Source organism: Stigmatopora nigra, chromosome 12 (assembly GCF_051989575.1).
Source record: "Stigmatopora nigra isolate UIUO_SnigA chromosome 12, RoL_Snig_1.1, whole genome shotgun sequence".
Classification (NCBI taxonomy): Eukaryota; Metazoa; Chordata; class Actinopteri; order Syngnathiformes; family Syngnathidae; genus Stigmatopora; species Stigmatopora nigra.
Window position 1 is genome coordinate 6,762,563 of NC_135519.1, and position 52,757 is coordinate 6,815,319.

General features: G+C 39.7%; 10 protein-coding genes across 15 annotated transcripts; 6 read left to right on the forward strand and 4 right to left on the reverse strand.

Moving 5' to 3' along the window:
• Window positions 1–3,459: 3,459 nt before the first annotated feature.
• mrps5 (mitochondrial ribosomal protein S5) lies at window positions 3,460–7,434 on the forward strand. Its single transcript, XM_077730235.1, has 12 exons — window positions 3,460–3,611; window positions 3,937–4,068; window positions 4,242–4,367; window positions 4,433–4,546; window positions 4,654–4,773; window positions 4,982–5,016; window positions 5,327–5,417; window positions 5,535–5,581; window positions 5,804–5,861; window positions 6,351–6,413; window positions 6,901–7,037; window positions 7,112–7,434. Exons 1-12 carry the CDS (start codon window positions 3,563–3,565, stop codon window positions 7,334–7,336), a joined length of 1,197 nt encoding a protein of 398 aa, XP_077586361.1. The 5' UTR covers window positions 3,460–3,562; the 3' UTR covers window positions 7,337–7,434.
• LOC144205692 (myelin and lymphocyte protein-like) lies at window positions 7,363–9,208 on the reverse strand. Its single transcript, XM_077730238.1, has 4 exons — window positions 9,065–9,208; window positions 8,351–8,518; window positions 7,828–7,950; window positions 7,363–7,757 (listed from the first exon to the last, which is right to left on the reverse strand). The coding sequence occupies exons 1-4, from the start codon at window positions 9,155–9,157 to the stop codon at window positions 7,683–7,685; spliced, it is 459 nt and encodes a 152-aa protein (XP_077586364.1). The 5' UTR covers window positions 9,158–9,208; the 3' UTR covers window positions 7,363–7,682.
• Window positions 9,209–9,505: 297 nt separating this feature from the next.
• LOC144205691 (myelin and lymphocyte protein-like) lies at window positions 9,506–13,742 on the reverse strand. Its single transcript, XM_077730236.1, has 4 exons — window positions 13,576–13,742; window positions 11,025–11,189; window positions 10,763–10,936; window positions 9,506–10,410 (listed from the first exon to the last, which is right to left on the reverse strand). Exons 1-4 carry the CDS (start codon window positions 13,660–13,662, stop codon window positions 10,336–10,338), a joined length of 501 nt encoding a protein of 166 aa, XP_077586362.1. The 5' UTR covers window positions 13,663–13,742; the 3' UTR covers window positions 9,506–10,335.
• A 1,948-nt stretch (window positions 13,743–15,690) lies between these two features.
• nphp1 (nephronophthisis 1) lies at window positions 15,691–20,090 on the reverse strand. The gene is made up of 20 exons (XM_077729734.1): window positions 19,914–20,090; window positions 19,778–19,839; window positions 19,649–19,709; window positions 19,451–19,590; window positions 19,181–19,367; window positions 18,700–18,801; window positions 18,517–18,632; window positions 18,398–18,446; window positions 18,246–18,333; window positions 18,059–18,153; window positions 17,868–17,996; window positions 17,657–17,731; window positions 17,477–17,587; window positions 17,325–17,407; window positions 17,108–17,184; window positions 16,940–17,039; window positions 16,761–16,873; window positions 16,615–16,688; window positions 16,186–16,230; window positions 15,691–16,111 (listed from the first exon to the last, which is right to left on the reverse strand). Exons 1-20 carry the CDS (start codon window positions 19,977–19,979, stop codon window positions 15,842–15,844), a joined length of 2,043 nt encoding a protein of 680 aa, XP_077585860.1. The 5' UTR covers window positions 19,980–20,090; the 3' UTR covers window positions 15,691–15,841.
• Window positions 20,091–20,554: 464 nt separating this feature from the next.
• Window positions 20,555–21,971, forward strand: LOC144205464 (C-signal). The gene is made up of 4 exons (XM_077729856.1): window positions 20,555–20,917; window positions 21,260–21,437; window positions 21,515–21,609; window positions 21,683–21,971. Exons 1-4 carry the CDS (start codon window positions 20,591–20,593, stop codon window positions 21,872–21,874), a joined length of 792 nt encoding a protein of 263 aa, XP_077585982.1. The 5' UTR covers window positions 20,555–20,590; the 3' UTR covers window positions 21,875–21,971.
• A 530-nt stretch (window positions 21,972–22,501) lies between these two features.
• pank1a (pantothenate kinase 1a) lies at window positions 22,502–33,246 on the forward strand. Of its 2 annotated transcripts, none has more exons than XM_077729532.1 (8): window positions 22,502–23,451; window positions 26,811–26,957; window positions 27,293–27,498; window positions 27,607–27,860; window positions 28,507–28,683; window positions 29,051–29,174; window positions 29,977–30,102; window positions 30,386–33,246. In XM_077729532.1, the coding sequence occupies exons 1-8, from the start codon at window positions 23,184–23,186 to the stop codon at window positions 30,443–30,445; spliced, it is 1,362 nt and encodes a 453-aa protein (XP_077585658.1). In that variant the 5' UTR covers window positions 22,502–23,183; the 3' UTR covers window positions 30,446–33,246. The 2 variants fall into 2 exon arrangements, with proteins under 2 accessions (XP_077585658.1, XP_077585659.1); XM_077729533.1 differs by lacking the exon at window positions 22,502–23,451 and adding an exon at window positions 23,645–23,995.
• A 212-nt stretch (window positions 33,247–33,458) lies between these two features.
• Window positions 33,459–40,065, forward strand: LOC144205642 (monocarboxylate transporter 12-B-like). Its single transcript, XM_077730146.1, has 9 exons — window positions 33,459–33,549; window positions 35,368–35,536; window positions 36,731–36,834; window positions 36,905–37,048; window positions 37,774–37,869; window positions 37,936–38,095; window positions 38,319–38,858; window positions 38,930–39,189; window positions 39,326–40,065. Exons 2-9 carry the CDS (start codon window positions 35,412–35,414, stop codon window positions 39,511–39,513), a joined length of 1,617 nt encoding a protein of 538 aa, XP_077586272.1. The 5' UTR covers window positions 33,459–33,549; window positions 35,368–35,411; the 3' UTR covers window positions 39,514–40,065.
• Window positions 40,066–40,207: 142 nt separating this feature from the next.
• Window positions 40,208–42,836, forward strand: LOC144205643 (uncharacterized). Of its 2 annotated transcripts, XM_077730148.1 has the most exons (7): window positions 40,208–40,448; window positions 40,945–41,575; window positions 41,703–41,830; window positions 41,916–42,033; window positions 42,106–42,169; window positions 42,242–42,316; window positions 42,392–42,836. In XM_077730148.1, the coding sequence occupies exons 2-6, from the start codon at window positions 40,952–40,954 to the stop codon at window positions 42,268–42,270; spliced, it is 963 nt and encodes a 320-aa protein (XP_077586274.1). In that variant the 5' UTR covers window positions 40,208–40,448; window positions 40,945–40,951; the 3' UTR covers window positions 42,271–42,316; window positions 42,392–42,836. The 2 variants fall into 2 exon arrangements, with proteins under 2 accessions (XP_077586274.1, XP_077586273.1); XM_077730147.1 differs by having other exon boundaries at window positions 42,242–42,836.
• Window positions 42,837–43,015: 179 nt separating this feature from the next.
• edaradd (EDAR-associated death domain) lies at window positions 43,016–46,077 on the forward strand. 4 transcript variants are annotated; one of them, XM_077730150.1, is made up of 6 exons: window positions 43,016–43,646; window positions 44,245–44,306; window positions 44,658–44,700; window positions 44,819–44,886; window positions 45,449–45,497; window positions 45,607–46,077. In XM_077730150.1, exons 1-6 carry the CDS (start codon window positions 43,613–43,615, stop codon window positions 45,990–45,992), a joined length of 642 nt encoding a protein of 213 aa, XP_077586276.1. In that variant the 5' UTR covers window positions 43,016–43,612; the 3' UTR covers window positions 45,993–46,077. The 4 variants fall into 4 exon arrangements, with proteins under 4 accessions (XP_077586276.1, XP_077586278.1, XP_077586277.1 ...); XM_077730152.1 differs by having other exon boundaries at window positions 45,610–46,077; XM_077730151.1 differs by having other exon boundaries at window positions 44,248–44,306.
• Window positions 46,078–46,646: 569 nt separating this feature from the next.
• LOC144205762 (uncharacterized) lies at window positions 46,647–52,525 on the reverse strand. Its single transcript, XM_077730332.1, has 5 exons — window positions 52,391–52,525; window positions 51,040–51,082; window positions 50,846–50,963; window positions 50,589–50,764; window positions 46,647–50,502 (listed from the first exon to the last, which is right to left on the reverse strand). The coding sequence occupies exons 2-5, from the start codon at window positions 51,040–51,042 to the stop codon at window positions 46,948–46,950; spliced, it is 3,852 nt and encodes a 1,283-aa protein (XP_077586458.1). The 5' UTR covers window positions 51,043–51,082; window positions 52,391–52,525; the 3' UTR covers window positions 46,647–46,947.
• Window positions 52,526–52,757: the final 232 nt, after the last annotated feature.

The window sequence follows — 52,757 nt, forward strand, 5'->3', positions numbered from 1 at the left end:
ACACACTGATGGAGAGATCAGCATCATTGCACCAATGGCTTTTGTCAATGACTGCTGAAATTGTTTTCAGGATGAGAACGAGAGCTACACACACACACACACACACACACACTTGGGTGTGGTACTGGTGTTTCCCCAATGAATAATGGATGATAAAAAAGGAAATGTATAACACTGACATTCATACAAGTGCAATAAATGAATTATGCAATGAATTGATAAAGGTTGTGGTGTGTAGGTTGACCTATAAAAAGAAAATTACACAAAATGTGTTATGCTTTATGCCTTTTTAAAGAAAACTTCCTTTTGTATGCATTGGTTGATCACAAAGCTGGTTAAAGGGGCATTCAAGGTCGCAAGAGTAAGCGTGTGATTCAATGTGAAGTGGAAGAGGAGGCCATATATCAAAGTGTCAGTGTACCCCCCCTCCACGTTCTCTTGAAAGCGTCGAAACTTTTTAACATCGAAGTTTTGAACTCCCATGTTTGAGATGGCCAATGATTTGACTTTCACAGGAAGGTTAACACACAATGTTGCTTGTTTGTGCACCTCACATTTGGAATAAAACTCGTCAATGTAGTATATAGGCAACGGAGAAAAGTCATAAAATTATCAGCTAGAGAAAGTGATAATGTAACTATTTAGAAATGAAGTAAAATGTTAAAAGATGAACACAAAATTCATGTAGAATCTTGTCATTCAGCTTTTTCTGTTCTATTTTGGATGAAAAAAGCTACATTATAATGTGATTTCATCTCATCTCATTTTCTGAACAGCTTTATCCTCACTAGGGTGCTCCAAAGCTTGATTTACTTCCACATACATGTCACATATGCTGTTTCATTCAAAAAGGCTCACACTTGGGAATCGTAGATGTTAGTGTCGAGACAGATAGTCAATTAACTATTTGAAATAAAAAAACGAGTGATTTACTGTGTTATGGCTCCCCAAAAGTCATTTTTCGGTTTGGGGGATTCTGTGGGTAAAATGGGCTGAAAGTGAACAACTGTTGTCTACTTTGTAAGGTTTCTTCTCAGCCTAATCATTTCCAGCAGAGTTTGAGGGAAAGTCACAGCATTGGGCAGGAATGAATCCATCTTGGAGTGTCTTGTGGCACATTTGCGGATGTTTGCCAGCAAAATTACTTATTGATTTTTGGCAGGCTCTGTGGCTTTTCTACCTTTGACTTTTTTTCTTTCGTGCGTTATTGACTTTTTGGTGTGTGAACATCATCACTTTCGTGTTAGCTCTGTCGGAATTTTGTGGTATTTGTCTGAAGATTTGGTTGGCATTACATTCATTTTTACACTTTCAGGCAGTTATATTTTGTTTTTTTTAACATTGGAGTGTACCATTATTTTATGTTATCTGTTAATTCTCAAAACTAAAGCTGTTTATCACTTTAACATAGTTTTTTTTGCATTTGTATTTACTAATTTAATTTTGTCTTTCACTTTTATTGATGTAATATTCAAGTTTAAATCTTTCATTTAATGCAATGTTTATTTCAAATTTTCTGTTTTTATCCTGACAGTATTTCCTCTTTCAAATGAGATTTTTCACCTCACATTCAAATGATAAGCAAAATGTTGAATTCAAAATGTTATTTTACCAACAAAATTTCACTTCTATTGTTTTGTGGCTTTTTTTACATTAAACTGTTGTTTCTTAAACGCCATCTGCAAGCATTATAAAGTACATCCTTTTATACACGTGACACCCAGGCTACAGATTACCCACTGTTAAATCTAAAATCCAAATCAAGAGGGAATATATACACACACGATCCATACCAAGAAGTGGGTCACTGCAATTATAGTTACAAGACCTTTATAAATAGATATTACAGATGATAAGAACCTTGCTTGGCTGTCTGACATCAGCCTGCACGTGGACCACCGTCAGATAGAAATGGGCTCATAATAATGGCAACGTACACGCTTTATTGCCCCGAAGCAAAGATTCGCATCGTAGCCGTACGTCAAATACAATTAAAGTTACGTCGCCGGAGATCAAATAAAGGCCGTCATCTCTTGACTCTGCACCGTTAGTCTTGTTTTGGTCTTAGGGCCAAACAAATTATGGCTTGTACTGTACTGTATAAACAAAAGTATTGGGACGTGTGGGTATTCTTTAGACAGGAGGGGAGATTTCTTATTTTTCAGGGTCAGAAAAAAAATCATAACACTTGACGTTGATAAACGTGACACCGCAAGTGGATCTTTCAGTGCCTGTTGGCCTCGTCATGATGCACATTAGATTTGGGGAAATAACATGACACAACATTTCATTTCTAATAAAGATTATACTCGCGGAGCATGATTTTGCAACACAGAATAGAAACAGGCTAGAAAAGGGATTTACATTTTGTCATATGCACAAAAAACACAAAAATAATGTTCAACAATCAAGACAAGACATGACAAGCGGGCGAGACTAAAGATTTTCAATGCAACCATTTAGTAGCAGAAGTTTGACAACAATCTCTCTAAATGTCGTCTCCCTTGGCGATTTCACCTCATTCTGCATGTTCTAATTGTTCCTTTTCTCTTGACAGGAAAATTGATACCAGAGGGTGAAAATTAGGCTCTGTATAATTGCACATTTACAGTCAATCTTCAGAGGAGCAGCTGACTAATAAACCCTCTCCAGATTTCATTTTCAATTTAATAAGAGGCCATTCACTGATAACCTACCTTTTGCCTTTTGAGGGCCATCTATGGTTACAATTAGGATGAATGAACATATGAGAATAACAAATAACAAAAACTCACCCATTTTTTTAAAAACTCACCCATTTTTCAATCGGATCTCCCACGATGTCAGTATTTTTTATCAATCTTTGGCAACTTCTGGTGCATGGCTTCCATAGACCATGCTTCCATGGCCCATGCTTTCATGGATCTTCAATACGACTCAACCTTGCACATGTAACACTAATGTAGAAAGAAAACATCAAGATCCTTTAGTGTGTGTAATTAACCAGTATATTTTTTTGCACACATTGACATTACCATCAATAACATTCATACTAAAAGGATCAAATCATCAGAAATCAAACTGTTTCAGTAATTTTAGTCCGGGAAAAGGGCATAGTCCGGGAAAAAAAAGGCATTAGAAAGAATTTGTACAATTACCTATTTAATTGAATGCACCTGAAAACTCTGGCGTTTTGTTTGGTGTGTTTTGTATATTTAATAATTGTATACTGATCGTTGATCTTTGTTTTGATATTGATGAGTTAGTTTCATGTATCATTGTATACTGTCTTGAATTAAAATGAATAAAAGGCAGAAATCAATAGATAGCAAATAACATTTTGTTAGTAAATTGTACATACTATGTAGTCAGACAACATTTTGAGACTTTCATAACATTTAAAGTATATCCAGTATGTAGTAATTGTTTGATTTGTGAAATATCCCGACGATGACACTTACTTCATCAGACTTCATTGATTATTGTTACAGTATCAAATCGGTCCGTCGTTGTTTCGTAATTTTGAGCAGGCGTAATTCGGTCGCTTCATTTTTCCAGTTGAAAGACCCATCACAAGTCCAACATGGCAGCGGCCATACGCGTATGTTGTGCCCTCCGAGTCGCTGTTCGAGGTGAGATCTTTGCCGTATATCTTCTTTTTAGATGAATTACCTGTCATTTTTATGGTGTTTGTGTGTTGCATGCTTGTGTTTGTCATTAAAAATCTGACGTTGTGTTCATAAAACGACAGATCTTGCAGAATCTGTCAGTCTGGACGGGATTTTCTGAGTTACCATACTTGTCCTGTATTATATTCCCTAATAATCTGGAGGATGCCTTTGTATATATTGCTATTTCGTTACCAACAACATTGTGGAGACGAGGACAAAAGCGTACGCTTGAATTCGCACGGATTGCGTGTATTTTATCTGACAATCATGTTGCGTTTCTCCACAGGCGCTGCTTCTTTCCCCCCGATAGGGGGCGCCTTCCATGGATCCCAATTGCTTATTCGATTGTCCCCCTCACCTTCTCCCTTGCCTGTCATGTGTAGGCAGCCAATTAGGCATGGGAGCTTCTTCAACAAGCGTAAGGACAAATGTTTACATCAGAATATTTATTCTAACTTGGTTGATCTTGTTAAACTTTGCTGCAAACCAAAACACCTGGCGTGTACGTGCATTCATGGAATGACAAGGGTTGAGTGACAGCTGTCAACATCCGGTTAACTATGTTAACTTTGGTTGTGCGCTTCCACACAGTGACGGCAGAAGAGCTTTGGAAAGGCGTGCTGGCTGAGTCGGGTGCCGGCGCCCGGAAGGGAAGAGGGAAGAGAACTAAACGCAAGTTGAGGAGAGACTTGAACCGTGGACAGACGATCGGAGAAGGTGAGAAAGACTAGTAATCTGAAGAATAGGAGGTCAAGCTAAGACGCCCTTTTGTTCCCGCACAGGTCACGGAGGCTTCCTTTGGCCCGGCTTGAATGCCCCGGTACTGAAAGACGGTACCGTGCAGAACGTGAGCCGTAGAGGTGATGCTGAGCAGCAGGAGGTTAAAGCTGAACTAGGTACATAAATACAAAGAAATAAATGGATGAGCACTCGTGATCTTTTGAGTAGTTCCAAGTGGAAAGCGTGTGAATCTGTATTTTGATGTCGTTTTTTTCCCCTGCAGTGCGTCAGCGTGACGAGTGGGAGAAGAAGAGGAAGATGAAGATCAAGCGGGAGCGAGGCTGGACGGGGAACTCCTGGGGAGGCACCAGTTTAGGACCACCTGATCCCGGACCAAATGGAGGTAAATCATAATTAATTCTTTTTTTGTACTGTTTGATTTCCTTTTACTCCAATGCCATTTGCATAAATCCCCTTTTAAAGAATTTTGATTGGATAAAATGTGTATTATATATGTATACATATGTATATTGATTACATTTATGCAGTTGGAAAAGCAAATATTTTGAAAACAATACACAGTAGAAAGTAACTTTTTTTTTACTCTGCAGAGACTTATGAAGACTTTGACTCCCGTGTCATTGAGGTAGGTGACGTTTGCAAACAATTGTCAAAAATTATTATAAAACAGGCGTAAATATAACACCTTAGACATGTATAAAAGTTAAGTAATGAGTGTTAAAAAAAAGTTGGTAACTATGATGCAGCGGAAAGAACAATGTGGTTGTTGAGAGTAAAAGTTTAATACAAGTTTCCTATATTAAGACACCATGTTCATTTTTAAACTACACCTACCCTACCATTTTCAGCAGTGATTTGCAATAAAAATAAAACTTTCCACACACACACACAAAAACACACAACAGCATTATTTATCAATGGTTGTCGCCCCACAGGTGAAGAGTGTGTTCAACATGACAGGCAAAGAAGGCCGGAAGAGGTCCATTAGCTGTCTGGTTGCCGTGGGCAACGGACAAGGCGCCGCAGGTGCACACTCCCTCGAACATACTTGGCTTTACATCTCCAATCTAAAGTTGTCTAAGAAATGGATTCAAAATGTTCCAATATGTGTAAAGCAGTACTTTTTATCCTTTTTGTGTGCAGGGTTTGCTTTAGGGAAGGCGGCAGACAGAAATACAGCTCTTAGGAAGGTGAGATTTAAAATCCTTTCAAATTGAGTCTTTTCATATTTCCATCACTTTAAAAAAAGGGTTTTCTAGCTTTTTATGTGAAGATAATGAAGCAGTAATGTCCCTCAGCATATTTTTTATGGAGTTATTGAATGTGATTTTTTTTTTGGCAGCTATTGACGTGCCTTTTGGTGTCGTTTATTGATTTTGGAATCATAATTGCTACTCTCTGTATTTGTGCAGGCAAAGAATCGAGCCATCCACTATTTGCACTACATAGAAAGATACAACAACCACACCAGTAAGTACACACTAAGATTGTTAGTCACCACTTATGAAGACTTTAGGAAGAATCTCTCAATTGTTCACTCCAATATGAACTCGAACAAAAAGAACAAAATGACAGTGAAGATGTCAACAAGGCTTTTTGTGCCTCTCGCTGATGCTCAAATCATTGTAATGACATAAAGTGCGCAACCAAAAAGGTTTGGCGCAGCATGTGTTCCAAAAATGCTCTCTTTTTGGCTGACATTTAAATGTCTTTTTTTCCAGAAATCACATTAAAAGGCTGGAAAAAAAGAATAAAAGACAATAACAACAACACCCTCAACTCTTTGTGGTTATAAGTTATGTTTATGTGGATGCAAATACTTTGTTCCAATCAGTTTGGATTAAATTTATGATTGGATGCCGTGTTTCATGGGATAAGAAAAAGTTTTAGCATATTTTTCCCATTTTTTACCACTTCCTTCTAAACACCCACAATTTAATGTTGTTTTTTTGTCAACAGTTTATCACGACATCGACTCCAAGTTCAAAAGGACTACACTTCGCATGAAAAAACAGAATGAAGGTAGGCCTGGGTAATTTCATGAAAAACTTGAGGTCAATTTTGGTAGCCATCCATGGCACTGCCTCCCAATGTCAAAGAGAAATTAATGGTAACAGAAAAATGACAAATTTCTACCATCCATGTTGTTTTTACTATTATAAATTGTTTTAGTTTTTTTTCTTGTAATATTCTTATGTCCAACAAGACACTAATTTGTGAGCCAGTTATTTTTTTAGTCCTTATATTGTTGGGAAAACATATTTCTTAAATACTTTTTTTAAAATTAATTTTACAGTTAATTTACTTTAGTATGGACTTTATGTTTCTTAGTTTTGGATCTACTAATTCAGATATTTGAAAAAAAAATCATTATCATAAGCAGCCTCATTCATTGTTAATGTTGGACTGCCATCTCTATTTTCTAACTTTTTCATAGTTGGTTTTGTAAAATGTTAAACAATATTAACGGCACCCATTGATTTCATTGTGTGATGGTGTGCGTCTACAGGTTACGGCCTTCACTGCCACCGTGCAGTCATCACAATGTGCAAACTCATTGGTTTGAAAGATATGTACTGTAAAGTGGAAGGATCCATCAACCTGCTTAACCTCACCAGAGCGCTTTTTTCCGGATTGGCTAAGCAGGTGAGGAATACACAACTCTTGATCGTAATTAATTGGTACAATTATACACACCGTAACACATTACCTCCTTTCAGGAAACCCACCAGACATTAGCAAACAAGAAGCAACTGCACGTGGTTGAGTTCCGGCAAGAATGCGGACCCCTGCCGATGGTGGTGGCCTCCCCCAAAGAGGGAGCCTGCGCTGAGCCAGAACCCGAGGACGAGATACCCGACACGCGACTGCACTGGGACGACGTGCGCGCCGCCCAGGGACAGAAGCGTTCCGTTTGGTCCAATGTCAAACGCACAATCTGGTAGAAATGCAATTATGTGGAAACTCAATGTCGTTATGTGAATTAATTTGTGTCCGATATCCATAATCATGTGTCACAATAAAAGGCAAATGGGGAATAACAGGATTTCTTGATTCATTGTTCGATAAAAGTTTGGTTCTTAACTCAGTGGTCGTGAAAAAAGATAAAAATGCCGCAGACAATTTGTGGGTGTGACCAACATAAAAACAACACGGATAGAATTTTTCTTTAAAAGTTGTATTAGTTGAGTATAAAAGTAAAGTGCCTGAAAGCCTTACTATGAAATTCTATGTTAAACACTAGCACCAAAACAATTGAAATGTTGATCATGAATAAGATTTTAGTTATTTTCAGAAGTATTTCCATCGCAGGGACGAGAAGACAGCATGGATAAAGTAGAGCAGAGTGGCTGTGAAGGCAAATACCTGAAAGGCAAACATAATTAAAACAGTGCAGAATAAATATTACGGTTCCCTACTGTAAAGATATTCTGACCACAGCCGCAATGTCAATTTGGTAGAGTCTGAAGTCTCCTGATTTCATTTGGAAAGTGATGATGGCCAAGTCCACTCCGGCGCTGAGGTAGAACAACGCAGCTATCGCGTGGTAGGCAAAGTCCTAACACACAAAAATACCATCATTCTTTACAACAAAGGTGATCAAATGCGTGTTTTTGACATTTGAGGAACTGTTTTGAGATATAGTTAACCCTAAGAATAGTCTACAGGTTCAATCTTTCAGCACCATAGACAGCGCCCATTCGTCCCTCCCAATCAAAATTGATTGTTCAATCTTTCAGCACCATAGACAGCGTTCATTCGTCCCTCCCAATCAAAATGGATTGGAGGTCTTATTCTCTCTTTTATTTAAATAATACGTCCTTTTTCAGGTATTCATCCCAAGTGGCAAAACGTGTAACTATTCACAGATTTCTCTAGTCCTCATTCTTTCATATTAATTTTAATTTCATTTCCAATTTCAGCAATATCAGCCTCATGTCGTGGTTTGTCGAACTTACAGCCGCTGCCCAGGCAGAAGCGTTCCTGTGACATCCGGCGATGAAAAAGACCACCCAGAGGAGAGTCATGATGAAGCAGAAGATGGAGACAAACATCACCCAGGCCAGTGGGTTGGGGGGCTCCACGTGGGTGGACGCCACCAGGATCCACACCAGGCCGCCCGTCACCTACAGGTAAACATCACATGTGAAGCGGAAGAAATGGCTTTGTTTTTGATTTTGTCGATGCAGAGGTCAAATTTCTGCATTCTATCTGAGGACGCTACATGAAGATTTTTTAATTTCAAAGAGATAAAAGAGTAAAATGAGCAACACGTTTATTAGAGGAGTCTGCACTCCAAACAAGGAGGAACACCCTGAATTGTTTGCATTAAGGCGTATTTACTAACCACTCATTCACCGGTCTGGCCTCAAAATAAATAAATAAAAATTCATTCATCAAGAAAACAGAATGTTTACAACTATTTTTCATTTTCTATTGATATTTTTTGACATTTTTTTCTAATCAGAGAAGGAAAAAAATATATAAATATTAGACCCCATTCTTTAATGAACCTAAATTCAAGAGCCCTCATTTTCCTGCAACACCATCAAATTACATCCACTGATATGCCTGTTTATATATAAACATCCAAAGTATGAAAATGTGTAGAGTCACAAAATGGCTCCAAATATTAGAAATTGAAAAGAAGGTCAGATGCGAAGGTCACTCACAAGTTCGGGCAGGTAGAACAAATCCGGCACAGTCACGCATATCGCTAATCCGCTGGGGAGACTTCCCATGGAATGAGTTGTAGTCGCGGCCATCGCAAAATAGTCACTTTTTTTCTCTCTGTCCTAATAAATGGACACTGGTGGAAATACTAGTGAAACTTCCTTAGCTGCCAAACCTGTTCTGTTATTGTTTATGGTTCATATATCACCATACACGCCCTTTTTCTTTTTTTTTTTTGAGCTGCTCAGGTAATATTTTGTGGCCTCAGGGCCTCGGGAAACATGATTGAATAGAATAGTTGTTCTCATTTTACGCATAAATTGCTGTAACTTTGGCGTATAGCCCGCCATTGATGGCAATAGATGTCCAATCTATTTTGAATGGGAGGTCCGAATGAATGAGTGAGTTGGATGGCGGTGAAACATGACTCAGGGAGGCAATTTGGAATGCTACTTATTTTATTTCTCATTTAAGATTTGTAAAGTGAGATCATTTGTCAAGTGTATATACAAAAAGTGAGCATTTTTTTGACACACGATAAGCAATTAGATGAAAAAATGCATGACATAAACTGATCATTTTAAAAAATTTAAAAAGCATCATTAGAAGGCTGAAGATGTTTGACATTGGAGTTGTAAACAAACTGGATGCACATTGTTGTTAGAAATCACATTTTTTGACTTTTACTTTAATTTTTTGTGTGAAATAATTTTGGAATTTGATTCATTTTTTTCATAAGAAATGAGTGGAAGAAAAACATTGAAATAAACTTGAAATGTGAAGTATAGTTGAAATATCTGACCAAATAATGATGACATTTGTCATTCAGAGCACATTTTTGAGCAATTTTGGAATTAAGTTACTTGCATGTTTCAATTGAATATATTTTTTCGTGTGTTGCTTCTATAGAATAACATTTGAAGTCATTTTTAAAATTGTGGCTACAGTATATGATTTGTATTAAATTATTTTGTTGTTAAAAAGAAATAGTGATTTTTCTTGAGGAAAACCCACCACAATTTTCCAGATAGATTGTTTTTTGGATTATATGAAAATATATGTTTTGGGGATGACATTTATGATATGAATTGGTAATTGGTAAGAAAGAAAGAATCCTACATTTGCCGCTGACTTTGTTTGCCGCTCATTCAGTCATGTAACTTATTTGTAAATAATATCTCTAAAAGAGTAAGTAAATAATGATAATAAAAGTAGGAATAAGTGGTTTGGTATTCAAGTTTGAAACCACTGACATCATTGTGTGAGCATTTTAAGCTCTCTTCCATCGGATGGCGGAGAAGATGGCGTGAAGGAAGTAGAGTAGAGTGGCCACATGTGACATCACCTGGATGACAACAGAATAAAATGGACCAATGTCAACACAGCAATACAATACATGATTTTTATTTTTAATATTCTTTGTCTTGGGCTGGCAATATAGAGATTTTATTTAATTCCCTTGAGGGTTGTAATGCTAAAATTGTTCATATTAGCCTAAACTACAGGTCATCCTTTGTTTTCAAATTAAAATCTACCAGGGTCAACAATTGCAAATTACATTATCCATTATTATAGGAAAACTCACCTATTTGCAGTTTCTGTATTTAAATCAAAGTGTTGAATGTGAAATTTTGCAGCAGTTTATCAACATAATTATATATACATATATATTTTAATGTTTGCGTGTGACATCCCACCACAGCAGCGATGTCCAGCCTGTAGATCTTGAGGCCTTCCCCGATGAGGACCACAATGGACTGAGTGCCCCCCGAATTGATGGTATAACCCCAGCCTTTAAGCACGGTGATGTAGGCCAAGATCACTGATGCGCTCAGGTAGAAAACCACCGCCAGGAAATGGTAGAACGTATCCTACAACCGAGGAGGGAAACCCAAATTTTAGCTCAAATTTGTTGGCAATCACCCCCACCCCCCCTAACCCGAGCTGGACCAGTCCTACCAACGCCGGCCAAATACTGCTCTGATTGGCTCCACACAGGAAGAGGAAGAACCAGAGTGTGGTGAAAACGAAGCAGAAAACGGAAACGAACATGACCCAGCCCAGCGGGTGGTCCGGATACACGCGGGTGGACGCAACCAGGATCCACACCAGACCACCGAAAACCTGACGGACATTTTGGAGAAAATAGGTTTTGCGGTTAGAGGTTCAAGTTGACTTAGTTGTAGTTTTGATGGTTTTGATGAAATTGTGAAGAAAATTTCTATTCTTTTGTTTCTTTGTGTTCATGATAACTTGCAAGGAAAAGTTTGTAACAAATAAAAACAATAAAAAATATATACTAATAAAATTAATGTCAATAAAACCAGAAATACACTCTTAATAACATTCCAAAGTTGATATATATTTTACATTGCCTGCCATAAAATGGTTTTGGTTGAGGGAGGATCAAACAAGTCCCGTAAAAATCCCGACGTGTCCCTTTAAGAAACTCCCAATGGCACTTATCCGGCCTTCATAAAACACTTTAAAGCCTCAACTTCCACTCTTAACTTTTTTTTTTATTCTTCTCTCCTCCTTTGACAAACATTCCCCATGAAAGCAATGTTAAAAGTAGCACAATACGACTATGTGAATATTTAACTCAAAAGTCCATTAATTACAGTGTCAAAATGTTGAATTCCACTCTGAGACGGCAAGAGAAAGCTGCCATTGTTACCATTTATTTACTCCCACCTGCTTTGGTCATGTGACCATTAGTGTATAGATCTGTTAAGATCTCTTATCCGGAATCTGAAGAGTTAATGAATACGTATCATAGTCGTGTTCTGCTTCATGAAAACACACAAATGCACGGATGCTGAGCAAACATGGTCCTTTCTGTTGTCTCGTTACGGATCAGTTCTTCGGAATTGACGCCCCACCCCGAATATTACGAGTGGCCTCGGGTACTTGGCAAACATCGGATGTTGTATTTGAACTCAGATTTTCAGTGGAATCATTTTTTGGAACTTTTTTGGTCTCATTCGGCACATATGCTGAATTTAGCCAATGTTTTAGAGTTTTATTTAGGACCATTTCAATGACATACGTGAAAAATTCATTTGTGACTTGTAGTCAAGTCATGTAAATATTGGAAGAATATTACATATATTTTGCATGATGGCTTTTATTGTTTTGTAAGTTGACACATTGATAATTCTATGATTAAAAATTCAAAAAAGAATCCGAATTTGGACGTCTGTCACCTTTGACCCTTTCTCTGATCATCATCATGTCGCCTCCCTTTTACAAATTTGAGTTGATTATGATATTGAGTTATCCAGTTATAGCGGCTTTCCTTATCTGACCTCTGTGACCTTTGACCTCGCACTGTATGACAAAAGCGTTAGTCAGGTAGCATTACATCTTTGAGTCTCGTGTGTAAATCTGAGTCGCCAAAAGCAAACATCTCCCATCCGCCGCGGTCACTCGCTGTCGGCAAACACGGGTTTGGCTGAAAACCAGATGGGCTGGTTCTTGTTTGGACTGACCCGACCGTAAAAGGAGCCGAGAAGATGACCGGTTTCGATTTACGCCCTCCCCCTTTCTTTAAGCCAGGTGTTTTTTTCCAGTTCAATTAAACTATTTAATCTTTTCTCTTCATATTTTTTTCATCTTGAAATTTGTCATACTTATTTTTCCTTAGTTAATGTTAGTTTTTATAACTATAAATGTCCAAATATATTGTGCTTTTTTTGTATTTAAAATAATGAACAAACTTTTTTTTTGCTTCATTTCTTAATAAAAATAGAATCAATATGTTTATCATTTCTTTGGAACTGAACGGACAAGTTTTTTTGTTTTTGTTTTTTAAATTGAGTTTGTTCATTCAAATGTTGTGTTTGCCAATGTAGCAACTTGACAATCAACCAAAAAGTCAACAGCAGAGTCCTCAACTTCATATTTCATACTTATGTATATATATGTAAGAATGATGTATTTCAACCTTAAACAGTACATTTTTATATTGACTTTCTTATGTTTTGCATCTATTTTGTCGTTGCTATGACAACTGAGGGGCTCAACTGTCACTGAGCTAGTTGCTATGGTGCCTGGATGCTACTTATGTAAAAATATTAATATGATGAAAAAAAATGAAGATTTAATAATTAGGTTCTAAAAGAATCAAATCCTCAACTTTAAGATTTTTTTTAAACAAAACAATAGAAAAAAAAATTCTAGCAGTAGTAAATAATGACATGTTTTTAAAATACCAAAACTATCTAATTTTAATAAACAAGAAATCTAAGTTTAGAAAATTATCTCATTGAAAATATCACAACCTGAGAACCACAAGTTAATAATGATGTGTAACAATAATGTGAGAAAAAAAAACATTATAAACACAAGTTACAAAATGGGCATAATTTGCCCAAATCTTACAACAACTCCCCCTCATTTGTGAGCAAAATAATGGTGAGGCGCTTCCGGACGATTACCTACCCAAAACCAAACCCAAAACACAAACACACTGATGCGCCATATTTCCTATTGAGAATTCACAACTCACAAATTCTGGGATGAAGAACAAGTCAGGGATGCTAGTGAAAATCCCCCCGCCGGTTGGCAAAACATCTCCCGACGTGGTGGAAGCCATATTCCCCAAGCTGCCCTGGTCCGTGTGTGAGCGTCTGTTTGCCCAATGAGACGTGGGTGTGCTTAAATGTGTGTGCTTTTTGTTAGGTTTTTTTTCTTCTTAAACTTAAAGGCCACCTCCCTGAACCTCTTCCTCCTCCTCCTACAACAGCCTCCCTACGCCTACCTTCCATTGGTCTTCATGTTGGCATATGGAAAGGCCGCCGGCGGCCTGTACAAGCCAAAGAAGCTGTTTACGTACATACACAAAAAATGATTGAGAGGCAAATTTTGCATGCGGGACACGGAATGGAGTTGCAAGTGGCGCTTGAGATAATAAAAGCAGACAATCTGCCTTTGACTCATGCTTTGCCATCTATGTGTCCAATTCATTTGGACTGGGAGGGGCGATCATGAAAGCTTTAGTAACCAGTGTGGTTGTCGTATTAGATAAACTTTTGTTTAACAGCTCCAAAATCTATTTTCTGACTTCTGTGACCTTCTTGACCCCAAAATATTTCCACTCCCGTTTCATATTGCAAACAATTTTTTTAATAATCTCATTATCAATTCTTGAGTTATATCGCAAACATTTCCTTCTGACATCTTTGGCCTTTAACCTTATGACCCCAAAATTGGACTTATCCTGCAAGTGTGATAATAGCAATTTCTTTATCTTTATCTATCTGTTTTTGATTTATCATAACTTTTCTTCTTTGGGCATCAGTGATGACCACAAAATTCAATCCCATCTTTCCTTTCAATTACAAATATTATTTATTTTTAAAGCACGGATGTAATAATGGTTGATGAATGCTCCCCAAATAGGACAAAACTGTAAAGAGGGATCAACAAAGATTTAGTGCTTGGTAGTCATTATGCATGCAATTGAAAAGAAAATGCAAAAAGCTCCCCTCAAAGGAAACCGTAACTACAACAAAGAGAATCTCTCTTATAGAATCCCTTCACTTACCTTGGAACTGAAATATAATATTTTCACTCCAAATATAACAGTATATTTTCACTGCATGTTATTACTTTGAACCCTATTTTTATTTACCCTGATTTCAGATGACCAATTTGTGCATTAATGTACAAAATTGTGTTGACATCATATATCCTCACAATGTATCATATTTCCTGATGTAATTATTATGTACATTTTCTTTTTCTGATTCTGAACAAAAGTATTGGGACACAACCAGTTCCACTTTAGTCTCTTCTGAGCAGAGAAATGACCTTTAGTTAAAAGATAGATAAAAGAGGGTTAAATCTGTGCTGTTGTTTTCTGGGTTTGTTTTAGTGTGACCTATATGAGGGTAAAAAATAAATACAGAGGATTTTGTGGTCACCAGGGGGACGGAGACGGAATGTGGAAAGACAGGACAAGTCGTGTTAGTTGATAACAAATACGCATTAATTTTGGTTGTGTTAACATACACTGCTTAGATTGTGTTGATTTTTGCATGAAGAATTGAACAATTTGATATATTTTTATCATTTTCATCTTAAAAACATTTTTTTTTATTTGGTATTTTCTCTTTATATATTCTGTTAAATATGAATGTAGTTTCCCAATGCTTTTTGATATACAGCATCTTTGTAAATGTAAATTCAAGCATCAATGGGTTAATTTCGAAAATTCTCTTCAATATATTTAAAAATGAATTTTCAAAAGAATGACATTCCTACAGCCTATTCTAAAGTACACCATTTATAAAAACAAATGCTTATTTTGAATATCTGTGGCAAGTGGAGCACAATTTTATCAGGGATTGAAAATTAGGTCTAAAAATATACTTTTTTAAGGAGATTTGTGAATTGGACTTCATAAACGATCCAGTGACATTCCAGTGGACCGACCCACTGATTAACTGATTGGTTGCAAGTCTTCTTTTATAGCGAACTATAAAAAGAATGCACAGTGCCACTAATAATTAACACACTCAACACTCCTTTGCTACCCTGTAACATGACACTAAACACACAAATACCCGTGTTCATACACTTACTGAGTGATGTTGACCTAATGGGAGGAGACCACAGGATCCAGCTGAATTGAGACTTTTAATTGGATGAAGCTTGAAAGATGGCAAACATGTTTATGATCATTTGTCTTTTATTATAATCCAATCAACATTATACATTTGAATACAAATACTATTACAAAAATAAATCTGACTTTTCCCTTTTTTTTCTTCCTATCTGACCACACTCAGAAGGTCAAAGGTCATCTCCGAAATGTCAAAGGCCACATGAGTGTGGTCGGGGTCAGCCAGCACCTCCAGACTGCCGTTTTTTCCGCGGGCCTTCTTGAGGGCGTCGAGCGCTGCGGAGGCCAGGTGGGCACGCTCCTCCTCCGAAGGCGGGTGGGCCCAGCGGTGAGGCGGAAGCGATGAAGAGCGTAGCAGGAGCGACGCCCATGACTGGAACGTCTGGACGAACTTATCCTTCACCTGGGCTTCTTCTCGCTACATGGTACACAAGCACACTTCAAGTAGGCGGATGAAAGCCTCCTCTGTAGGCCAATGTGAGTACTACATACCTTTTGTGACCACTTCAGGGTGCTGTGCGCATCCATCCAAGCGGTCTAAAAAAAATTAATGTCATAATCATTTGCTGTTGTCACGATACTAAAATGTTACCATTTTTGATACTACAACAAAAGTCCAAACTAAATTTTATGTACTAACTGCTTCTTTCATTTAATTAAAACTCTTAAACTGTGGTAGACATCCAATCCATTTGGCATAGGAGTGGTAAGGATTGGATGTCTAGTATTATCAATGGCAGTTAAAGAGTAACAACTATGCTCAAAGCATTGCAGGGACAATGGTAAATATATTGAGGAAAATATACTACATAAAGAAAATTCAACTTGAATTCTGATTACATGTTTTATTTTGAACAAAAAATGTATATACAACCACATTTAAACCCTATGTGATAAAAATAAAAAACATCATTGTCTTACCCTGGCAGCGTCCAGCATATCAGGCTGATCCACCAGAGTCGGGAAGGCGGCGAGAATCGGATTGAATATCAAATCTGAAAATGCCAACCCGGTCATGACTTTTTTCCCCGCGTGGCTGAGCCTTCTGCGTTTTTTTTTTGTCTTACCTGCGCTTTGCATGGTCGGCCGATCCACAAGCAACGCGTCGGCTAGAATCTGCCGGTACATGGCGAGCAATGGGACGCAGCTGAGACAATGTACGAGGGTGTCAGGAAGGAGGCTACAGGAGGAAAATACAGTATAAAGCGGTTGGGAAACGGACAGGAGTACACGGGAATCGTCTTACCTTAGTTGTGTTTTGAGTCGACTGTTGGGGTTTTTCAATTTGATGATGAGTTTAGGTTGTCGCTGTGCTTTCAGCATCTGGTGGAATTTGCCTGTTGTGGCTGAAAAACAAGAAGGGGCATGAGAACTATTTCAAATTTGTCATTCACAAAAAAATGGCTGTTCTTACATGCCGGTGCAGGAGCGCCGTCCACGTCGACGTCCTTCTCGTAAGGGGTGCCGCCGCACACTGGGATTTCGTAGGTTCTGCGTACATACATGTGTGTTAACAAGGGTGTTTTGTGAAAAACAAATTAAGTCATCTTGGGGTCCGTTCATGGTGTCACAACACAGGTCAATAAAAGTGCGCCTGGATGCTCGGAGTTTAGCTAGAATGCCCATATTACCTGTTGGGGACGGGATTTCCGGCGTCATCACTCAGTTTAAAGAAAGCCCAACCACAACTCAGGTCACCTCGTGCACCTGTGGACTAAAAGACAGAAACGTGTGCTCAATCCAACCATCGATGATTTCAGCTCGCTTCGTTTTGTGCCCTCACGTTGCGTATGAAAGTGACGCCGAGCTCGAAGAGGATGCCGAGGCCGGGACTGTCGGCGTCGCAGCGTAGGAAGCAATCGCCGTCCAGCAGGGAGGGCATGACGCCGGATGTCTGCGGTAAGCACGTGTCCCCATAAGAAGCAACTTTAAAACACTACTACACACACGCTTACGCTCATACCCGTGGGGAGAAAAGCCAGATCCTGGGTTTCTTGCGGGAATAAGTGGCCCTCACGGTGTGTATGTTGCTCAGAACCTGTTACAAGGAAAACAAAATTTAAAAAGATTAGCTCACTTACTTGTTTCTGCACCATTTAGTGCCATCTATTTTTTCTAATTCCAAATTACCACGCCCAACATTTGTCCTTGAAGGCAAGTTATCACTAACGTACCTGATTTCCGTCAAAGGCACAAAGGCGAACGTGTCTGCTGAGGACCTGGAGGGCCACCCCGGGTTTGGGGATCCTCTTACAACTCCACAGGGAGAAGCAAACGCATGTCCGGGTTTGGCGTGGACGCACCTGGGAGGAAGGCGGAGAGTATGGTGGAAGTAGCTACCTTGATGGAGGAAACATTTGCATACCTTGCCAGTGTCGGGATCTAAGAAGAGGTCGCTGAATGAGAGCTGTGATTGGCTGAGCTCTGGCTGCATGTAGGAACTTCCTTTGTATTTGTCACCTGAGACGGGAAATGGGAGTTTTATACAGTTCAGATTCACATACTCTTAGCTGTTAGTTGTTAGTTTGGATTTTAGCTAAAAGTCCACTTACCTTCATCAGTCAGCAATTTATTGAGAGTGGAAGGTCTAAACCCAGAAGGGATGGCACCCATGGCGGAGAGGACGTCTGTCGCGTCGATCTGTTGCGCCAAAAAAAAATCACGTCGAAATCTGCTTTTTCTTGGAAATCGTGACGAGTCTTACCTCTGTGAGAGCTTTTCGGAATGTGGACCAGTTGGACTTGGGAGCAACACTGTGGAAGCAAGAAAAAGTCAGTTCATAATGAACAAAGAAGTTACGAGTTTAAAAAAATAAACTGGAACCTCTGTTTTTCATCTTTGTTGTCGTTCAGCTCATCGGATTCCTCCTTCTCCTCGGCCTCGTCAGATTCTTCTTCATCTTCTTCTTCGTCACTGTCGTCGTCGAGGTTGGAACCAATCTAAAGAGGAATTGTGGTTTATCAGATTTTGCAGTTGCGGCTAATGTCGTGGAAGGGAAGTGTGGACCTTCAGGTAAGTTCTTGGCACCACTCCTTTTTCTCCCTTGGTGTTCTCAGCAAGCCACCAACCGTCACTCGTCTTTCTGATGATCTTTATTGATTCACCCAGCTACGAAAGTGGCAAGAATGTAAATTGGTAAATTATTTATTTTCCCAATATTGATCTAATATACATTCTTTGTATTTGTACATTTTTACTTGTACATAAATCTTATTCTTTGAGTAAGTACTTTTGTAGTACTTTTCTAAAACTTTCGTAAATGTCAGATGTGTTATTTTGTTTTTACATTTTTTTTCTATTCTGTCTGTCTGTTTCATCATTTTATAATACAATGATTGATGATGATTTCCAATGTGTCATGTTAATTAATGTATAGCTAACAGTCCTGTAAATGGTTGACAGGTGAAGATGAATTTCACATTGTGTGCATATCAGTTTGGATCTTTTTTATCACCCAAATCCTAATACTATAAATACATGAAATCACCTGGAACGGCAAATCTCCTTCTTGGTCTCCTTTGAAATCGCTGAGTGCCGTGTAGAAGAAAGGCTGGGACTCTGGAGGCATGTTTTCCGCATGACTCTGGTTCTTACCATCGTCAGTGGCATCTTCGACGCTATCATCTCCATCGCTTTCTTCGCTTTCATCTTCGCTATCTTCTGTCTGGGTGTCACTGTGGAGCAAAGTGTTCATTGACTTTGTGATTGGCACGGCCTTTCGAAAGGATGTGATGGAGCAAAGAGTAACATTAGAGACCCTGAATCTGGCTCGGCGCTGGGTCCAGGTGGTGAGATCTTGTCAGAGAGGTTGTTCAGTTGCTCCAGGATATTGCGCAGTCGCCCTTCTTCTTCTTGTTTTCTCTGGTCGTAGTGTCCCACTGGTGCAATTTCATCAGCCTGCGATAGAAAAGTCTTTAGATGCCCTTACAAACTGCATTTACGTGTCAGGTAATACCTTGGTCAATTTTGTCAGGTTCTTTAGTGTTTTCTCTGCAGAAATCTTGAGATCTTGGCATCTGATAAACACATTCGGAGCAGTAACGAATTTAATTGTTAAATAGACTTTAAAATGTGTTTGCTATACCTTCGGAAAGAGTCTTCTTTGGTTTCCACCTTAATCTCAACATCTTTCAATAGACTTTGCAGCTATGGACAAAAGACATTTGGAAATACGTATTAACATGTGATCAAAAATCGCCCTGTTCAAACTTAGAACAAACCTGCTCTCTGATGTTGTCCACCTCTCTGTGGACCAACTGCAGTGGTCCCCTCCCCTTGAGCGGCATTTAATGGCTCATTTGATCCAACATCATTTCAATTTGTGAGGGTTAGCCCGAGAAGCTAACTAGCTACGACGCGTTGCCGCGCCCCCATTGGTCCGCCGGTCGCTAGGCAACGTGGCGTGTTCTTCTTCGTCGCCGGAAAAAGTACGTATTATTAAATACTCTTCTGCTGTTGGGTAATTGTGACTACTGTTTATGTTATTGCAGCAGATGTCGGACTAAATAATGTGGTTAAATGATGCCTACTTTTAGGCTTCTATATGGTATCTTTGTTTAAAATATTTAGTTGATAATCATACGTGTGAAATGTTTATAAAATATATTTACGGCTAAAATTATACATCCCAAAACGTGTATGATAGGCTGTAGCAGGGGAAAAAAAATAAAGTACCAGAAGAAAAGCCACACAGGCACTGGGAGAATATGCAAACTCTACACAGGAATGTGAGAGCCCACGACATATTATAGATATATATTATTTAATAATAATAACATAGTTGAAACAGGTGAAAACTCGGGATACCCACGAACTTGGGTGGAATTGAATGCAACAAGCACGTGTTTTTTTTTTTTTTTTTTTTAACCTCTGTTTACCATTATGTCACTCCGGCATCATGGCGGCACCCGTTGCACTCGTTCAAGGTGCCAGTCGGGGACTGGGACTACAGTTTTGTAAATACATTTTAAAAAACAAACTCCCTGCAAATGTCATAGCTACATGTCGGAACCCGGACGGAGCGGTGGAACTGCAAGGGCTCGCCGGACAATACCATGACCGGCTCACGGTGCTTCAGCTGGACGTGAACAGAGAAGCGGACATACGACAGGCAGCCGACCGGGTGAAGGGGACCTTTGGACGGCTTGATTTGATGATCAACTCGTCGGCTTTGCTTCATCCCTCCGGGAAAGGGGAGACCAGCCTCAGGGATGTTTCTGCACAGGTCAATTCGGGAAATTGTATTCAAATATAGGTTTCACTTTCATATGCCAATGGAAAACTCATTTTCCAAAATGTTATTTGTTTAAATTAACATACATATTACATGTACTCACGGAGGAATACATGTTTTTAATTACTGGAGTTATAATTGACTACTTTCTATGTTTAAAGCTCACATCTTTTAAGAAAATGTTAAGAAATGTATGTTCTTCATATTATTATTTTTTTAAAGTATACTACACTTATATTTAAATAAATACTACAGCAAGATTTCTCTGCAGAAGGGCTCCCTAGGAAAAAAATGCTGTATTTACCTGTGACTCCTGAAATGATCTCCCTTCAGGGCATCATCGCCACCTTGACCACCAACACTGTGGGTCCACTGGTCATGGCCAAGTACTTTGTTCCTCTCTTGCAAAAGGGCAGCGGTGGCTTCGGGCAACAGCCGACAGAAAATGCCAAGCGGCACAGTGGGATTATTGTCAACATCACCGCCAAAGTGGGCTCCATTGGTGACAATGGTATAAAATTTAAACCCATCTCCATGATGACTTCTTATTTTAATCGGTTTAACAGTTTCACTTCATGTGCATTGTAGGTCTTGGTGGCTGGTATAGCTACAGAATGTCTAAATCGGCTCTCAACATGGCCACGAAGAACCTCTCCATCGAGCTGGGCCGTGCTCGACCCAAGGTAAATTAGGATGCAATTTGCCTTTAGCTGAATGAAATAACAATAGTCCAATGGTTGACTCTTGTTTTTCCAGGTGGTGTGCGTTTGCTTGCATCCAGGAACTGTCGACACAAACCTGTCAAAACCATATCACAAGAATGTACCTGAAGGGAAACTGTTCAGTGCAGAATGCTCAGTAGAATACCTGATGGCCATTGTAGAAGGGCTGGATATCGAAAAAACAGGCAAGGCTTATAACTGGGATGGCACTCAACTGCCCTGGTAGTAGAGTAGACTTCTTTTTTATTTTTGTAATCATTTTTTGAATACAAACATGGTTGGATGTATACTGTGTTAAATTAAAGTTTACGTTGAAATCATAATTGTGTATTATTTCTCTTAGGAGACCATATTTCTAATATTTTACGTTTTTACTATACAATGTTATGCCATTTAACTCACAGATTATGAGTACACCAATAAACTAAAAAAATGTTATATGTGAATTCAGACATCAAGTCAATCTGTCCTTTTCTCAATTGAAATTCTTTATTTCTCATTATACAAGCACTATAATAAGATTCAAAAAACGTCTCACCGACGTGCACAAATACATAATTAATGATCAATAATAAATTAATAAACAAAAAGCTACATTCACAAATTGAAGTGATCACTAGCCCTCTGTGTTTTACTCCAAGCCAACACCAGATGGAGAAAAAGTATCCAAAATGATGCTGCCATTCAATGTTTTCTATCAATCTATATTGATAGTGCTCATCATAGTGGTGTTATCTTGGACGTTTTGCACTGTACTTTACATTCTTCCATGATATCAATTGTCTTATGTTGATTTGACATGTAATATCTTTAACATGTCGTGACTGTACATCAGGGAATGTACAGTGTGGTTGGGGGTGCACCGAGCACTGCATGGAAGGAATGACAGACAGCGGCTCTTATAAATAAAACCCCCCGCGCAGATGCACACTCCCACCCGAGACCCCGATCGCCTGCCGCCCGTTGCAAATAAACGTGTAAAGTGGACCGGAAGACGCCGAATGGGTTCGTCTGTACGTTTTGATGCGGCTTAAAGGGGGGGAAAACCGGTCCAAGGAGGTGAACGGGTTTTTCGGGGATTCGCTCTGACGTCGAAAGCGACGCCGAGATCTGTCTGCGGGCTTGCTTGCCTGTCTGTCTGTCGCTAGATTTTTTTCGTCGTTTTGTAAATGGAAGGAAATGACCGCGAGTGACCTCAACGCCACGGCTGTGTTGTTTTAGCGACGGTTAGAATTACTGGGGTGTTTGTTCCATTTTCAAAGAAATGCAGCCTTTATAAAGGGCGTTTGATATTCGGCTTTGGGTATTTGACAGGGACGGTGCGGCTGACCGTGAACAAGCTAAAGCTAATTTAGCATACGCGTTAGCTTCGCCTCCACTCAATTCTTGCTAATGTGAAGCAATGCTAATGTAGTTATTTGCTAACTAACCGGCACCCGTAGATGCTACAGCGAAACTAGGACATTTTATTCCCGCCTATCGTGTCTCATTTTCCGCCTCGTAAATGCTAGGCTAGTCTCGATCTAGTTGTTGCTATGGATAAAGCTAAATCACTGGTGGACAAGAAGGGGGCGTCGGGACATTTCCGTGTCAACAACGCCCCAAGCCAGAGGAGCTACAACGGGCACATGAATGGTTGCGGAGCCCACGGCAGTACGCTCGCTTCTCCCAGTTCGACCAGCGGTGGCCAGTTGGAGAACAGCCACCACATGAACCGAGGGGAGGATGTGGAGTGCAACGGTTCGCCGGCCAAAAAGAGCCGACTACGGAGGAGGACGGAGTCGATGAAGCGCCATAGACCCCGTGAGTGTTGGCCATATTTAAGGAGAGATTGATGATTAAATATTTCGTTGGGTTGACAGTTTAATTGTTATGTTTCATGCATGTAATACAAGCTGTATTTATTTATGTATTTATTTTGATTCTGGCATACGAGTTACTAACATCTTGCTGGTCTATAGTCTCCTGGTGTTTCATGTTTGGTTTTTATATACTGATGGCTGCGTTTGCCAAGCTCTGATTGGTCGCCAGCAGTGGTGGAAAAAGCTCCTGATAAGTGGGCTTGGCTTGAGGCGGCCAATCAGGGTTCGACTCTTGTCTCCAGGACGGCGTGTGAATGGGACGCGGCCACGCCCTCTTATTTACCCAGTGGTACGGGCAATGTGAGTGAAAAATCACCCGGTAAAAAAACTTTGGGAGGATTTCTTAAGTGCACAATATTGAAAAGTACAGAGTGGGATTCCCACTGGCATGCTTTGCAGTTTTCTCAAACTTCACTAACCCGTTTTTAATTGCTCTGAGCTGATAGTTTGCCTCACGATGAAGCTCAGAAATCAAAAGAAACCTGGTAAGTTCTTACTTTAAATGAATCTCTTGTTTTTTTTCACTTTTTTAATATTTAAGCTATGTGTGGAGCAATGATATGTTTACAGGGTTTAAAGTCTGCGGAATGGAGCTTCTTCATATATCACTGAGCTGAACAGAGCACTGTTTGTTGTTGTGACAAAACCGGCCATTATTGTGAAGCTTGCTGAGATTTGCTGCACGTTTAGGGGCTTGGTGATTCTCGTGTAGACTGTCAGCATTCCTAACTTGGATCAGGGGGTGGGGGAGAATGGGTGTGTGCATCATTTTGTGTTCTCCACTCACTCACAAGGAAGCTGGAGTTGTTTAAATTGACTTTACATTAACATTTTCTAAGACAGGTTGATTTCCCGCAAATTCATGTACAAACTAAAAAGTACATACTTTATTTGTAATTAACTCTACTTGCACTTTCTATGTTTTTATTTTACAGTTACACAGGTGAGTTCTTGGAATAATCAGTACTGACCCTATTTTAAAGGACTGGACCATTTGGCATAAATTGTTGTTTGCTTAAAAAAAGAAAAGGACTGGGGTTGACAATACCCTTGATAAGCTTGTCTTAAACAGCAAGGTGTGAACAGCCTGTAAATATTTAAAAGAAAAATATCCGGCTTATGTAATAAGTGTAGCGGGGGTCCCGCTTGTACACCGCCTCCTCTTTTATGGCAGCATTATCTTTGGACAATGGCCAGCCTGCCATCCCAATGAACTCAAATCCCACTCCAGCTTTTTGGGAGGATAGTTTAACCCCTCAGATGGGAGATTCATTTTTATTTTTATTAAACCCCACTTTCTGTTGAGTTCCACTTTGCTCATTTAGCATACAGCTTTGACAATAAGGTAAATTTTAATGATCCGGCATAAAATCGGAACCGTTACCCTGGATTTTTGATGAAAAAAAAATCATTCCAACCTGCAAAACTTACTGAAAATGCTGTAATTGGTGTCAGAGGCTATAGTATTAAGCGGTGTTACTATGGAAAGAAACACAAGCCTATGCTTCATTGGGGTGTATTTTTAGTTTACAATCTGGTATGTAAGTAATGTGAAGTGATGTATAGATATACTACATCATTCAAAAAGTTGAAGAGTAATTTCTGTAATTTACACTGAAGACACACCTGTTCAAGGTCCTCACAGTAAAAAGTCTAAATGGATTCATACACTTATATACATCAAAATGCTTGGAATATAAAATGTCATGTGTATCACTTGAATTAACCCTCTTAGTTTTCTTATCACACACATTTACATACACAAGACCAGTTAAAAAAATTAGACCAAAGGTTAGTCCGTTAATTGAAAAGTAAATAGGAAGAGCCGAGTCATGTTAACAAGCTTTTTCGTAAGCATGGATATGATAGATTTGTCAATTATTACCCCCTCCTGTTCACACACACGCAGTCCTTTAACCTACATGGACATAAACTCACCCTTTTCCAAATCTCTTTGTCATGTCGACCCTTGACTGGATTGTCTCTGCCTGTGTTGGTGATAAGCCTGACTCATCAGTTTTTAACTTTTATCAAGACAAACAAGCAAAAATAAACTTGTAATGTAGTGGTTTGCCTTCTTTATTAACCCATTTTTTAGAAGGTGCTCTTAAGCCATCAATGGCAGACAGTGAGTTAATAAATGTAAAAATAAAAGAAATAACTCAAATGTTCAGGAATACTGTTAAAATCTGATATGACCTTGTTCAGGTATTTTCTTTTTGAAAGATGCACACTATATCTAGACATTTATTTAATTATAGATGAAGACTCTTTTCGCCATAAGATTCTGTTTTTTTTTAAATACGTCAAGACTATATGTAGTACAGCATCTTTGATTAGCTACCCTCATGTCCACACTGCTCTATTTGTTATTGTTTTTGGGAGGGTGGACAAAGACAGACAGAACTGAGATAAGGTCAGTGGGTTAAAGGGAAACAGAACAAGTGTCAAGCTGCCCCAGCCAGGTTTAGAAACAGCGTTTGTTCATTGGCTGCATCATGATCAGCAGGAGGAGGATCAAAATCTCCTGACTGTCCACGCTATTATGGAAACATGGATTGTAGTCAGACACAAGACACACAAGACATTGTAGACCTAGATAAAAAAAAATGTGATTAGGACTTGGGATTCCTGAACCAAAAAGGTCTTAGCAGCTTGCTGAGCCTCATAGTAGGTGGCGCCAGTATGTGCCGCAATGTTGTAGTAATTACAATCTACCTTGGCTCGCTCCAACACAAGCTTTTCATTTTTCTCGAACAGGTAATCAAATGTCGCAATTACTTTACAATTAAATCCAATTTCCGGGGAACTTTCATCATGTCTTCCGCACCGGATGGACTCGTGCAACTTCTAAATTTAGAGGGGTGCGCCTAGATAAGCTTTTATTGACGGTGATGGACGTCCATTCTGTTTGAAGTGGGAGGGAGGCAGTGCTCTTAATTCCAGGTTTGCCTACAGAAAAATTCAAGGTTATCCTTGATTGGTTAAGTCAGTGATATGTGTTATTACGAGACTGAAGAAAATATTCTTAATTACAATGGACGTCAGTTAACAAACTACATTCTTACTGTACACAGAGGGGAAAATAATTGATTGATAGAGATGTTAATGGGGGGGGGGGGGGGGGGTGTCTGTTTCCATGTCAATCCTTGCTGTGTTCTGAGCACTGTTAACCCTGTTGAGCAGGTTGCATTTCACACCTTTGCCAAGTGTGTTATATGATAACCTTTTGTTCCACGCCAGCTTTTTGTCGGGTTCGTGTGAACAAGAATTGACGGATCTCTCTTTGTCCCCCAACAGCGTTTCCGTGGTTTGGCATGGACATCGGAGGCACACTGGTCAAACTCGTCTATTTTGAGCCAGTGGACATTACGGCAGAAGAAGAGCAGGAAGAAGTGGAGAACCTCAAGTCCATTCGCAAATACCTCACCTCAAATGTGGCCTATGGTAAAAAAGATAGTTGAATGCTGTCAGGAGAAAATCTTGTGAATGTGCAAAGCATATAGAGTCAAGTTAGTGCCAGAGATAATTCCTGTTTTTACCATTTTGGAGGGCAAAAATGGCATTTTTGAACTTTTCCTTAAATTATATTTCATGTGGAATTGCCATGTGGACATACTAAATATTTTTTCTTTAGTGAGACAAAATAGATTCATTAAAAAACTTCCATTGTTCTTTTTTACATATCGTGCATTTTTCTATCTCTATACGTTGCCCAGCATAAAGAGATGAGGTAAAAAGTGTTATTCGCATTAAAATAAAAAGTGTGTTGTGTCTTCTAGGCAAAACGGGGGTGCGTGATGTCCACTTGGAGTTGCGCAACCTCACCATGTGCGGCCGCACCGGCAACCTGCACTTCATCCGCTTCCCAACGCAGGCTATGCCTCGCTTCATCCAGATGGGCCGCGACAAGAATTTTTCCAGCCTGCACACCACGCTCTGCGCCACCGGAGGAGGCGCTTATAAGTTTGAGGATGAGTTTCGATCAGTGAGTGAAGAAGCCTTTTCGATGCAGTTGACCACACTCCATATTTAAATTGGAAATACTAACTGTTTGAACCAGGTTTTGACCCCACATATTCTTTTCATTGCCCAGATGGCCAACCTGGAGCTGCTAAAGCTGGACGAACTGGACTGTCTGATTCGTGGCATGCTCTTCGCGGACCGGGTGGGCTTTAACGGCCACCCCGAGTGTTACTATTTCCACGACCCGTCGGACACGCAGAGATGCGTCAAGCAGCCGTGCACGCTGGATAACCCTTTCCCCATGCTGCTGGTAAACATCGGCTCCGGCGTCTCCATCCTCGCCGTCTACTCTGAGGACGACTACAAGCGTGTCACGGGGACCAGGTTAGTTCCTGCTCTCTTCACTCATTGGCCCGACAAATTACGTCCAATCCATTTAAACTCTTATCGCTCCCAGCCTCTCCCAATTTGAATGGATTGGAAGTCTATGGCATCAATGGCAGTCAATGAGTAAAAAAGTGCAATACATTAAAATTAAGTATATAAAATATTTTTTTAAATAAACATAGTCACAGGATTAAAAATACAATCAAAAGGCTACTTTGTACATTTAAATATTACATGTTATGCTTAGTTGGAGTCCCATTAAATTAAATAAATTACACTTTTAGAGTTCATTGTTAAAATTACACTTAGCAAAATGCTGACAAATAGAAATGAGGCCCTTTGTTTAAACACACTTTATGATAAAAAAAAAGCTGCTTTGTCAGAAAGAAAAGATCATAAAGGTGAACATGGTCAACACATGTATTTTCACCATTTTTCTTTTTTATGTAACATCGCCTTCTATTATGCAACAGATGAGATAAGATTAGTGAAATGTTATTCTGACACACGACATGTCACTTAGTTGACACATTTCTTTTTCCTCTGTCATATTTATAAGTGAAGTTAAACTGGAAAAAAACATGAATATCAAAACCAGTAGAGCTTTTTTTGTTTGGTTTTAAAGGTATTTTTCTGCCCTCAGTCTGGGTGGTGGTACATTCCTTGGCTTATGCTGCCTTCTGACGGGCTGCGAGACGTTCGAGGAAGCTCTGGAGATGGCGAGCAAGGGCGACTCCACCAACGTGGACAAGCTGGTTAAGGACATCTACGGTGGAGACTACGAGCGCTTCGGCTTGCAGGGATCGGCCGTGGCGTCCAGGTCAGTTGTTGCCACTAGGCAGAAAGTACAAGTACAAAGTAGCGAGTGGGATTTTTGCGACACATGCTGGAAACTTTCTGAAATTCACTGCACACTTTTTTCATTTAGCAAACATGCAACTCGACAACGTGCAGTCTTAAAAAGTTTCAAGTCTTAAATCCAATTGTGTGAACTGAGGGGCTTTAAATTGTTTAAAATCAAAGAAATGTATGAATCCCATTTTTTTTGACCTTTTACCTGTTAATCTGCTCAGCTCAAAGGTTGAACAATAAAGGAAAAGTTAGCACACAAAAAACATTCATTTTTATCTGTCACTGCACTATCAGTTCTCATGTAAAAAACAACAATCTTCTTGTTCTTGCACTAGTTACGGTCACATGATGAGCAAAGAGAAGCGAGATAGCATCAGCAAGGAGGACCTGGCGCGAGCCACGCTGGTCACCATCACCAATAACATCGGCTCCATCGCGCGCATGTGCGCCGTCAATGAGGTGAAGCATTAAAAAAAAAGTCCACGTTGATGAGTTATAAATGAGTGAATTTGCCAATCCAGCGACTTTTCTGCGTGCAGTGAGCTTCTTTACAGTGTTGCCTTGTGGCAATGGCGATCAAGCAGCATTGTACAGGGCTATCACTGCATGGAGAGGCGCGGCAAGCAGAATGTTTTATTTTCTGGACGTCCATGGACATCCAATCATGTGGTGTCTGTCCATCCTTCAGATAGTAGTTGTCAATTAATTAGTTAGTTGATAAATTGTGGCAGCTTGATAAGACAGCTACTAAAATATATAGGGACAAATTTAGCCATCTATCTTTCCTTTATTTTTATTATTTTAGCATTATTCTACAATTTTTATAATTATTCTACACTTTCATGCTTGAATTTACTTTGACAAGTATGCATACATTGGAAGAATCCAAAAAACTAATTAAAACTTTATCTATATGTAAGTAATATCATGAGGAATATGATTATTGTATTGTGATTAAATAATTCTCCATAGGTTTTGTCTATATTTTTCAAATATAAATCAAAGGATTAAAGTCAAAAGGCCAAAAATTATATCATGACAAAACCTGTCTGCAAATTGGCATACTCACACCACCATGTGGTGAGGAGCTGGGATTTGATTTTTTTTTTTTTAAACACATTTATCAGATGACACAGCTTTTTGTCAGTTCTTCTCTTTATATGTTAATATATTATATTATATTAGTTAGGTGGGTTAAAACTGATAAAGCAATTCATTGTTATTCTTTCTTGGCTAATAGATATGATTCTCATTCTGTTAGAAAATCGAGCGTGTGGTTTTTGTGGGCAACTTTCTACGGATCAACACTGTCTCCACCAAACTGCTTGCCTACGCCATGGACTTCTGGTCCAAAGGACAGCTAAGAGCACTCTTCTTGGAGCATGAGGTAAAAAGTCACATTTTAACTCAATGTACTCATTGGCTGCCATTGTTCATTTATAAAATGAGATTACAGCCCTTCGATCAGTAGGTGCTTTGTGTTTCATTGTTTTGAGGGTTGAAATTGGTAATATCTCAAAACATTTTTTCCATACGTCCGAGAGATGAATTTAGTAATTTTGCATAAACAAGGTATTAATCTATTCTGTTGTTTTAATCTGAATATTTTCTGAAATAATATATTTAGGACCATAAGGGTCTCAATGTGCTTTTTTTTATGTTAACTTCAGGGTTACTTTGGAGCCGTGGGTGCGCTGATGGAGCTTCTCAAAACAACTGAGGACCCCTGAGTGCACCCTCCAATACTGTGATATCCCCAATTCTGGAAATGCTGCAAATGCCGCAGCGGCTGCTAAAAGGAATCACTCTAAGACGCCAGGAAGCGAGGGAAGCTGTGGGGAAATCGTCGGGGAATCAAGTGTACATAGGTCGTCATGTTCTAATCACTCACTTAGGTTAAAAAAAAAGTAGTCCTGTCATTGGCGGGAATGGGAACATAACCAGGAAGTAGAATCCTGCCAAAGTAGAATTCTAAAATGGCCTTTCCGCATGACACCAAACTGCTAAAAGTGAACCACGTTGAATTTTTGTTCTTTCGCCTTTCCTCTTGTCTTCTTTTTGCCATTCCTTGTCTACCAGTTTGTGTGTTTTTAGCAGTTCCTCCCAATTTTATTGACAAGTTAACGCTCAGTCAAAGGCGATGGAACGTCTCAAAGGTCCCTCTTGTTAACCATCAGCCAGAAATAATGATAAAACAAAAATTCAATCCAGTTTCCCTTAAACGCACTTCTGCGGCCTCTAACCTGACCTCGGTTTCACCTTCAACGCTCTTAGTTTGCGTCAATGCCTTGTTTGTGACCTCGCATGTGTTTTTCACCTCAGTGTCTTTTTTTTCCCCGTTTCACACAGAGCCTCCCCCTTCTTAACGGTTAGCATCAGAACCATAACAGACCATCCGGACACACAGTGGCAGTTGCTTTCAACGCAACAGGGCATTAGAAGTGAGTGTGAGGTATTCCACAGTCAATTAAGATTTATACACAATCCTGACTATGTTATAGCTCTGTATCGCAACCTGTGGCAGGCACTGCCGGATAGTGACAGTTTCTTACAACACAATGACCCGGCCTTACCTTTTTTTATGCAGTACCGCCTTTGTTACGGCTCTGATAATACCTCCGAAGTCCGTTAGATCCCCCCACCCCACCCCCTCATTCCAGGTCAGTGCTCTTGTTCCGTGGCGGTACGAAAGTCGGAAAAAATAATCTTCATCAGATACTGTACATAGAACTGGATTTGTTTATTTAATGGTTGTCGTTATTAATATTTAATTGTTGTTTCTTCCCATGTTGGTTCACGAGTTCCGTCATGACTGCGAACACGCGCCGAAAAACCGCAAATGACACTACGGATTATTTATGTCAAAGTGTTCTTTTTGGCCCAAATTGAGGCCGAGGTGTTAGCATTCTGATTATTGGCGCCAGTTTTTATGCGTTTTCCAGTTTTTTTGTGTGTTTTCTTTGTTTTTCCTTAAAATGCGTAACTTGCCTTGAAATTTTTTTGCTTATTTTCAGCTAAATCAGAGCTTTTGTTTTTTTGCACAAAAACATCTCGACTCAAAAATTTTCGAGTGAATTCTAACGCTTTGATGGTGGCAAATAACTTAACTAGCGCATGCTGGTCATCTTTTAGAGACAAAATTAGGAGATGTCCCCACTGCCTTACCCCACATATTAGGTACCCTTGCCTAAATATATTTAATACAATATAAATGATAATAATGCTAACGTTTTAAAAACTAATAAAAAAAATACGTCTTTTTTTTCATCCATTGTTTCTGTATTCCTCTTGGAACTCGTTAAATTGTGCAATGATTTCTGTGTTGGCGACAATGTTAACACAGTAAAGAGCTGGGACCATGCCTATATTTATTGAACTGTCGTGCCCATGAGAAACTTGGCTATGCAGTTAACATCGTAATATTAGGAAGCCATTTTGAGCATTCAATTTCCTTGGTATTCATTTACGGTCCATGTACGAGTAGGCTCTTTGTCCTATGCTAAAAAGCTTGAATATGCAAGCGTGACAGTCGGAGAGAGATCAACTCCTCCTTTCAGTCTCGCGTCCTGCTGAAATCTATCGGAACGCTGTTTAAAGTGGATGGGGTTTTTTGTTTTATTTTTTTGGGACAAACATGTTGCGATGAGTGCGTTTGAATCTGCGTCGGCCTCACTCGCTATGATGTTTTTGCTTCTTGCACGACTTGAAAACTTTTTTTGTTTTGAACTCTTCCTCGTTGGTTTTTAAATGACCTTTTTCTGTCAACAAGTTCAAGTGGCCATGTCGACAATTGACTGGAATGTTTGATGTGTTTAATTGTGAATGTGTACAGTATGTGTGTATATATGTGTATGTATATATATACACATACATACATACAAAGAAAAGTTGTGTAAATATGAATAATAAGGATCTATTCAGCACCAGCAATCTGACACAATTTTTAAACATGGCCGGCTTTCACAAGCATCTTATTCAAGTAAATTATTTATATGAAAGTCATTAAAAAACTCACCATATTTTACAAATTGTATCATATGGAAAAGTTGGATACCTGGTAATCATGTAAATTACAATACATTTGAACTAATACCACAACAGTATCAAAGGTATCATGATACAATATTGGGGAAAAGAATTATATGCAAAACAACTAATTATTTACATTTTGGATGATATATTGGTTTTGTGATGCTTTTCAAGCAGTATAAATGATATCAGAATACGGTTATCGTGTGATGAGTGATACATTGGAATGAAAGCATTTATTATAAATCACAGTATCAAACAACACTGCATTATTGTTAAAGCTGTATCACAATACAGCTCTTTAATAAGTCAATTTAAGAAAATATAATGTAAATAAAGATTCGGTCGGATATTTGTGAAAGCTGACGTTGATTGTTGCGTTATTTCTGCTGCTTTGAACAAAAAAAAACAACAACTAAACAATGCCAAGTGCAATGTGTATTTAATGATGTGAAAAAGACTTTTTCTTGCAAGGAATAAAAGTCAAACTGGATGAAAAGGCTTTTAAATTCGTATTCAATAATATGCAATGCAATGAAGAGCGAGAGATGTCCAATGAAAAAAAGTACATATGGCCCTCAAAGTTAGGAATGTGAGATAAGCTAAACTAATTCTGTTGTTGAGTGTTGGGTCTTATGCAGGGATTCTCCTCCCCCCCTCCTCACCGGCCTATACACACCAGTGTATATATACGCTGTGTGCTCAACTCAGCCGCTGGTGTTGCTGAACACCTTCACGAGTCGCTGCCAGCGCAGCGACACTTCATTCATTCAACTTTGTGCAGGCATGACACACCGAAACTAATGTGAGTACATTATTATTATTATTTGGGCAGCATGATGTTCAAAAATTAACAAAAAAGTGTCTAGCTTTGCATTGTAATGTTTTGAAGTGAAATGTCATATTTTCCAAGTGTAAGAAAGAAATCCTAAGAAAGTACCTAATTGACTGAAAACATTTTAAAAGTTAGAAGTTGTATTAATACATCTTTTATGGTTATTGTTTTACATGTAAGGTTTTAAGGAATTCTTATTTTGATTTCAAAAGTATTTTTCCCACAAAGTGGTACAAAATAGATACAAATATCACTGTCAGTTATCACCTCTATTTAGACATGAATGAGTAAATGGATTCTTATCAAAATGGGTTAATTACAAAGTCAAAGTTCATACAGGTCGGTAAAGGAATTTCATCATAATGTATACTTGAAATGTAACTTGCAAAAATCTATTTTTTTGTTTTTAAAAGATGGAATTAGTTTTTTTTTTGTAAAAAAAAAATTATAAACTACCCTCTCTTGAATAGTTGGTACAAACTTTCCATTTTGGTTGGTTACATATTAATACCAACTGAACATAATATTCTATTGGCCTTGAGGGCCAGACAAAACTGGATGATAGTTAATATAAATTAGAAACCCACACCGTTTCAGATTATTTCTTTTTTTTGTGTGTGTGTTTCTGTCCCTTTTATGCCCTTAAATGCCAAAATATTTAAATGGTGTACACTATTTCCCCCTTAGCCAGTACACTGCTTTTGACAGCAATAGATGTCCAATCCATTTTGACTGGCATAGTAATAGTTCGTGTTGTGTTATGTTAAGTGCTAATGTTACATAATATTACTAACATGAACCGGGCACACGCATGTGAAATGTAAACTTCAAAACAAGTTTAAAACATGTGAAAGTGACTGCTGTACGGTCAAAGCTCACTTTTCATTTATTTATTTTTGCATCATCATCACTTGTCTACAAAAGGTCACCCGGGTTGTGGAGTTCGGCCATGACAAAACGTGCAATCGTTTACACAGTCTGAGCGGCAAATACAATAAAACGCAGTGCCAACTCACACATCGTCAGCTACTACCACAAAGTAAATCATGTGTGAGAAGCCGTATCTGGTGGGACTCCGTGTCCTTATTGACAACATGAAGGGTGCGCTTGTATTTCAGATGGAAATAGACGGCGGGTGCCAGGATTCGTGGAAAGGGTATCAAACTTCACAATCCCTATTGTCCACTGTGGTTCAGTGACAAGCCTTGTTATCTGCCGGGCTCTTGCGTAAGACATGCAATGAGACTCAGAGCAGTCGCAGTAGCATCTGAAGGGAAGAATGGCAGGTGATAAAGCGGAAAGCAACCCACTGACCTCTTCTTAGCACAGGCTGTGATGTTGGCTTTCATGGGGATGGCAATGTTCCCATAATAGTATTGCGAGAAAATAAATTTATAAATAAACAAATACTGTAGTTTAAGAACTGTATAAGGTGGCTGGCTGAAAGCCAGTTTTCAGTTTTGACAAGAAAACAGCATTATAGAAGATGCAGTGGACTAGAATTTACAGTAATAAAGAGAAATTTGTAGCAGCAAAAAATGGTAAAATGTTACTATTCTATTCTCTCAAGATTTTATTTTTTATTGTATTTATTTTTTATACATATACATACACATACACATCAGTGAGCAAGAACACCCAAAATATAGTTTGGTATTTAAAAAGACTATTTGGGCACTCATTGGAAATTATTACTGAGCCTTGAAAATTTTAAAAGCTGAATGCCTTGCTGCTACTCTAAACCAAACCAAATTTTTGATCCTCTACCTTTCTGTTTCAATGTAAAAGGGAGGGACCACAGATGTCAACTAGCCTGTGATTGGTCGAAAGCCATGGCTGTCAGCATGCAAAAGAAGCCCCGCCCGGGCCAAGCCCAGGTGTCTGAGGAGGGCGGATGGGGTTGGATGGTCGTGGGGGCCTGCTTCCTCGCCACTATATGCATTCGTGCAGTCACCAGGTGTGTATGTGTAAATATTGTAAGAGTGTGTGTCTGCATACTCACACAAATGTAAACTAAATGTGGACGTTTCCCAGTACTGCAAAAAGATAAGTTTCTTTGCGTGTGTTTGTAATCTCCCAAAAACAAGGACGAAGGTTGTATTTTTAGTTCCCCAATAGTACAAAAGCAATTAAAAGTTGGTGTATCAGAATTGGTACTAGTCGGGAAAAAAGGCCGCACTAGTAGATAAATAATTGTAAATGTATTTGTTGTCCTAAAGTAACATGTAGTAAGTGACTTAATCATTGATTTCCAGCACTTTCAATGGCAACCGGTCAACTAACATGGAAGCTACCTAAAAGTGTTCTAAAAGTTTTTAATTTTACTCAACTATTGTGATTTAGTAAGCGTTTCTAAATAGTTTCTCTCTTACCAGGACGCCATACCTGAACAGATTAAAGTGTTAACTTTTTCTCCACCCCCCACCAAGGGTCGAAATTCCTGCCGAGACATTTCCAAGTTAGGCACATTTTTTTGCACAATCAGCACATTTCCACTGCGCAAAGTTATGAATGAAGTCATTCCCAGTGATATTTGTTCTGTTCCTTTTTTTCTTAAGTAACACTGCGTGCTTTGATTGGCAGGTGTCAACTGATAACCTGTTGCAAATATTTATCAGCTGAAAGTGTCCAGAGGAAAACAGTAAATTATATAAGCGCACTTATGCAACACTATATTTACGCCAGGCCTGGTGGTTAAATAGCAATATTTTGAAACATTCTAATCATTTTTTTAAACACAAAACTATAAGAAAAAACAGTTCACATCAGCAAGAGTTCAAAATAAAAATATTTTATATGTACTTGTGTATGACTGAAGTGCCATAAGAGCATACTTGGACACATATAAATAGTTAATATTGGTGTATTAATACTGTAACAAACAATAGAATAAAGCCCAAAAATATGCCTCAAATTTAATGTTAAGGACATCTATTATACAATGCTTTCTTTATATAAGCCTATGAGAGTGGTTGAGCTGTATCCATATAAAGTCTGCCTAGCAACAAGTTACCAAAAGAATCTCAGCAATAAAGTTTGACAATACTGCAAGAAAGTTAAAGGGTTCATGGGCCTATAACCGTTAAGGTTAATTCACTCTATGACATAAAAGTGACTTTATTTGTACATTTGTGACTTCTGCTGTGTCCAGGTGTGTTTCCATGTTTTTTGTGGAGTTCCAGCTGCACTTTGAGAAAGATTATTCCACCACGGCCTGGATACACAGCCTCATTGACTGCACCACTATGCTCTGTGGTAGGAATTTTTTGGCGAAAAACACTTTTGTATTTTGCTCGAGTCATGATCGATAGTAATGTTTTCCCAGCACCTCTGGGAAGTTTCCTGGCAAACCGTCTGTCGTGCCGGGCCACAGTGATGCTGGGGGGATTCTTGTCCTCGCTGGGGCTGGTCCTCGGGTGCTTCGCTTCCTCTCTGGAACATCTTTACATCTCCCTGGGCATCGTCACAGGTTCATCCAAAATGTTACATCAAAAGTCTCATATATTATACCAATATTTGATCATGTAATGATAGTGAAAACACTTTTTTTTATTTATTTGATTTTTTATTCTTGAATGATTCCGAACACAAACACAGAGAAATCAAACAGACCAATAAGAGAACTCTGTTTCGGTCCCCTATTTGGAGGAGATAAATATTTATATTTACACTAAAAAAAGAAAACAAAGTAACATAAATCGCTATCAATATGTGCTACAGTTGAACTTATACTCAATAGTGAAATATTATTGATACACTACTGAGAATACTAATAATGACACATAAAACTATTAGTATTTGTCATATTCATATTGTAATGATACACGTTTAAGCAGTACTTCAAAATATGACATTTTCATACCATCCTGAGGCCAGTTATATATATATATATATATATATATATATATATATATATATATATATATATATATATATATATATATATATATATATATATATATATATATATATATATATATATATATATATATATATATATATATATATATATATATATATATATATATATATATATATATATATATATAAAAAAATAATGTATATCTTTACTAGATATTTTGTAATCTTTCCAATACTGTATTGTTTTTATAAAAAACACTTCACTCAATTTGATATAGGGATGTGTATCATTTTTTGATGGTGTTTTAATTATATAGTATTTTTTTTTTCTAGGTCTGGGCTTTGCCTTGTGCTACACTCCATCCATTGCCATGGTCGGTTGCTACTTCAACGAAAGGAAAGCATTGGCATACGGCATCGCCCAGTCTGGTAGGTTCTTTGTTTTCAGAACTTTTTGTTATTCAACTAGCATTAAATTCACGTTCTTTTGTCCAGGCAGCGGCATCGGGACCTTCATTTTGGCTCCTTTGGTGCAGCTGCTTATTGATCAATACTCTTGGCGGGGCGCCATGTTGGTCTTGGGGGGCTTTGTCTCCAATTTGTGTGTCTGCGGAGCCTTGATGAGGCCAAAGGTGCAGCATGGATGCGGGAAAAGGTAATGCACCTCGATACACCATAAACATAAATCTAAATTGGATATATCAGTTGATTCCATTGACGTAAAATCAGATGATCCTCCACCGTCACCTGGCTGATTCACCCAGTTCTACAACAGTAACTGAAAAACTGCTGTGAAACCTCCCATTTAAATACTAAACTAGGCATTATGGTACCAGCCTGAAAAACTTAACTCTTGTGTTTCTGCTCCCCTGATGAAGCTCATCTCTCAAACACATGGACGACAAATCCAAAGAGGCCCCACAAAAGACACTGGTAAAGAGTGACCTGAACTACAAGGAAGGATTCTTATTCGCCAACTGCCATCTAGAGAACAGCAAACTAGCTGAGGTGAACAAACTCAATCAGGCTAACACTCTAGCCCTGCTATCTGGCAAACCCGACAGCAAGCTTACGGATCTCAAGCTGGCCGAGTGCATTTTAATCAGCAATGCTCTCGGAGAGACTCAGAACCCCAGCCGCGATATGGACGCTGCAAAGATGGAGGTTCTCCAACGGGGTCGGCATTGTAATTGCTTCCACCCGGGAGGAGACTTTGGCTTCCTGCTCCTTCCGGACTTCTTGGTCCTGGCTTTGTCCTTCCTCTTCCTGGCGTACGGTTGTAGTACTCCAGTGGTTTACCTGATTCCCTACGCCCTCAGTAAAGGGGTGGAGCACAAGCAGGCCGCATTAATCATGTCTCTATTTGGAGTTAGCGGCATCGTGGGTAACATCACCTTTGGTTGGATCACGGATAGGGAGTAAGTGAAGGCGTGATGGAAAAATATCTTTATTTTTCCACAATATTTATTGAAATCTGACACCATCACAGGTGTCTGAAGCGCTACCGAGTGGTAAGCTACATGATGGCCATTGCTGTGGAGGGCCTGAGCTGTCTGTGGCTTCCACTCAGCCAATCCTTCGCACCTATAGCGGCCTTCGCAGTGGTCTACGGTTACTTTGACGGCGCCTACGTGGCACTCATCCCCGTGGTCACCTCGGATGCCGTAGGCTCCCCCTACCTCACCTCAGCTCTGGGCGTGGTCTACTTCTTGCACGCCATACCCTACCTCATCAGTCCTCCCATTGGCGGTAAGACTTGATGGACTTTTAAATTATAATGCGATATTATTTGTATCTATTTTTACTTCTTTTTTTTAAATATATTGTTAATTGATGATGTATTTTTTTTCAAATAAGACATTAATGGTTTTATGTCTATGTTCAGGTTGGTTGGTGGACGTGACTGCCAACTACACAGCAACCTTTTTTGTCAGTGGTGCTTCAATTATATGCAGCGCTACTATTTTGGGGGCAGCCATGTTGGTTCGACGCTCCCGTTGGTGGAGGCAGAAGATGCCTTGCCCCGAACATACTGATCCAGTTCCCACCGTCTGTCATCGGAATGTCATTTAAGCAGTCTTAATAGTCAAAAACTCTTCAAACGCTTTTTTTTTTTTTTTAAAGTTCAGCTCTTTCATATTTTTGTACAGGCTAACGATACAACACATCAAATTATTGATATTTGATATTTTAGCATCGTTACAATACTGGGTATTTTATAGTGTTACATGAAGTATGCAATACATTTGATTGTGCAGGATTGATATTGTACATATTGTACTGTAGAAAATGATGGTACAACTCATGAAAAAAAATCAGTATTTGATACCTGTGTAACGATACTGTGAGTGATAACACTTGACAGTGTTGATATTTGAACTTATAGAATGGACTTTGAATGATGAAGATGCAACTCGTGGAAATATGTCATTGTGTGTGTTAATAATATTGAACTGTGAGGAATAACAATATGAAAAAGCACCATATTAAGGTATTCATATTGTATCAACATTTGGGCAAGAATGCTTGCCGTTTCTGTGTGATTTTTGGATTATCTGTATTTTAAAAAAGACCAAACATGCTGGAAATGGATAAAAAAAACTATTTGTTGTGTATTTGTATTTAGATATGCTGCAGGGCTTAATTTATTTTTCAAAATACAGTTGCAAATGTCCAACTTATCACTCAAACAAAGTTGAAGTGCTCACACACAAAAATTGCAGCAATGTTTTATGATAGAGCTTGAAATATTAGGCATTCGTACAATCAAGTGTAGTTATTCTAGTGTCCGTTAGGCAGCAGTGTGTACACCCACATGATCATGATCAAAGATCGTCTATTTTAATGTACACCGAAAAAGGCAACGAGTGAGAGGGCAGCTTTTAATACTCTCTCTGTCTTGGTTAGTGCTTCCCTATGACAATGATGACGTAAGGACTCAGGGTGATGGCTAAATTGCTAATCGGCTAAAACACAGAAGGGCAACGTTGTATAAATAAATTGGACAGGTATGCGTTTTAAAGGTCTATTTTTTTGTGTGTATTTAGTCACTCCTTAATGGTGATTTTAATATTTCGACTGCTCTTACAAACAAAGCTAGGGTGTGTTCTTGGCAGAGCATGTGTTTAGGGTTACTTTATGATAATCTTATGGTGTATAGTCATCAAAAGTATTCTTTCAAGAATGTTCTTGAACCTATTCTTTTAAAATCTTGGAGTTATTTGAAGGAGGGAAGATTTGATATGCAAGCAGTCGTGACACCTGTCAATCAAATGGCTAGTAGTCATGCTAAGCTACTAATAACAATTAAAGTTGTTGTGTTTTAGCTTCAGTGTTGTTATCAAATTAGTCTTTTTAGGATTCAATATAAAACCAAGTCACATGTCGCAGGTCTGATTACGCCAATTTTTTAGACCTTGACAGTAAAGTTGTTGTGTTTTGTGTGTGTGTGTGTGTGTGTGTGTGCAAACACCCAAAGTAATTGAAATGTTTTCTTCTTCCAAGCGGATGAATGGAGCCAGACATTCTGACCTATCAGCACGCCACAGTTGGCCCCCCGCTGGATGATGACATCAGAGAGGCGGGATCAGGCGAGAAAGCGCTCCGTGAAATTTCTCGTGGCCTCGCCAATCCTTCGTTCCACCATAAGGCCAATGGAGAGGAGGGGGGATTCGCCGATTTCGCCGTGTTCGCCGAGCAAGCGGGCCACCCGTGGTGTTGTGGCTTTGTGGGTGCCACTACGCCCTCTAACATTCTAAAGGACCCGCGGGATGTTGTCACGGACTCGGAACCGAGACCGTGTCACCGCCACCTCACGACTCTGGACGTGCCCCGGGCCTCCCCCGCCTCTGAGGATCCAGACTCCCCCTCCCTGGAGGGGGCGTCGGAGGACTCGGGACCCAACCTTTCTTCGCTGGCCTCCTACGAGGATTGCACTGACGATGAGCAGATGATGGATCACATGTGTGTCGCATCTCAGGGAACGTATCCTACCTCTAGTCCCTCCTCCAAACCTACCGCCTTCCAAAGTCTCCCCCAGAGCGACAGCTTTGCCGACTTCTGCTCAGCCGCCACTCAGCAAGATCTGGGCGAAATGTGGGCCCAAATTAAAGAACGGGATGACCACACGGACCAGGTAGGCGTTTTGAGCTTAAAAGCAATTTTACTGGTGCCTGATTGCCAGTAGATGGCGACAATTCATCGTTGTATATAGCAAAATGGGTCAATTTTCACCATGCACTCTTTTCTTTCCTGTCCATCAGCTCCTCCAAGCGTCTTTTCCACATATGGACGCACCGCCAAAGTGTGAAACAAAGGAAGAAAATGAAAAGGAGGGGATCCCCAATTTGGAGGTCTTACTTTATCTTAAACAGCTCCCTGACTGTGAAAGGTAAACACCCGAGGGGTTAAAAAAAAGAACCCAGGCCTGAGCAATTTGAGTTCAATTTCACAGTGGTCTTTTTTACTTTTGTCAGTGCCCATCCAGGATTTTATCTCCCCTGCCATGACCTACGTGACGCAACAGGCCTCAAATTCAAGTGGGGCACTTCCCACGCTAACAGGAGACTCCTCACTTGTCTCGGCATGCTGGCGGTGAGTCCATCGAGACCAGTTGACGTGGCTTGGATGTCCAATCCAACTAAACCAAACTTGTTTTTTTACCAGGAGCCCAAAAAGGACCGCTTTCCCCAAACTCCAACACTTGGACCTTGCAATCAACGCAATTCAAGTATGTCAAATTTCTGTACGTTCTTCCATTAACAACGACCAGTCATCTTAAATGTTGCCTTTTATTTTCCAGTGGATCAAGCCAGGCTAACCAGGTCTTAGCCGTTCTCAGGTGGTCCTCGTCTTCCTTTCCACAATGTGCTCTGAGGTCAGGGGGCCTATAGCAGAAACACTTTGTTACAGATTTGCACTTTTTGCCACATTTGTACTCCTTTTGTTTCAGTTTAACCCTAAGATGCGTCCAATTTGAATGACACAAGGCTGTGATGAAACTTGACAATGCAAAATCAAAATGGTGCACTCCAACAGGCAGGATTTATTTTTTGCCAGTTCCAACTGAGCATTTTCTTTCTTTATGTCTTATTTATTTTACATTTCCTTTCTACTGTAGCTTTTAAGTGCACAAACATGCAATCTCCTCCACTTGTCCATGTTTTCTCATAGAACTAATAGTGTTAAATATTTTTTCCTGGAAATAATTTGTGCCTTCATAAGCCACTAATACTTTTTCCATAACTCCTTTAGGTTGTTTATTCTATTGGACCTGGATGTCTTCAACATTTTGTTGTTGTTAAGGCTTCAGGTTTACTGCTTGATTCCAAATGGTATGCACTACTATAAATGTGCTGTAAACATGTAAATACTGAAATAAATCAGATTGAATTGCATTGCAGATTGTTCTACAATCAAAAATTCAACGCTTTATTTTTTGCTTCACTTTTTTAGGCCTTGGATGACTTCAGATTTTCATTATTCATATTTTCCTATTGTACAGAGAAAATTTTAGGTTGGCAGCAACACCGACATGTATGTGCATGCAATGAAAGAATGTGTGGCTTCCTTAATTCCCTGAAGGTGTTCACCTGTAAGTTTCCTCAGGAGATAGAAGAATCACCTCTCTGGTCCTCAGTTAAGGATAGTGCACAACTGTAACTCATTTAACTCATTGGCTGCCACTGACGGCGTCAGACGTCCAACCCATTTTGACTACTTAGTTTTTCCATTAAAAACTACATATATGACCCACATTGTGATGTCCATGTACCTGAGCAACAGGTTTTTAGGTGTTTTAACTTTTAATTACCAAAAATAGTCACTTGTCCTGTAAAGTTTTAAAAGCAACTGTTGATTTTTTTTATATAACACTTGAAATAATATTATTAGGTTTGAAAGATAAGCTTTTATTTATCACTTCTCGAGCAGCAATTGAACGCAGCATTAATTGACGCTCCCATACCTGCTCCGTCCGGCGTTGCCAGATTGGTGAGTTCCCTCCAAATTGTACTTGTTTCAAAGTCTTGGCGCCGGAGAGAAATATACACACGTCTGGAAATTCTGCGGATTCTTTCTTTACCATCTGGCAACCTCCGCTCCTTTTCCAAAGGTGTATCCTGGCATGCATCAACACCCAACTCTTACCTGCAGTATTGGATAAGCTTTGAAAATGAACAGTTTGAGAACTCATAAAGAACCATTTGGTAAGTGCATAAAATGACTTTTGCAATACTGAATAATCTTAATTAGTTTGGGGGACATGTTTTTTTTGGTACCTTTTCTACCTTTAGTGCAGGTAACTCAATTTAACTCGAGCAAATGTTTAGTGGTGACGCCAGACCAGAAGGTTGTTCTCCTTTAATTAAGGATAACATTACATTATAAGAAAATAATCATTTTTATAAATCGTTTTGACCATGAAGCAAAGCATTAACGCTTGCATTAACTTGCTGAAGTAGAAGTATGTTATGCGGATTGTATTTGATCTCTTAAACGTGGATCTGAGCAAGTAGTAGCGTGTCTTTGCATTCCAAAAAAAAGGGAAAAACAATGCTGAGCTTATCTGGGATTTAACTTTATCTTTGGGCTTGGTGTTTCTATCTGAATTTTGTCTCTTTCACAAAAATGAGGGTTTCACTTCAACTTTCTTTTTACTGTAAAGGACGGCCTGCTAAAATTATCTAATTTATTATTTGAATTAAAGAAATAATACCACTTAGTGTTTTATATCAAATTTGGATCATTTTGTATGATTTGAGTGAGATGAGCAAAAATTTAAATGATAAAAACTATGTTTGGAAGCAGACAGAATCAGCTCTGAGCCAGTGGAGGACACCGACACCACCGCTTTTCTGGCAGAAATTGTGAGTACTATTTAAACCTACTGCTTCTATGACTTGTTTGTTCTATGCCAAATTTTCTTTATTTGCACCCTCAGTGCTTGCATTTTGTATGAGCAGTAGTCGTACTGTAAAACTGCTGAGATCACACAAAACAAGTTCTAGCATGCTACTTACGGTTACTGTTATTTTCTCCTATACTTGTAGGCCTATGTTCCACCGCTTCCTGAAAAAAGGCTTTATTTCTAATAGTTTGATTTATGTTTCAACTAGTGTCGTGTGATACTGAACGTGTTATTTTGAGAAAAAAATGAAAACATTTTTTAATACCCAATTATTGCATACTCAACTGTATGTTATTGTTTTTTTTCTCAGTCTTTAGAAGCCAATTACCCAGTGCAAGTCACTGACAAGAATGGTAAGTACGTTAAATGAACTTGAACTCATTATTAAGGACGGCTCATGAATTATGTTACACGTGGGAATACAAATTGCATTTATAACAACTTTTAAACATAAAGTTTTATTTCTGCCAGATGCCGTGACTCTCCACCTCAGCTCGATGCCCCCTGGATATCTGAGTCATTCCAATAAAACACAGCAGGTGAGAAAAATTGCTCTTTGAAAGTTGACATTGAAGGATTTATTGGCATTCCAACTCTTGACAATACCACACCTACTGGCAGTGTCATTTATCGCATTTGAATCCATACTAAATATTTAGATTATATAGGCAATACATTTCCATGCAAAAGACAAAAAAAACATTCTGCACAGGAACTCACGGATGCATAGACGATTGTTAATAACTTGCTTGAAAAATCTCAACTACACTTAAACATATCTAAGACTGTCTGTATGTTCTTCTCAAAAAGAACGACAAATAACAGCGACCCCAATGTTTTTGTCCAAGGAAAAACAATCAATGCTACAATGTTACATATTTACATATGTTCATAAGCATGACTATAAATATGTTCATTAATATGTGCTGTCTTTATCAAAGTCAAACTCATTTTTTTTTCCTTAATTCCAGATAGACACCCCCTACTAGCAGCTGTTTTCCGTTTAATAGCAAATCTGTTATATAAAGGTTTTAAGTGTAATGTTCATCACAAGGCTTTCGGTTCTTGGAAGTTACTTCTACTGTGTCTTTTCTCTTCTAGCCAGTCATTGATACTGAAGAATGTACCTGCCTGAAATCTACCTTGCAAGGTATAAAATATCTTCTCATATAAAAAATCAAAGACAATAGATTCCCAAATGAAAGAGTTAAATAACGCCAACCTCCATTCATCTCTTGTTCACGTCTTCATTTGTCAAGAAGATTATCGTAAGGAAGTCCAATTGCGGGCACGTGCAAAATGCCAATGTCCAACACCTCCTCCCAAGATTAGCGATCTATTAAATGACAAAGATCTTCTGGACTTATTGCGACTGAAGCTGGACCCCAACCACTGCACTGTGAAAAACTGGAAAAACTTTGCCAGCCGCTGGGGCATGACCTACGACGAGATGACTCTGCTGGAGCACAGGACCCAAGGTTCTCTGTCCCACAGCCCCACTCAGGAGTTTTTACTCCGTTACAACCAGAAACCCGTCACAGAGCTGACCGAACTCTGTCGCTTTTACCAGCGCATCGACGTGTTGCGGTTGTTGCAGAGCTGGATGGAAAAAGATTGGCCGTCACGCTGCCAACAGGCAAATTAGTATTTTCAGACTAATTCTCCAGTTTTCCTTTTCTTCTGATTTTTCACAGGATTGAAATGGACTGATTTTTTTTCATAGGTCACAAGAATTTTGGAGATTGGGGGGGGGGGGGGGGGTGCAGCATCTATGTAAATAAATGAATTATGGTTTTAGTTGTATAGTGCAAGTGACTACTTCGGTAATCACAATAACAAAAACTGTACCCTGTTTTCCACATATGTGGATACAACCCAACATGTCACGGTCACAAATGTGGACGTCAGGCCTCAATTCTAATTAGCTATATATTTATTATAGTTATGAGTAATTATTGTATATTAAAATATTGATGTATTTAACTTGAAGAGCTCTGTGAGAGAGCAGACTTCAATCAAAACAGTCAAAACTAACCCTCATTACCATGCCACTCAACCGTGGCATACAATTGTGACCATCTATTTTTCCAAAATTCCTTATGTGACCTTTGGTGACCTTCGAGGTTAAAGCTGGCAAAACACCGTTCGTATTACAAACGTATCCTGCAAGTTTGGCAGCCGATGAGTGTGAGTATCCCTATTTATATATTACCATAGAATTGGTCCCAACCCCAAGTTTGCATCATTCTACCTTTGCACATTGATTTTGATACAAAACAAGGTTTTATTTCTTCATTGATGAGATTTTTAGCGTACTGTTGTTTTTATTGAAGACAATTCACAAATCACATTCACAGTTACTTCATCAAAAGGAAAATGATATGCTTTCTCCGAAAATCAATGCAGTGTGCGAGGAAAGCTATATTTGCAAATGAATCTTTTTAAAAGAAAACAACTTTCCATATATATATATGTATATATATATACTATATATATTTAAATAACAGAAAATATGAACATAGCTTAAAGTTAGATCTCTCTTCATTTAGCTTTTTCTCGGCTTGGCTCCGCTTAATGCAAAGTTAGCAATCAGCATCTATTTAATTGACGTCGAGGCCTAACATATTGGAGAGGCCTAATGATAATTTGGTATTTTCATGTTCACTCGAAAAACCAGGAACCTTCAAGCCCAGTGGAGATTCAGGATTTTCCACTTTGAACGTCCCTCCTCGAACTAAACCAGAGTCTCCCGTTTCTCCATTCGCATCAAGGGTCGGAGGCGCCATCTTCAGGTATAGAGTTTTGTCCTCCGTCGGTGTGGAATGTGTTGACGATACCTTTTCTTGTGCCATTTTTAACCTTTCCATGATGTCTACCCTTTCCCCGTTTCTTGTCGGTACATTTACGACTGGCAAACGGACCCCTTTGCTCACGACGTAATCCCTGGCCTCGATTTCCGCTTTGGACTGGCTAAAGAAATCTTGGGTCTCACTTTTAGTGTCCATGAAGGCTTTAGGCAAGGTGTGTGTTCTAAATCTAGGAGTTTCAGCGTCACCTTCATGCTCATCAGTGTCCTCGGAGTTGCTTCTAAATCCCCATTTAAAGGGCCATTTCAGTTTACTTTTGGGAGAACCTTTAATAGCAATTTCAGGAGTGTCCGTGCCTTCAAGTGACAGTTTTGGACTGGTATTAACTTCAGGTGTTTTAATTTTGGCTCCTGAGAAACTTAGGTTTGGCCACTTAAAATGTGGCAGTTTGTTTTTTTCAAGACTGGCGTCTACTTTTGGAGATTCCACATCTAATTCTGGTACTTTTATGCCACCAGTAATCTTCGGACCATTTATGTCTGCATTTGGCACGCCTACATTGACATTGGGTGTCTCCAATCCAGCCTGAACTGAGTGATGAGGACTAGGGACTTCTACTTCGCTGCCTGAAAGTTCCAGGTTGGGAACCTTGTAATGGGGCATTTTAAAGTCTCCCGAGTAGGAATTCAAGCCTACGAGTGGCGTTTTCAAATTTGCATCTGGGCCATTGAGTTTGACGTCAGGTGCTTCCAGCTCACCATTTGGCAATTTAGTACTTAGGCTTGGTGCCGAAAGATTCAAGGATGTGCTCCCATTTAAATCTGGGAGACTCAAATCTGGAGAGACAAATCCACCGCCAATTTCGGCATCTGGAGAAGCCACATCAAGTTTTGGAGCCTTGACATCTGTGTTCAGATCAAGATTAGGCTTTTCTAGCTTTAGACCTGACAGTGTAGGCAACTTTATTTTTGGAAACTTGACATTCCCACTTGAAAGTCCAGGAGAATGCAGGTCAATATCTGGTGTATCAAGACTACCTCCAAGCTTTGATGGTGATATGGACAGATCGGGTGTTTCTAGGTCTAAATTAGGAACATCAAGGTTAGCATCAAAACTTGGCCTTTTGATATTTGTATCTAGATCTGCGTCTTTCATTTTGGGCCATTTGGGCATTTTAAGTTTTAGAAACTTCAGTTTACCATCAATTGGCTCAATATGCGCATCAGGAGTTTGGACATCTAAACTTGGGCCGTTGATATTGAGATCCGGTCCTGTCAAATCCAAATCAGATGGTTTAAGATCCACATCAGGCACTTTGATATCACCGTCAATCTCTGATTTTAGACCCCTCAGTGTACCAAACATGGGCTTCTTGAACCATTTAAATTTTCCAGATGGCACTCCAGCATCAATGTCTAACTTGGGTCCATTTAGATTTAGATCTGGTGCATTTAGCTCACCATCCAAATCTGGAGCTGTGAGATTCAAGTCAGGTGTTGAAACACGAGTGTCTAAATCTGGACCATTAATCTTTGGGCCGGAGATGGCCCATTTTGGCTTTTTCAGAGTGGGCCATTTGGTCTTCAAAGATGCATCGACATCGGGCACTTTAACATCAACATCAGCTTTGGGTAAATTCAGATCAGGGCCATGAAGTGATGCATCTGGACTAGAAAGGCTAAGGTCAGGTGTATCAAGGTCAAGGCTTCGGGTTTTCATCTTGGGTCCAGCAAATCGAAACTTGGGCCTTTTCATGGTTGGGAACTTGATTCTACCCGATGGAGCCCCAATGTCCAAATCTGGGGCGTCAACATCTAAATTGGCCTTAGGTAAATTCAGGTTGACGTCTGGGGCATCTATGCCAGCATCAATGCTCCCTCTTGGGAGGTCAATGTTTGGTGGATTTAAGTTGGGTAGTTTGGGTTTCTTCAAATTCAGGTGCCAGTTTTTTTTCACAGATGGCGTGTCAATGTCAAGATTTGGGGTCTTCACGTCTATATTGGGGCCTTTGAAGTCAGCTTTTGGGAGGTCCAGCTGGGCATCAAGCTTTGGTTTTGAAAGGTTTAAATCAGGTTTATTCAAGCCTATATCTCCATCAAAGTCTCCCTTTAGCCCTCTTAATTTTGGTTTCTTCCATTTCTGATGAGGCCAGACAAATTTTCCTGACGGTCCTTCAATATTTAGGGGCTGAATATCCAAATCTGGCCCTTTCAGATCAGCAGTGGGCAAGTTGACATCAATATTTGGTGCATCTAAGCCACCCTCCAATTTGGGGAGAGATAAATCCGCTCCGGGTGTTTTCAGGTCTGCATCTAGGTTCAGATCGGCTTTTGCACCAGGCAATTTGGGCTTCTTCAACTTCCCCCTTAGTTGCCCCCACTTGAAAGGCTCTGATGAGACACCAATGTCAGCACGTGGGCTATCAATATTGACATCATGACCCTTTAAATCCACGTTTGGTCCATTCAGGCCCACATTAGGACTGGTAATGTCTAAGTTTGGTAAAGACATATCTAGACCCTTTGTTTCGCCATTGACAGAAGGGAGATTTAGGTCCCCATCTATCGCTGGTATTTTGACTGGCGGTAGACCAAATTTTGGCATTGTAAAATCTGGGGCTTTATAATTGAGGTTACCTGACTTTAAATGAGGTTTGTTAATGTCGAGTGAAGCACCGCTATTGACAATGTGGGGACTCGCCAACCCGGCAAGGGAGGGTGCCGTTACCTCTCCAGTGGTGAGGGTACCGTCAAGACCTGAGCCAAGTTTTGCAAGAGAGGGTGCCGTAAACTCTCCAGTGGTGAGGGTACCATCGAGACCTGAGCCAGGTTTTGCAAGGGAGGGTGCTGTAAACTCTCCAGTGGTGAGGTTACCATCGAGACCTGAGCCAAGTTTTGCAAGGGAGGGTGCCGTAAACTCTCCAGTGGGGAGGGAACCGTCAAGACCTGAGCCAAGTTTTGCAAGGGAGGGTGCCATAAACTCTCCAGTGGTGAGGGCACCGTCGAGACCTGAGCCAAGTTTTGCAAGGGAGGGTGCCATAAACTCTCCGGCGGTGAGGGTGCCGTTGACATCTGAGCCGAGGTTTGCAAGGGAGGGTGCTGTTAACTCTCCAGTGGTGAGGGTACCGTTGAGATCTGAGCCAAGTTTTGCAAGGGAGGGTGACGTAAACTCTGCGTCGGCTGATGGCTCTGTTAGATTGACATTGGGAAGCTCATTGCCCACTGAACCATTTAATTGAGTCCTAAGCCCCTGAGCGGCTTGTAACATTGCGGTCGGGCTATCGAAGGCAGAAACTGGACTTTGAGTGGATACATCCAGATCTGCTTTCCCCCAGTCCCCGTTGAGTGTCTGTTGATTCAAAAACAAATTTTGGTTAACAATTACCTTTAGGAGTTTTGTGTCAGTCTTGCTTGAGAATAAGAAAATCAAGTCACCCCAGCTGGTTCTTGAATGCCATATCCCAACGAGTTGAGGCTGGCACTGGTGCCGATTTGTTTCTTGGTCACCACATGCATGTTGTTGTCATATGGCTGCAGCACCTTCAGGAAATTCTGCACTTCATCTGGACTCAGATGATCGAGGCGGATCGTGGCGGCCACAATGTCATTGACTGAAATGATTGGGAATCCGTCAAATGATCTTTCCTATTTAAGCGTGTCGGGCTTACGTTGGAGTCAACCTTTTCTCTTACCTGTTTGCGCGCCGCTGTTTCCAACAACAGCGCCATCTGGGCTTCCTAAAATGACCGGTCTGTTTCCGGAAGCATCCAAAGCCAGGCCTTGAGAAAGGTTGCTCATGCTGACTGTGCTCTAGGAAACAAAGGGGTGTAGGAACACTTTTTAGAATCGAAACAAAGCGACCTTCACCATTGGCTCTTCACCTCACCATTATTCGTTAGGTGTGTTTAGACCATGGACGCTGTGTCAATCTAAAAAATAGGAAAAGACAATTTTATTGAATGAGAGCTCGCATTATTTAACATGGAGCAATTGTTCAACACCAACAAAATCTAACAATTAATTGTGAATTAAGGGATGATTTTATGCTTGCAGGTGGTGCAGTCTGCAAGTCACACAAACAACACAAGCCTCGAACACCGCACCTCAGGAATCCGAGGCCTGAATGTTTGAGGACGAGTTGGTTTACATTCCCCCACATGCCACTGTGATGGACACGTGTATTCTGCCACATAACAGTCTGGTTGTCAACCACACCCGACCGTCCCCACGAATAAACGCAACAAAGTGACTGCAACACATCTACCGAAGAAAAGGTAAAGCATAACAGCATGTAAACAAACAACCAAATCATTTCACTTTTTCTCATGTCACAGCTCATTGGCTGCCACTAATCCATGTCAAATCCATGCAGGTTGGAGCCTTCTTATAAATCATTTCCTTCATTTTCCACAACAGATTTTTTGGTTAAAGGCTACTTACAGACTGATAAGTTTCAGTGAAGCCTTTGCCAGAGGTAGGTGTTCAGGCAATGATTGCTGAAATGTATCAGTTTTAACAGAGGTGCCAACTAATCTGGAATTTCAGTAGTTTACTTGGAAATGCAAGGCAAACTCCTGGACTCCGGACAGCCCTTAACTCCGAAAATCCCGAAAATTTGTTAAAACTTAAGGTTTTTTTCAAGCAGCTATTTTGGAAAAGTACCACATTTCCCATTTAAATGCCTCAAAATTCGCACCATCGCAATCTTGATTCAACTGCACTGCAAACTGGATGAATTGGGTAACACAAGATCATTGTGAATTATCCGAGTTCTGACAAATGATTCGTCTTGTGACCCTAACCCTAACTTCAGCGCATATTGATTTTGATTAAATCGCATTTACTCCGGATAAACTCCGGAAATGGGACGTGGGTACTCCTGAAATGGGATCAACGGAGGTTGGCAGCTCTGAGTCTATTTAAGCAAACTTTAATCTGGAAGCAATTTTGGCCTGTAAATATTTTAGTTGAAATCTGCAGTAGATGTTAAAGTACATGGCCGAACGCCCTCTGACTGGTCAAATGGCACTGAAAGGTGAGCATTCACAGACCGTCCAAAATCAGTGCCAAACAATAAACTGAATACTTGGTGCATACTCCTTATAAAGTTGACGACTCCTTCATTTGTACACGCATCCCTGCACTATCAGATTATCGTAGATTGCAAAAAGCTAAGAGATAAACACCGCAAGCTAATTAAAAGCACCCAATTATTTTGAAGTGGATGTCAACTGTACCGTATATCGCTTCCAGGGACGCCTCCACCTCGGAAAAAGCCCAAGCAGAGCCGTCTCCTTCTTCTTCAACGTCTCCCTCTCGTTCTGCCGCAAAGATGCCAAGAATCTGCCAGTTAAATGCCGAGAAGCTAGAGGACAACCAGGAGAACAGGTTAGACGGCCTCACCTCGCACCCCCTTTCCTTTCCCCGAGCGGCGCAACACCTCACTTGAAAAGTATGTCGGCCAAAGCGACTCCGCGGCCTTTTAACACTCGAAACCTGACGAGGTGCACTTCGAGAAAAAGTCTTTGCAGAGAGGAACACGCCTTTCTTTTAGAACTGGCCTAACCAGGTTTACAGAGAACTAATGATACAAGCCCTTCATTG

Excerpts from the sequence above, each read along its gene's own strand:
- mrps5 (XM_077730235.1), top strand. The coding sequence starts at position 3,563 with ATGGCAGCGGCCATACGCGTATGTTGTGCCCTCCGAGTCGCTGTTCGA. Across the intron at positions 4,069-4,241 it reads TGGGAGCTTCTTCAACAAGC|TGACGGCAGAAGAGCTTTGG; the intron begins GTAAGGACAAAT and ends GCTTCCACACAG. Across the intron at positions 4,368-4,432 it reads TGGACAGACGATCGGAGAAG|GTCACGGAGGCTTCCTTTGG; the intron begins GTGAGAAAGACT and ends GTTCCCGCACAG.
- LOC144205692 (XM_077730238.1), bottom strand. The coding sequence starts at position 9,157 with ATGGCCGCGACTACAACTCATTCCATGGGAAGTCTCCCCAGCGGATTA. Across the intron at positions 8,519-9,064 it reads TGTTCTACCTGCCCGAACTT|GTGACGGGCGGCCTGGTGTG; the intron begins GTGAGTGACCTT and ends GTTTACCTGTAG. Across the intron at positions 7,951-8,350 it reads CTTCTGCCTGGGCAGCGGCT|GACTTTGCCTACCACGCGAT; the intron begins GTAAGTTCGACA and ends TTTGTGTGTTAG.
- LOC144205691 (XM_077730236.1), bottom strand. The coding sequence starts at position 13,662 with ATGGCTTCCACCACGTCGGGAGATGTTTTGCCAACCGGCGGGGGGATT. Across the intron at positions 11,190-13,575 it reads TGTTCTTCATCCCAGAATTT|GTTTTCGGTGGTCTGGTGTG; the intron begins GTGAGTTGTGAA and ends AATGTCCGTCAG. Across the intron at positions 10,411-10,762 it reads GGCTGGACATCGCTGCTGTG|GTGATGTCACATGTGGCCAC; the intron begins GTGGGATGTCAC and ends GTTGTCATCCAG.
- nphp1 (XM_077729734.1), bottom strand. The coding sequence starts at position 19,979 with ATGCCGCTCAAGGGGAGGGGACCACTGCAGTTGGTCCACAGAGAGGTG. Across the intron at positions 17,588-17,656 it reads TCTGGCTTTTCTCCCCACGG|ACATCCGGCGTCATGCCCTC; the intron begins GTATGAGCGTAA and ends TGCTTACCGCAG. Across the intron at positions 17,408-17,476 it reads GCGTCACTTTCATACGCAAC|TCCACAGGTGCACGAGGTGA; the intron begins GTGAGGGCACAA and ends TCTGTCTTTTAG.
- LOC144205464 (XM_077729856.1), top strand. The coding sequence starts at position 20,591 with ATGGCGGCACCCGTTGCACTCGTTCAAGGTGCCAGTCGGGGACTGGGA. Across the intron at positions 20,918-21,259 it reads TCAGGGATGTTTCTGCACAG|GGCATCATCGCCACCTTGAC; the intron begins GTCAATTCGGGA and ends ATCTCCCTTCAG. Across the intron at positions 21,438-21,514 it reads GGGCTCCATTGGTGACAATG|GTCTTGGTGGCTGGTATAGC; the intron begins GTATAAAATTTA and ends TGTGCATTGTAG.
- pank1a (XM_077729532.1), top strand. The coding sequence starts at position 23,184 with ATGGATAAAGCTAAATCACTGGTGGACAAGAAGGGGGCGTCGGGACAT. Across the intron at positions 23,452-26,810 it reads GATGAAGCGCCATAGACCCC|CGTTTCCGTGGTTTGGCATG; the intron begins GTGAGTGTTGGC and ends GTCCCCCAACAG. Across the intron at positions 29,175-29,976 it reads GCATGTGCGCCGTCAATGAG|AAAATCGAGCGTGTGGTTTT; the intron begins GTGAAGCATTAA and ends TCATTCTGTTAG.
- LOC144205642 (XM_077730146.1), top strand. The coding sequence starts at position 35,412 with ATGGCTGTCAGCATGCAAAAGAAGCCCCGCCCGGGCCAAGCCCAGGTG. Across the intron at positions 36,835-36,904 it reads CTGCACCACTATGCTCTGTG|CACCTCTGGGAAGTTTCCTG; the intron begins GTAGGAATTTTT and ends ATGTTTTCCCAG. Across the intron at positions 38,096-38,318 it reads CAGCATGGATGCGGGAAAAG|CTCATCTCTCAAACACATGG; the intron begins GTAATGCACCTC and ends CCCCTGATGAAG.
- LOC144205643 (XM_077730147.1), top strand. The coding sequence starts at position 40,952 with ATGGAGCCAGACATTCTGACCTATCAGCACGCCACAGTTGGCCCCCCG. Across the intron at positions 41,576-41,702 it reads GGGATGACCACACGGACCAG|CTCCTCCAAGCGTCTTTTCC; the intron begins GTAGGCGTTTTG and ends CCTGTCCATCAG. Across the intron at positions 42,170-42,241 it reads TTGCAATCAACGCAATTCAA|TGGATCAAGCCAGGCTAACC; the intron begins GTATGTCAAATT and ends TTTATTTTCCAG.
- edaradd (XM_077730150.1), top strand. The coding sequence starts at position 43,613 with ATGAACAGTTTGAGAACTCATAAAGAACCATTTG. Across the intron at positions 43,647-44,244 it reads AACTCATAAAGAACCATTTG|CAGACAGAATCAGCTCTGAG; the intron begins GTAAGTGCATAA and ends TATGTTTGGAAG. Across the intron at positions 44,701-44,818 it reads GCAAGTCACTGACAAGAATG|ATGCCGTGACTCTCCACCTC; the intron begins GTAAGTACGTTA and ends TATTTCTGCCAG.
- LOC144205762 (XM_077730332.1), bottom strand. Across the intron at positions 50,765-50,845 it reads AAACAGCGGCGCGCAAACAG|TCAATGACATTGTGGCCGCC; the intron begins GTAAGAGAAAAG and ends CAATCATTTCAG. Across the intron at positions 50,503-50,588 it reads GCATTCAAGAACCAGCTGGG|ACACTCAACGGGGACTGGGG; the intron begins GTGACTTGATTT and ends TTGAATCAACAG.